This window comes from Microcebus murinus, chromosome 6 (assembly GCF_040939455.1).
Source record: "Microcebus murinus isolate Inina chromosome 6, M.murinus_Inina_mat1.0, whole genome shotgun sequence".
Lineage (NCBI taxonomy): Eukaryota > Metazoa > Chordata > Mammalia > Primates > Cheirogaleidae > Microcebus > Microcebus murinus.
In genome coordinates this window covers 30,937,413-31,009,501 of record NC_134109.1, presented here as the reverse complement: position 1 = coordinate 31,009,501, position 72,089 = coordinate 30,937,413, and the positions used below count along the sequence as shown (strand labels likewise).

General features: G+C 38.0%; 1 protein-coding gene across 3 annotated transcripts; it reads right to left on the bottom strand.

Moving 5' to 3' along the window:
• Positions 1-26,136: 26,136 nt before the first annotated feature.
• COX16 (cytochrome c oxidase assembly factor COX16) lies at positions 26,137-49,783 on the bottom strand. Of its 3 annotated transcripts, XM_076003905.1 has the most exons (6): positions 49,331-49,428; positions 48,017-48,116; positions 41,515-41,575; positions 40,304-40,375; positions 28,759-28,821; positions 26,137-26,303 (listed from the first exon to the last, which is right to left on the bottom strand). In XM_076003905.1, the coding sequence occupies exons 3-6, from the start codon at positions 41,554-41,556 to the stop codon at positions 26,187-26,189; spliced, it is 294 nt and encodes a 97-aa protein (XP_075860020.1). In that variant the 5' UTR covers positions 41,557-41,575; positions 48,017-48,116; positions 49,331-49,428; the 3' UTR covers positions 26,137-26,186. The 3 variants fall into 3 exon arrangements, with proteins under 3 accessions (XP_075860020.1, XP_012636656.1, XP_075860021.1); XM_012781202.3 differs by lacking the exons at positions 41,515-41,575; positions 48,017-48,116; positions 49,331-49,428 and adding an exon at positions 49,572-49,783; XM_076003906.1 differs by lacking the exons at positions 28,759-28,821; positions 41,515-41,575; positions 48,017-48,116; positions 49,331-49,428 and adding an exon at positions 49,572-49,783.
• Between the last annotated feature and the right edge of the window lie 22,306 nt (positions 49,784-72,089).

Genomic DNA, 72,089 nt, shown 5'->3' with positions numbered 1-72,089 from the left:
ATAATCCCACAGCTCTTGTAGGCTTTGCTCTTTTCTCTTGTTTCTCTGCTCTATTTCTGTGACGGATTTATTTAATTGGAGGGTGTTATCTTCAAGCTCTGAGATTCTTTCTTCTGTTTGATCTAGCCTGTTCTTGAGACTTTCCACGGTATTTTGTAGTTCCTTGATTTGATTCTTCATTTCCAGGAGTTCGGTTAAACTTTTCTTCATTGTGTCTATTTTTTTTTCCATATCCTGGAGGCTTTTTGTGGTTTCTTTGTGTTGGTTATTGAGTTGTTGTTGCAGCTGGGTGAGTGTTCTTATGATCCACATACGAAATTCCTCTTCTGTCATATTGGTTGCCTGATTTTGGCTGGTGTCCGTTTCTAGGGGGCTGGTGCTCCTCTTTGGGGTGTGTTTTCCGTTTGATTCTTCATATTTCCTGAGTTCTTTCGCTGATTTCTTCCCATGTCAATCAGTTGTTGTTTCTTTCCTTTAGGTTATTGTTTGGGTATTCACACACCTTGTTTAGTTTCTGAGGTGTTGGGTGGTGTCTGTGGGTGAAATTGAACCACTCCCTGTATATTGAGTCAGTGGGTGCCATGGAAAGGCTATGCAAGATGCCGTCCCTGTCAGTAGGTGGCGTTTACTTGGAGGAACAGGCTATGCTGTTGATTTTGTGTCCTGTTATCAGCACTTGTTCTGGGCGGAGCTGGGTTGGGTAAGCCTGCCCTCAGGCAGTTAGCAGGGGTCAAAGTTCCATTCTCTGCTTCCAGGGAAAGATGTCACTGCGGGGCTGGAATGGTCCCGCTCAACCAGAAAGTCTGGGTGTGGGGGTGGGGCTATCTTAGACCTGCAGTCTCGAGTGGGCCTCGCTTCTTTCCACCCTGCCCAACTCCGCAGCTACTCCTGGGCCTCTGCCAGCAGGCCAGACCACAAGCCACCAGGCCTCCCCGGACTGTGATGCCGGCGGGGAGGTTCCCTGTACAGGAACGCCACCTGGGCTGGGCGCACGGCCTCCTCCTGGGAGGAGTGTTGCCCTCTACGATGCTGATCCGCCCCTGGAGCCACACACACCTCAGTAGACTGTTCACATATAACCCTTCTGTGCCCCGGGCAATGCTAGCCCTCAGTGCAGGGGATCTGGTCTGCAGGTCCGACCTCTGGGTCCCAGAGTTCAAACTGTATCCCCACCAGAGAGAGGATTTCTGGTCCCAATTCACCCACAGGGAGCCCAAGCTGGGTCTATGTCTCTCAGCCTCTGAGTTGGCACCATTCTCCTGGGAACACCGTGCCAGCAGCACCTGGGAGGGCTGGCGGGTAGGGAGCTCACAGTCTGAGTTCCCCTGAGTCATCTGTAGGGTCCCAAAAGGGAAGGTCCCGTTCCCTGGAGGTGCGTCTGGCTGGTGGCTGTATTGTCTCTCTGGGCAGCCGCGGGTAGGGTCGGCGGAGGGGAGTAGGAGGCAATATGGCGCCTGCTGCGCGGCTCGCGTCTGTGCACACGGAGGTGCCTGGAGGAAGTTGAGAACCTGGTGCCACGTCTGCTACAGGCTCACCGTTGGCAGGCGGCAGCAGTCTCTGGGCTGGTATCCGCAGGTCTCTCCACCCGCTGGGGAGCCCACCAGCAGTCCCAAATGCAGGGGAGGGGAAACAGCAAATCCACCTACCCTTGCCGCTGGTGTCCGGGCTGCTCCGGTGGTCTCAGCCTCCAGTTCTCCTCCGCAGCCTCCTCCCGTGGAGTCTCCTGGGGTCTCAGGTACCCCTCCTTCTGACCCTCGTCTGCTGTATGCTCGTCTTCTTGCTTTTTTCCTCTAATTTCTGCTAGAATCTGTCTTTTCTGCAGAGACACTCTGTCTGGCGGTGTTATTCGTCCGCCATCTTGCTCCACCCCCTGGAAACGTTTGTATTTTAACCTTGTCTTTCCACCTGACTGTTAAGATTAGCCTCCTATTGGTCTCCACAGGAGAAACTCCTGATCACTACACCCGTGGCTACAGGGCCAAATATGGAGAAAAAAGAAAATAAAGAAATTTCATTGTGATTCTCAAGTCTATATTTGACACTACTGAAAGTTACCTAAGAGATAAAAATGATAGTGGAGTTCTCTTGCTTTTGCCTACAGTGTTCATTCTGATTTTCTTAACAAGGAATTTATGGCTCTTTGTACTATGACTTTGAGCTTCCCTTCTGCCACTGTTGCCCATTTACTTCATGCTCCATCCTAGAGAAGACAACATTCCCTGAGTACTCCATGAATTTCTGCAACTTCAAAATGCAGCTTTAGGGAGATCAGGTTCATAAAGCCTCCCCTATTCCTCAGGCAATGAAAATTACTCCCTCCTCAGAGCCTTGGACTAATATATATCCAAAAGAACTTATCATACTCTATTATCATTTTAATGTATAAATTACTGCTTTGACTAGGGTATAAGCAATATAAAAACAGGAGAGAATCTTACTGTTGAATCCCCAGCATCTAGAAAAGTCCCTGGCATACGGCAAGTGCTTGATAAATATTTATTGAATAAATGATGATGTAGCTGATTTTAATAAAAGTGTTCTGTGCCAGTGCCTTAATCAAGTTGGTGCTGTGAAGGAGTTTTTAGGTATACTTTGCTTATTTTGAAGGCAATTTCTTCCCTGTTTAGGAAGAAAAACAGCTGGAATGAGCCAAAGAAGGTGAAGTGAGGTTTTAAGGCTTCTGGCTCCGTGCTGTCCACTAGAGGAGCCTGCAACATGCCAAATGGGGCCTGTTTCACAACCTTGGAGTGGCATACTTGACTAGGCACACTTTCTAGAGCACAAAAATGGACAATCACTGAAAAAAGGCTTGTTACATGTTGGGAAATATTTCTGGAATTTCAGCACAGGATTGCTCAAAACAAACCTTCCAAAGCTGACTGCCTAGCAGCTTTTGAACTTCTCTTGCTGCCCTGTGCCATATATCCGTATTTCATTTGCTTATTTCTTTATCCAAATGTGAAATCATCTAAAGGAGGCCTTTGTCTCAAGTCAAATGCATACCTCAACCCAGGAGCCAGACAGATACTTGCCTGATGCAAGTCAGATCATATCATTTTTCTGCTTAGAACCCCCAATAGCTCACCATTCCCTTCAGAGAAAAGCCAAAGGTCTTAAAATGGCCAAAAAAGCCTGTTATCTTCCCCTTCTCTCCTCCTTTTACCTCTCACTTCATTTCTCCTGTTACTCTCCCCCGACTCACTTGGCTTCGATCCTATTTGCCTCTTATGTTCCTCTAATCACATTCACACCTCAAGGCCTTTGCACTGACTATTCCCTCTGCCTGGAGCTCACTTTCCCCATATATGCACATGGCTAACTCCCTTACCTTCTTCAGTGTTTGCTCAAATATTATCTTCTTGATGAGGCTTACCCTGAGCAACCCATTTAAAACTGTAACCTGCTGTTCCCTCCCCCACAAACTCTCAAATTCTATCGTCTTTCTTTACTTTTGTGCTTATAACACTCATCACTTTCTAACATACCATAGAATTTATTTACATATTTATTACTGAATGTCTATATCTATCTGTGAAAATGTAAGGTCCGTGAAGGCAGAGATCTTTTTCTATGTTTAACATTGTTGTATTCTGAATGGGAGACTGTTGTTTGGCTCATAGTAGTTGGTCAATAAATAGTCATCTCACTATTTAATCATTGCTATTACTGCTAAAATTTGTCCATGATATAAGCCCCCTGGTGTTTTCTTTCCATTTTATTCAATCCAGTATCTGTAATGTTTTTACTGCCAATAGAGCATTTTGTGTTTTTCTTAGGCCCAGCATACATGACAAGATAATAAAAACAAACAATAAATTAGCAATTTCTTTGCAAAATTCCCACAATTGGGGACCATACTTAAGTCATGCTTATTCTAACCAGCATCAGATTAAATATTCACATTCCTAGTATTTTTTTTTCTTCACAAAACTTATTTTCCCACTGTAACCATCATGCCTATCAGGAACCTAATCCTTAGCACCCAGGTGCTTTCAGTGCATTGCAACATATCATAAAAATGATTTGAGCAAAAACACTGGAGGCTGAATTTAAATCTGATATCCATCAGTTGGTAAAGTCAGAGAGAACATAAACGAGCCCATTCTCCACATAAAATTCAGTGCATATCATGGTGAGTCAGAGTATCTGAATTTTTCATTCATCTGTTTTTTGTTTTACAAAGACTTGAGCTCAGGTTAATTCTCATTTGTAGAGAAGCACATTATAATTTGGCTCAGCACCAAAGATGCTTTCCAGCCATGGTAATATAGCTCCTTATTCAAGGGATCACAGACCCAGGCCGAGCCTGCTCCCAGATATTGGAGCAAGCAGCAGAATCTTTCCATCAAACATTAGGGTACTTGTCAAGTACCCAGAACCTAATACCCCAAAGAGAAGGGCTATTCTATGCTGATACTCTTCCTCTAGTCCCTTCTCTCTCCCTCATTATCTACCTAATGTAGCAACACTGGAGCTTTGGGGCAGCGGTATTCATAAGTGGTGGTGGGTGGTCTGAGGATGGCAATATGAGATGTAATTTAAGAAACTAGCTCCTTTTGCAGGGAACATTTTCTCTAACAGATAAACGAAGAATAAATGGTTATAGGACTTTAATACTTTGATGTCACTGGATTTGGACTGGAATATGAAATGAAATAAATGGCTACCTAGGTGTTAAAAATTTAAATGGTCCATACCAAGATTGTTTCACCAGCTACAAGCACTTCAAAATTGAACCCTCTATCTCTGTTCCAAGTTCTCATTCCAGAGAATGAACTTCTCATGAACAGAGGAGATGGAAAAATGGGACTTGAGATTGGTAATAGATGTGTTGGAGGGTAAGTGGTGGGAATACTGGCCTTCTACCCACTACATATCCAAAGGAACACACCATCACAAGATATGGTGACTTTCCTATGAAACCCATTCCCACCTTGAGGTCTGTGGTCTGACATAGACCTGGGACAATCCCTAGGTATCTACTCTAGTTACTTAATATTAAGGAAGATAAGAAAGTAGAGCCCAAGGAAGTAAAGTCTGATCCTAGGATCACAGACTGGACTCTCAGCACACCTGATGGGTACAGACATCACTTATACACAGATACTCCCTTCCCTCACCCAGGTTTTATACCCAGTGGACAAACGTCCTATCTGATACCTACATGTCCCTGACTTGTTTCCTTTTGTTGAGTCTTGAATCATGGGTAACATTGTGCATACGGTCGTGCCCCTTCTCTGTTCACACACATCCATCCCTGCATTCAATAAATATTTTTTGGCATGGACTTGGTGAGCATGGTTATAAATGCCAAAGATATTGTATCTGCTCTCAGGGCCTTGTATTCTCACACAAATTCACAAAAGGAAACATGAAGACTTTATCAACTTGGGGGAAAAATTAACTGGCTTCCATACAACCCTCTAAATAGGGTGAACAGGACTTTCTTCACCTGGTAGTCAAAGTAACTGGATTTCACTCTAGAATCTTCCATTAACCAGCTGTGTGACCTTGAACAAGTCACTGCTCTTCACAGGCCTCATCTTTTCATTCTGTAAAATGAGATGCTTGGTCTAGGGTGGTGATCTCTAAGCTTCTTTCTCAGTTTTATGCTTTGTAACTGTTTTGTCCTTCAGTAAACATAGGCCCTATATCAGCTGCAGGAAAAGCTGAGGTTATTAACTGGGAGAAATTGCTGAAGAGCCTAGACATTTTTCTAGCGAATTGTATGGAATAGTATTTTCTGGGCCACAGCAGGAACTGTGGCCTGAACTCACAGAATGACATAGTACAAGCCTCTCAGATCTTCACATACCAGAACTTCAGGGAAAGCGCTTAGTAAAAAGCAATTAACAGAGCCATAGCACAAGAAGAAGGAGAAAGAGGCAAAAACTGCAGTGGCTTCTTGCCCCTCCTTGATAGGGAGTGAAGGGGAAGCTAGCAGGTAGGGACAAGAAGGCTGCCCTGGGGGCAGTTTGTGCCTTCACAGTGTTGTAAAGTCCAGGGAAGTAGGAGTATACACCTATAAAAAGGGTTTCATCAAGATTTTTTTTCTGTGTATTTAAAAGGGTCATACTGCAATCTAATTAGTCTGCTTACCCAGGCCTCCTCCCATGAAAATCACCAGACAAGCCTTGAAGAACCACACCACCAGGCCTTTGCCAACAGAGTGCTGGGATTTCCAAAAGTTGGGCATCTTCTCACACACAGTGGCCAGAGTAGGCTTTGGAATTTCTTATCTTGTTCTTCTAAAGCCTGAGGAAAACTTAGATTTTCCCAAAAGAGACTCCCCAGGTCAAGGGAAATGCTATTTGCAAAGATATTGTGCCTTCAGCTCATGAGAGTAAATGTGCCCCCTTAAGGGGTGACATAGACTGGCAACTTCTGCTAAGGGCAGGCCTCAGAGATGCCTCCCAGATGCTGCTGTCTCAGATGGTGCCTTTCCATGCACCAGCCACCACGGATGGATTGGCTGGTGCGTGTGCGTGCGTGTGTGTGTGTGTGTGTGTGTGTGTGTCCATGTGTCAGTATGCTTGTGGAGCAGGTAGGCCAAGGTACCAGCAGGAGGATGTGATTATTACTGCCTAGAATCATCTAATGCAGGGGACCCCTGGTTTCTTGTGGTTGACATTACTGAGCAAGGTATAATAGGGAACTAAGAAGGAATAGGAAAAAGAATGAAGACCAGAGGAAATAGCTGAAAGCAGAGAGTAGAGCCCAGTCAGACACAGATGGCTAGGAGCTCCTCAGCTCTCTTCTTGGAGCCCACGGTCTGTGCAGCTCTGCTGGGCTGCAGGCATCAGCCACTCCTTAGGGAGGCTGCTCTGTCCAAAGAGGATGCAGTAGCTGAAGTAGCCAAGGCAATTCACGCAGCCAGGAATCTAATGACCTCACAATATCTAAAGGGACAATCCAGAGAGAACAACTGCTGTTCTCTATTCTCGGACTCCCTGTGGAGGGCGCTGCCCTGGCAAGAGCTGGACCTCCCCTAAGAGAGCCGGGTTCAAATCTCCGTGTCGTGTGGTCTCAGCGCGCCCTCTGGTGGAAGGAGCGGTAACTCGCCAAGGCTTGCCCAGTTAGGAGGATTTCTGTTGGGAGTATCACAGACCCACGGGGTTCCTCACAAGTCTGGCCTGCACTCTCACAAAGCTAAAGGAGCGCACACAAACATAATCCATTCAAAAGTCCAATTTCAGAAACCTTTTGTCCTCTCTCCTATCATTCCAGGAATGCGCCCAGCTGTCTAAACATTAAGGATCAAATGGCAGAAAACAAACTAGAGAAATTTTTAAAGCAATGCCTGTAGTACAGACTATCATCTGTAAGCAGACTATTTTTAGGTACTGAACAATAATAATAATAACCACTCCTTTATTATCTATCTCTTTTTTCCTGTCTCTTCATTGAGTTCCATACATACCTCACCTAGGCTAATTCACACAGACACCCCAAAACTCCAGTTTACAGATGAGGTAACTGAGACTCAAAGGGGTTATGCAATTTGTGAAAGAATACACAGTTTGTAAGTGACAAAGCCAAGAGTCCAATTCAGGTCTACCAGTTTGCATGGTTTTCCACTAAACTTTGCTATTTCCTGAAAAGAGACATACAAGATCATTTGGATAGATCTTTCCACATAGAATCTATTGTTTCTAATTGAATGGACTGCTGAGCAAGGTTATTAAAATACTATTCTAGGTGTGACATTTTGATAAGAACTTTTGTTATTACTACTAATCCTTTCCTGTTTTGTACTACTAATAATAGCTAACGCATGGAATGTTTTTTCTCTGCCAGTCATTATTGCAAGAGCTTTACGTTATCAACTCATTTACCTTATGATGTTGCTACTATTATTATTCCTATTTCTGTATGAGGAAACTGAGGCACAAAGTATTTAAATAGTTTTCCCAAGATAACACATTCTATTTAATCTATAAAATGTAACTTTCCTCACTGCGGTATAGGGAAGTTCCCTGTAATAGAAACAAGCTTATTTGCAGAGGATATGGAGATAGGCATTCTGGCTTATAGGAGCTGAGGAAAAACTAAATTGCTCTGCATATGAAAGTGATGAGTTTTGGGGAGAAGGAAAAGGGGCTGAGTTGGGAGAGTGAGTATTCATTCTGAGCAAGAGAAGACCCAGAAACAAAAAAATACAGTGTCAATAAAAGGCCCTGCATAAGGAAATACCAAGGTAAGAATAGGATGGAGTGCTTATGAATGGTACAGCCCATAATGGGCTTTGTGGGGAAGAGAAATTTGGTAAGGGGATTTCCTGAGTTACTTGTTATGTGGTGCAGTGTAAACTGTCTCCTCTCTTCTCTATGAAATCATCAGTAAATTTTATATTGATTACTAATACTTTGTGTTGGAGTCAATTGTTTTAGGGTGGGGAGCTCAAAGACAATGGTAGAACATAACCAATCGACCTCATTGTAAATTCAAATGCTCCCATGGACTCTCAAAGGCAAAAGATATCAATATCTTAAATTAATATGTTAATATCTTAGCAGGATCTTGGAAAGAACAAGAATAATACTTTGTACAACTGAGCTTTCAGGTCAGCCCAGAAAGTATTGTCTTTGGTGTTGTGGTAGAGAGAGGGAGAAATGAGGCAGGACATTTAAGAAAAACATTCCCTGACTTTGAGGTTTACAATCTTACCAGATCCTAATGCCACCCGTGAAGTGTCTGATACCTCACAGATAAAAAAAAAAAATGAAGTCCAGAAGGAGGCAACAACTTGGCTACATCTAGGCAAATTCCCAGTTTGTCAACTGCCCTGCTATTTAGGGCTCATCATGTCCAACAATATGCCAACACTCAGCCCTACCCTTTATATTTCATGTAACACCCAATCCTGTATTGATGTCCCTTATGAAACTGACTGACCAATAGGGTTAGCACAGTACTTCTCCTACCTCCACCTCTTTGCTGTACAATGATTAGAGCAGTCCAGCTGTAAATAAGGAAACTCTCAATGCACTTCCATGCTTACTGGGTTCTGGCCAAGATTCAGCCTGTAACAGGTAATGACTTAGGCAAGTCAGTACCTTCTCTGATCTCCTTTCCTCATTTGTAGAATGGAAACTAGAATACAGTCCCACTTGTCTCACAGAGTGCACTGAACATAAAAACAAATGAAATTATAGGTGTTTGTTGAGTAACAATATACATAAACCATTTTGCAGATACTGTCAGATATAGATGTCAAACCTACCCTGAAGCCAGGAGATCACTGAAGTGAAAGTCTCTTGCAAAGTTAAAATTGCTTTTAAAAGGCCGGATAAACTGATATATCACCCATTTGCTTAAAATGTTTATATATACATTTATGTATTTTAAAGTAGTAAATAAACTTTGACATTTAAAAAATATTGGTAAATAGAATACATATGAAATACAGTTGACCCTTGAACAATGCAGGGGTTATGGGTACCAACCCTATACACAGTCAAAAATCCAAGTATATAACTTTTGACTCCCCCAAAACTTAACTACTAACAGCCTACTGTTGGCTAGAAGCCTTACTGGTAATATAAACAGTCAATTAACACATATTTTGCATGTTGTATGTATATTATATACTATACTCTTACAATAAAGTAAGCTAGAAAAAAGAAAATATAATTAATAAAATCCTAAGGAAGAGAAAATATATTTACTTATATAAATATATTTATATTAAGTGGAAGTGGATCATCATAAAGGTCTTCATCCTGAATATGGTGAGGAAGAGGAGGGGTTAAGCTTGCTGTCTTAGGGGTGGCAGAGGTGGATGAGGTGGAATAAATGGAAGGGGGGGCAGGAGAGACAGTTACACTCAGTGTAACTTTATGAAAATATGCCATAATTTCTGTCTGAGATTTGTTTTTGTATTTCTCTAAAAATGTTTCCATATAGTACCAATCCTTCTTCCACTGTTTGCTTTTGTTTGAGTGCCCATATCATAAAAGGGTCTATGTTGTAAAAGGAGTCAAAAGTAGTCTTGAATAATTGAAACCCTCTGTCTAATTGTTTTCTGGCACTGCTTCTATGTCTTCTTCCTCATTCATTGTCTAGTACTAGTTCAGAAGCACTCATTTCCAGCATGCTGTCTTCTGTCCATTCCTCCGGTGTGGTGTCTATTAGCTCTTGAATTTCTCCAAGACCCTTATCATGAAACCCTTTACCCCCCACTTTTTTTGTCATATCTACAGTCCCTTTCATGATTTACTTGATTGGCTCTGTTGTAAATCTTGTGAACTCGTGCACAACATCTGCACACTGTTTTCTCCAGCAGGAATTTATTGTTTGGGGCTTGGTGGCTTTGATGGCTTTTTCTACAACAACAATGGCATCTTCAATGGTGTAATCTTTCCAGACATTCATGGTGTTCTCTCTGCCAGGGCTCTCTTCCATAGCATTGACAATCCTGTCCATAGATTACCATGTGTAATGAGTCTTAAAGGTTCTTACACCCCCCTGATCTAGATGCTGAATTAGAGATGCTGTGTTTGGGGGCAAATAGACCGTTTTAATGCCTTCATTGTTGAACTCCTGGGGTTCTGGGTGGCCAGGGGCATTATCCAATTTCAAAAGACAGTGAAAAGGCAGTTTCTCACTGGCAAGGTACTTCCTGGCTTGAGGGACAAAGCATCAATGGCACCAATCCATAAAAAGGGATCTCATTTTCCATGCCTTCTTATATGACCCAAAGATTGGATGCTGGAGTTTATCTTTGCCTTTCAAGGCTCTGGTGTTAGCAGCTTTATAGGAAAGGGCAGTCCTAATCATCAACCTGACTGCATTTGCACAAACAATAGAGTTAGCTTATCCCTTCCTGCCTCAAACCCCCATGTTTACCTCTCTTCCTTACTAACAAATGTCCTTTGTGGCATTTTTGTTTTCAGAATAGGACACTTTTATCTGCATTAAAAACCTGTTCAGGCAGATATATTTTCTCCCCATTGATTTTTCTTAACTATACCTGGGAACTCATCTGCTGCCTCTTAGTCAGCAGAAGCTGCTTCTCCTATTATCTTGACATTTTTTTAAAGCCAAACCTTTCTAAAATTACCAAACCATCCTTTGCCGGCATTAAATTCTCCAGCTTGGGATCCTTCATCTTCCTTTTGCTTCGTCACATAATGATTTCACTCAAATCATATTAGAGTCTATAGGTATGCCTTCCTTATAGCAATCCTGTACCCACATAAAAGCTGCATTTTCAATATGAGATTAAAAGGTATTTTGCAAAAATACAAAGTTTTCATACAGCTTCACAAATTTCCTTTTCTTTTTTTAAAGTTGTCCTTATGCTGGATTCATTTATCTTGACATTGTTGGCAACTGCAGCTGCAGACCACGATCTATGGTACATATCAAGGAATTTAACTTTTTCTTATAATGTCATGAATTTTCTCTGCTTCCTGGAAGCACTTCCAGCATCTCTAGTGACACTTTGTATGGGTCCAGGGTGTTATTTAGGGTTTCTGGTATTGCACTAAACATGATGAAAAATACATGGGAACCATGAGAGATCACTTTTTAGTGTGATACACAATATACTGGGGAGAAGAACTGCTGACACAGAGATCATTAGCATCACATGGTGTTTTCAGTGGATACTCGCAACACTTGTGCTCACTGCAATAGTAACAGGAGGTGGCTATGAAGTTATTACAGTAGTACAGTCTGTACTAGTTAATTTTATGCAATTATGATTAAATACTGCATCTTTACATTTGTTTACATTTTACTCAACTGCAAATGGCATCATGTTCTGGTTTTGTGTGTGTTTTTAACTTTTTATATTAGGTTTGTGTATATTTATGGTAGCAAATGATAAGGTAGACAAGTACCTACATATACAAGGTGTCCCAAAATTCGCCATACGTAGGGAAAATGGGAAATTGTAGCTGAATGTAACTTTATTTTCAAAATATTCATTACAAAAATTTTATAAATTTATCCTTTGTATGGAGACTTTTGGGATACCCTGTACTTTATGCATTCATGACATACCTTTTTCTTAATTTTTTCAATATTTGTAGACCATGTGGTTCATCTGTGGGTTTTTTCAAACTGTAGCAAATCTCCAAGAATTTTTCCAATATATTTATTTCTAAAAGTCAGTGTATAAGTGGGCCCATGGAGTTCAAACCCATGTTGTTTGAGGGTGAAATGTATTTCAACAAATAGATATTCTTCTGTTCCTTAAGATTCTAGCTAGGGCGTGACATACCATTTAGAGTTTTATCCTTATTTCTGTCCCTGGGTTTGTATTGTTTCATGGTATTAGCATTTCACGGGGAAAGCTAGATGGAGTGAGGAGAAGCTTTTCTTGCAACTCTGTCACTACTGACAAGTTTACTCACATCTTTAATGAACAGAAAATCCCTCATTTCTTAAGTTATTTGAGATAACAGAAAATCAAGGAGAAGAGTATAGAGAGAACTATTGAGAGAACTATATAACAGCCTAAATCTAATTTTTTTAAATGCGACAAATATGTCAATAAGATGGTGGGAGAGAGGGAACCATGTATGACAGTCTAAGAACATTTATGCAGAAATTTTAAACACTATATAGAAAGTGGAATTCAAAAATATTGTATCTCAAAACCAAGTCAGGTTTGTTCAAAAATGTAAAGATAGTTGAATCATAAGCAATATTTTAATATAGTTCTTAGTCTTAGTATAAAGTGTAAATGTCCACAGTATCATATAGACCAATGCCAAAATTGTATTTCATAAAATTTAACATCCTTTTTTTTTTTTTTTGAAATGGCATATCACTCTGTCACCTTGGTTGGAGTACTGAGGCATCAGCCTAGCTCACAGCAACCTCAAACTCCTGGGCTCAAGCGATTCTCCTGACTCAGCCTCCCAAGTAGCTGGGACTACAGGTATATGCCACCATGCCCAGCTAACTTTTCTATTTTTAGTAGAGATGGAGTCTCACTCTTTTTCAGGCAAGTCTCAAACTCCAGACCTCAAGCAATTCTCCCACCTCAGCCTCTCAGAGTGCTAGGATTACAGGTGTGAGCCACTGCTCCCAGCCCCAACATCAATTTCTGATTATGGTATTGTAAAAGCCAATACTAAAAAAATTCTTAGTTTTACAAAAACATTTATTAGAAAATGGCATATACAATGATGAGACAGATCTAGCATTTCCATTAAGGCCCAGGGAAAAAGACCAGAATGCTGACTGCTATGTTAATTTTCAACATTATCTTGCAGATTTTGAAAATTTTATTGAGGCAAAATATTTAAAAAATGGCATTAATGCAGGAAGAAGGACGCAAGATTATAATTGTGACTGATGTTGCAACTTTCTACATACAAAATCTTAGCAAATCAAGTAAAAACTATGAAAATTAATAAGAATATTCTAGAATTTTCAAAATTAGACATAATTTTACCAGTAATAACTATGAATAAAATATAATAGGAAAACCCATTCAAGATAGAAAAACAATTGAATTACAATATTACTTAGAAAAATATTTGTTGAGTTCAAAGAACTACTTTAATATGAAAAGGGCACTCTAATATAAAAAATATTCAAAGCATATTAAGTTGTATTTTTTCTTAGTGAGTTATATAAAATTATTTGATCAAATAAATTCAAACTAAAAATTAAAACATCATACTTTTTAAAACATATCAAATAGGGAACAAGGACAAAATTATAACAAACAACACAGAAGAATTTTAGGTTAAGTTGCAAATTTTGAACACATATAGTTTCTTGAGGGCAATGAAATCCTTGAAAACCCTCGGGGCTGCTGACGGGTACCGGTCCCTGGCCTGTTAGGAATCAGCCACACAGCAGGAGGTGACTGACTGACCAGCGTACTGCTCTGTGGCCCACTAGGAACCAGTGGAAGAGCGAGACTCATCTATATTTACAGCTGCTCCCCATTGCTTGCATCACTACCTGAGCTCCACCTCCTGTCCCATAGCCCCACCCCATCTCCCTGTCCATGGAAAAATTGTCTTCTACGAAACCAGTCCCTGGTGACAAAAAGGTCGGGGACCACTTCTTTAAAATGTCTATAACTTTAATCTAAGAATCTGATATTTAGGATTTTCTTCTAAGTATTAACACTAAATAGACAAAAAAGAAAAGATAATGATTAGACTACTATATCTGAAAAAAATTCAAAAGAGCTTATATGTTGGCAAAGGAAATTAGTTAAATAAATTGTGCTCAACCATAAACTAGCATATTATTTATACATTACATAGAATTTAATAGCTAATACCCAATAAAATAATAAACTAAGGTGAAAAAATTCTTAATAAAACTGTAGGCAATGAAAGACAATGATATAAAAATGGACACATAATGATAATAAATATTGAAAATGGTAGCTACCATATATTGAGTAATTCCTATGTGCTAAGCACCATGTTAGATTATTTAGATTTAATGCTCTGAACCTCAAACATTGTAGAAAAGATATTAAATCCCCCTCTACAGAAATGGGTTGAAATCTAGTTATCATTCTTTCTCTATTATTTTGCAAATGTCTTCTCCAATTAATTGGGTTGTCTTTTCACTTTCTCAGTGGTGTATTTTGAAGCACAAAAGTTTTAAATTTTGATAAAGCACAATTTATCTATTTTTTCCTTTCATTACTTATGCTTTTGGTGTCATATCCAAGAAACCATTACCAAATCTCATGTCTTGAAGATTTAGGTCTGTTTTCTTCTGTGAGTTTTATAGTTTTAGCTCATACCTTTAAGTCTTTGTTTTATTTTAAATTAATTTTTGTATATAATGTGAAGTGTGGGGTCTAACTTCATTCTTTTGCATGTGGATAACCAGTTATCCAAGCACCATGTGCTGGAAAGATTATTTTCTCTTCCATTGAATTATCTTGGCACCCTGTGGAAAATCCACTGATTGTAAATGTGAGGGCTTATTTTTAGATTTTCAATTATATTCCATTTACCTATATGTCTATCATGATGCCAACACTACACTGTTTTGATTGTTGTAGCTTTGTATTATATTTTAAAATCATTCAATGTGAGTCCTCCAGCTTTGTTCTTTTTCAAGACTGTTTTGGATAAACTAACTGGATTGTTTGAATTTTCATATGAATTTGGGGATGTTTTTCCATTTCTGCAAAGACGGACACTGGAATTTTGATAGGGATTGCATTGAATCTACAAATCAATTTGGAGAATATTGCCATCTTAATAATATGACTTATAATCCCAAGATCTGGAAAATGGGCTACACATCTACTTGCCATCAAATTGGTACTGACTGATTAAAATTATGGTGCTCAAATAATGGTAGTGTTCATGAAGGATTTAGGGGGAGACCCACATCTTAGGGATGTGGCAAGCATTGTGGGGGGGAAGGGATTAATTCTAACCCTTTTTAGGGACAGGCAAAGATATACAATATAACCAAAATGTCTAAAAAAAACTGTTATCGGGAGGTGGGCAGGTGGGAGGCGGGAGGAGGGGAAGTGTGTGTATTTACATAATGGGTGTGGTGCACACCACCTGGGGGTTGGAAACGCTTGAAACTCTGGCATAGCGGGTGAGGGAGGGGTGGCAGGGGCAATATATGTAACCCTAACAATATTTGTACCCCCATAATATGAAAACATAAAAAGAAAACTTATTTTAAAAAAATAATAATAATATGACTTGTGATCCATAAACATGGGATAATTTTCCACTCAATACAGTCTTTATTTTTTTCAACAATGTTTGACATTTCAGAGTGTAAGTTTTACACTTTTTGTAAAAATTTATTCCTAAGTATTTTATTATAGTGGATGCTATTGCAAATTGAATTATTTTCCTTAATTTCATTTTTGAATTTTCATTGCAACTGTATAGAAATGCAATTGACTTTTGTGTATTTATCTTATATTCTGCAACCCCACTGAACTCATTTATTTGTTATAATAGTTTTTAGTGCATTCCTTAGAATTTTCTATATAACATCTACAAATAGATATAGTTTCAATTCTTCCTTTCCCATATGGATGCATTTTACTTCCACCTCCCTACCCCCAATTGTCTTGGTTAAAACCTCCAGTTTAATGTTGGAAAAAAGTGTTAAAATCAGACATACTTGTCCCTTATTATAGGAGAAAAGGAATTTTTCTTTGCTTATTAAGTATGATGTTAGCTGTGAGGTGGCTGTTGTTTTGTTTTGTTTTGTAGATTCCTTTTAACAGATTGAAAATGTTCCTTTCTATTCCTAGTTTGTTGAGTGCTTTTCTCAAGATATGTTGAATTTTGTCAAATGTTTTTCTGTATCTTGATAGGATCATATGGTTTTGATCCTAAATTCTATTAATCTGGTATATTACATAATAGATTTTTGGACGTTAAATCCACCTTGCATTCCTGAGCTAAATCTCACTTGATCATGGTATATAATCTTTTCTATATGTTTCTAGATTCAGTTTGTCAGTATGCATTTTGTTGAGGATTTTTGCATCTGCATTAGAGATATTAGTCTGTAGCATTCATTACTTGTGAAATCTTTGCCTGGTTTTGTTATTAGGACAATACTAGCCTCAAAGAATAAGTTGAGAAGTGTCTTCTATTTTTTAGACAAGTATATGAAAAATTGCTATTTATTTTTGATACCAATCAGTTCTCTTTTTTCCAGCATATTATGGGGGTACAAATGTTAAAGTTATGTATATGCCCTTGCCCCTCCCCCCAGTCAGAGCTTCAAACGTGTCATCCCCCAGTTGGTGTGCATTGCACTAATTATGTATGTATATACCCATCCTCTCCCCTGCCACCTGCCCAACACCCAATAAATGTTATTCCTATATGTCCACTTAGGTATTGATCAGTTAATACCAATTTGCTGGTGAGTACATGTGGTGCTTATTTTTCCAGGATACAAAATCAATACACACAAATCAGAGGCATTCATATACACCAACAACAGTCAAAGTGAGAACCAAATCAAAGACTCAATTCCCTTCAAAATAGCAACAAAAAAAATAAAGTACCTAGGAATATATTTAACTAAGGGGGTAAAAGACCTCTATAGGGAGAACTATGAAACACTGAAGAAGGAAATAGCAGAGGATGTAAACAGATGGAAGACCATACCATGCTCGTGGGTCAGCAGAATCAACATTGTTAAAATGTCTATACTACCCAAAGTGATCTACAGAGTCAATGCAATCCCTATCAAAATACCATCATCATTTTTCACAGATATAGAAAAAATAATTTTACGCTTTATATGGAACCAGAGAATATCCCGTATAGCAAAAGCAATCCTAGGCACTAAAAATAAAATAGGAGGTATCTGTTAGGGGCTGATTCTGGTGTTATGCCTTATACTAATCATTCACTACAGCCTGTAATGTACGTGTGTTGCCTGATGCAGCGGTAGTCAGCATTTTCTTCAGACACAGTTGCTGCCCTGTGACTTGGTAAGAGGCCTGAGTTGTTGCACATAAGCAAATGCTCCCAACTCCCACACAGAGGGCCCCCGTGGTGGGAGTCTGGAGGCCATGAGAACAAGAACAAGAAGAACTCTCCTAAGAACTGGCCCCCGATTAATGGTTGGTAGTCAATGATGGGTAAGATTCCCCATGGAGGGGGGCGACTTAAAGCAGGCACAACCATGGGGGTCAGGGAGGAGCCACCGCCTGGGATTGAGACCAAGAAGCACTTCAAATGGCTGCATTGTTTTATGTTGCATATCTCGGCCTTGGCTGTTGAGCTCTGTCTAGCAACTTAACTTTAGTAACCGTTTTGAGGTCTGAGACCATGGGAAATTGTTCCTTTTTGAAACAACTCCGGAATTGACTGGTATCACTGCTGTGCTCAGATGCTCACGTACAAGGAACTAACCTTGGGTCTGGGGGGTATAAAAATAAAGCGACCGGTGCATTGGTCACTCGAGTCATTGTCATGTCCATGTGTATCTGTGTCATTATTTTATGTTCTGTGTCATCCCCTGTCCTGTAATCGGGCCACGTCAGTATCAATTTACCAGACTTCAAAGTATACTACAAGGCTATAGTAATTAAAACAGCTTGGGACTGGCACAAGAACAGGGACATTGAACAGTGGAACAGAACAGAGAACCCAGATATAAACCCATCCTCATATAGCCATCTAATCTTTGACAAAGCAGACAAAAATATACACTGGGGAAAAGAATCCTTATTCAATAAATAGTGCTGGGAAAACTAGATAGCAACATGTAGAAGACTGAAACAGGATCCACACCTTTCACCTCTCACAAAAATCAACTCACGCTTGGTAACAGACTTGAACCTCGGGTGTGAAACTATTAGAATTCTAGAGGAAAACATTAGAAACACTCTTCTAGACATTGGCCTAGTCAAAGAATTTATGAATAAGACCCCAAAGACAATCACAGCAGCAACAAAAATAAATAAATGGGACCTAATCAAATTAAAAAGCTTCTGCACAGCCAAAGAAACTGTCAAGAGAGCAAACAGACAATCTACAGAATGGGAGAAAATTTTCACAAGCTACACATCTGATAAAAGGCTGACAACTAGAATCTATTTAGAACTCAGGAAAAACAGCAAGGAAAAATCAAACAACCCTATCAAAAAATGGGCAAAGGACATGAACAGAAACTTTCCAAAAGAAGACAGAATAATGGCCAACAAACATATGAAAAAAATGCTCAACATCTCTATTCATTAGGGAAATGCAAATCAAAACCACAACGAGATATCACCTACCTCCAGTGAGAATGGCCTTTATTAACAAGTCCCAAAACAATAAATGTTGGCATGGATGTGGAGAGATAGGAAAATTCCTACATTGCTGGTGGGACTGCAAACTAGTTCAACCTCTGTGGAAAGCAATATGGAGATACCTTAAAGTAAATCAAGTCGATCTACCATTGGATCCAGCAATCCCATTATTGGGCATCTACTCAAAAACTGCCATTAATTCTTCCTTTAAATGTTTTGTAGAATTCACCAAAAAAGCCATCTAAGTCTGGGCTTTTCTTTGTGGGTATTTTAAAAATACTAAGCTAATGTTTTTACTTGTTATAGAAATATTCAGATTTTATATGTCGTCTTGAGTCAATTTGAGTAGTTTATCTTTTTAGGAATTTGTTTAATTAAGTTATTTAATTTATTGACATACAATTGTTTATAGCATCCCTTATAGAACAGGGGTGACTATACTTAGACAAAATAAACTAAGTCAAAAACTGTCAGACAAAGAAGGTCATTATATAGTAATTAAAGGTTCAATTGAACAAGAAGATATAAGAATGATAAATATATATGCACGCATTAGAGCACTTAAATATATATTTAAAAAATTAACTGCTCTGAAGGGAGAAATTGACAACAATACAATGACAGTGGGAGACTTCAATACTCTATCTGCAATAATAGATAGGACATCCAAGCAACATTTCAATAAGAAAACAGCTGACTTAACACTATGGACCAAATGGACCTAAATGACATATATAGAACTTTTCACCTAACAACAGCAAAATGCATATTCTTCACAAGAACACATAGAACATTTTCCAGGATAGAGCATATTCCAGGTCCCAAAATAAGCATTAACAAATTTAAGATTGAAATCACATTAAGTATCTTCTCTGACCACAGTGGAATGAAAATAGAAAACAATAACAAAAAGAAAACAGGAAAATTCACAAACACATGGGAACTAAACAACACACTCTGGAACAACCACTGGGTAAAAGAGTAAATCAAAAAGGAATTTTAAAAATACCTAGAAATAAGTGAAAATTAAAATAAAACTGACCAAAACTTATGGAATGCAACAAAAACAGTACTAATAGGGAAGTTAATAGTGTTAAATGCCTACATTAAAAAAAGAAGGAAGATCTCAAACAACCTAACTTTACACCTTAAGGGACTAGAAAAAGAAGGAAAAACTAAAACCCAGAGTTAGCAGAAGGAAGGAAATAATAAAGATTAGGGCAGAAATAAGTGAAATAGAGGATAGAGGGAAAAAATAAATGAAACTAAGATTTATTTTTTAAAAAAGATAAATAAAATGAACAAACTGTTAGCTGGACTTAGAAAAAGGAAGAGAAGACTCAAATAAGTAAAATCAGAAATGAAAGAATGTAGGACAGTTCTCTGGGTGGCCTTAGACAAACCTAGTTCTCCCCTACTTTCTTGCTTGTACTTCTCAAAAAAAATTATAGAATGTTCTGTGATTGCAACATCTAGAGATAAGGGGAGACTCGCCAGTACAGCCAGGCTCAGTTTTAGTACTACCTAGAAACAGGATATCCTTAAACACCAGCGCAGTGCATCACATTCTCTGGGGCATAAAACCTAGGGCAGGCTGCTTTTAGAGTCGTTAATCTGTGGTGCAAGTGGGGCATGCATAGATGATACTCCATCCAGCTAAGGTAAGGTAGACTTCCTGAGCCTTGGGGGACTGCCTCACAATGAATCCTAGTCTTTCCTTGTCCATTGCTGCCTATCTGTAAGCAATAAACCTGCTCCATAACTTGTTCTGTCAGTGTTCTGCCTCACCAGACACAGAGGAGTTGGTAAACAGTGCACAGCAAACTTCCTTCACAAAGAAGAGATATTAAAAATAGATAACACAAAAATTAAAAGGATCATAGGGACTACTATTAAGAACAATTATATGCTAACAAATGTGATAATCTAAAAGAAATGTATACATTTCTAAATATATACAATCTACCAAGACTGAATCAAGAAGAAATAGGGAGCGTAAACAGACCAAAAAAAGGAGATTGGATCAATAACCAAAAACTTTCCAACAAAAAAAAGCCCAGCGCCAGATAACTTCAAAGGTGAATTTTACCAAACATTCAAAGAAGAATTAGTACTAACATTTTTAAACATTTCCAAAATATACAAAAAGAGGGAACACTCCCAAACTCATTTGATGAGACCAGCATTATCCTGATTCTAAAGGCAGACAAAGACAACAGAAGAAAAGAAAACCACAAGACAATATGCCTGATGAGCATACACACACATGCACACACAAACACACACAAATGGTAACTATGTAGTTGTGACAGATGTGTTAATTAGCTGGAATGTGGTGCTCATTTCACAATGTATGTGTATGTAACAACATGAAGTTATACACCTTCAATGTATATAACTTTTATGTCAATGTTATCTCAAAGCTGTTAAAAAATAAAGTGAGCCTCTTGTAGATAGCATAGAGTTGGGAGTGTATTTTCTATGCATTCTGCCAATTTGCCATTTAATTCATAATTTAATCCTTTTATATCCAAACTGATAAGTAGGACTTTTTTCTGTTTGTGTTCTTACAGTTTTCCTCTCTCTATTCCTCCTTAACTGCCTACCTTTGTATTAAATGGATATTTTCCAGCATAACATTTAATTCTTTTTTAACTATATTTTTGAGTGATTTTCTTATGAGTTACCCTAGGGCTTACAATATACATACTAACTTAGAATCTATGTCAAATTTACACTAACTTCATTTCAATAAGATATAGAAATTATCCTTTTGAGCTTGATTCCCCCTTTTTTGTGCCATTATTATGCATATTACATATACACATCGCAAGCCCATTGTAGTGTTATAATTATTGCTTTATGCAATCTTATATTTTAAAGAATGTGAGAAATTTCTAAAAACTTACTTATAAAATTTTTATATTAATCTTATTTACAATGCTTAATTCTCTTCATTGGCCCTGTGGATTCAAGTTACCATCAGGTGTCATTTTCTTCTTATAATTTTACAAGTAAGTTTTTAAATTTACTTATTCCAATAAAGGTACATTTTGTTCCTTTCTTTTGTTCTTTGATTTTCTACTATATTACATATCTATATGTTATAGGCCTCAAAATACATTTTATAAATAACATTTTGTTTGCTTTAAAATGAATTAAGAGGCTGGGCACAGTGGCTCACACTTGTAATCCCAGCATTTTGGGAGGCTGAGGCAGGAGGATCAATTGAGGCCTGGAGTTCAAGACCAGCCTGGGCAATATAGTGAGAATCTGTCTCTACAAAAAAACCAAAAAAATTAATTTAATTTAATTAGCTGGGTGTGGTGGCATACTCCTGTAGTCCTAGCTACTCGGGAGGCTGAGGTAGGAGGATCACTTGAGCTCATGAGTTTGAAGTTACAGTGAGCTATGATCAATCGTACCACTGTACTCTAGTCTGAGTGACAGAATGAGACCCCATCTCTAAAATATACACATATATTAAAAATGAGGTAAGAATAATTATAATTTAAATGTATATTATTACATGCCTAATTACCTTTATCAGTGCTATTTATCTTTTCTTGTGGATTTGAATTACTATATATGGTTTTGCTTCTTCTTCACCTAAAAACACACCTTCGGTATTTCTCATAAGGCAAGTTTGCTAACTACAAATTTTCTCAACTTCCATTTACATGGAAATATCTTTATTTCACCTTCATTTTTGAAAGGTATTTTTCTTAGAATTAGGTGTCTTTGTTGACAGTTTTTTCTTTCAGCACTTTAAATATGTCTGTCATCTTATTGTCTGCTGGCCTCCATTATGCCTGATGAAAAATCAGCTGTTAATCTTATTGTAAAATGTTTTTCTCTTGCTGCTTTTAAGATTCTCTCTGCATCTTTCAATATTTTGACTGTGATTGTGTCTGGGTTTGGAATTTTTTTTGTAGTAACCCTATTTTAAGTTAGTTGAGCTTATTGGATTTTTAGATTAATGTTTTTCATTAAATGTGGAAAGAATTTTTGATATTTTTTGAAGATTTTTATGCTACTTCCACTCTTTTCTTCTGTTACTCTTGATAAGCATATTTGATGCACTTAACTCTTTGCATTCGCTTGTTTTTTTCTCATTATCCACTCGACATTATCCACACTAGACATCCGAGTGCAAAGGGTTAATGGTGTCTGACATATCTCTGAGGCTTTTGTTTTGTTTTTTCATTTCTTTCTGTTTTTCGGATTGCAATAATCTCCCAACTTCAAGTTATTCAATTCTTTGTTCTGACAGTTGAAAACTACTCTTGTGCCTCACTAGTGAATTTTTCATTTTGGTCTTTGTACTTTCAACCTCAGAATTTCCATTTATTTCTGTTTTGTAATTTCTATCTCTTTATTGGTGTTCTCTATTTGATGAACCATTGTCATCATACCTTTAATTTTTTATACTATCTATAGAATCAGTTTGTTGATATTCATAAAATAATTTACTAAGATTTTATTGGGATTGCATTCAATGTAGTTGAAAATTAAACCATGAGAATATTGAGTCTTTCTATCCATGAATGTGGAATATCTATTTATTTAGATCTTTCTTCATTTTTTTTATCAGAGGTTTGTAGTTTTCCTCATATAAGTCTTGTACATATTTTGTTAGATTTATGTCAAAGGTGCTTTTATTTGGTGCTAATGCAAATAGTGTTGTTTTTAATCTCAAATTCCAATTGTTCATTGCTGGTATATAGGAAAGTTGTTTTTTGTATATTAACCTTTTATCTTGCAACTTTGCTATAAATGCTTATTTTTTCCAGTTTTTTTTTGCTGTCAATTCTTTGGGATTCTTTACATAGAAAATCTTATCTGTGTAAAGAAAGTATTTCTTCCTTTCCAATCTATACATTTTCTTTTCTTGTCTTACTGCATTAGCTAGAAATTTTCATGATGTTAATAGGAGTGGTGACAGGGGAAATCCATGCATTATTACTGATCTTATTAGGAAAACATCGAGTTACTACTAAGTGTAATGTTAGCTGTAGATTTTTTTTATAGATGTTCTTTATCAAGTTGAGGAAGTTATTCTTCATTTCTAGTTTGCTGAGAGTTTTTATTATGGATGGGTATTGAATTTTTTGAAATGCTTTCTCTGCTTCTATTAATATGACCAGGTGATTTTTCTTATATAGCCTATTGATGTGATAGATTATATTGCTTTTCAAATATTGATCCAACCTTGTAAATCTCCAATAAATCTTATTAATTTGTTTCACTATAGTAACCATTTCATTATATACAACATATGTATCTTATAACATGTTTTATACCTTAAATATACATAAAATTGGCCGGGCGCTGTGGCTCACGCCTGTAATCCTAGCTCTTGGGAGGCCGAGGCGGGCAGATTGCTCAAGGTCAGGAGTTCAAAACCAGCCTGAGCAAGAGTGAGACCCGTCTCTACTATAAATCGAAAGAAATTAATTGGCCAACTGATATATATATAAAAAATTAGCCGGGCATGGTGGCGCATGCCTGTAGTCCCAGCTGCTCGGGAGGCTGAGGCAGGAGGATCACTCGAGCCCAGGAGTTTGAGGTTGCTGTGAGCTAGGCTGACGCCACGGCACTCACTCTAGCCTGGGCAACAAAGCGAGACTCTGTCTCAAAAAAAAAAAAATATATACATAAAATTTATTTTAAAAATCTCAATTGGTCATGGCATATTTTTATACATGTTGGATTTAATTTACTATTTTGTTTAGGAGTTTTCCACCTATGTTCATAAGAAATAGTGGTCTAGTTTTCTGCTCTTGCAATGTCTTTGTGTGCTTTTGGTATTAGAGTAGGATAGGGCCTCAGAATGAATTAGTAAGTATTCTCTCTGCCTCTGTCTTCTGGAAGAGATTGTAGAGAATTGGCAAAATTTCTTCTTTAGAAATTTCATAGAATTCACCAGTGAACCCATCTGGGCCTGGTGCTTTCTTTATTGGAAGGGTATTAATTATTGATTATTCAGATCATTTATTTCCTCTTATATGAGTTTTAGTACATTGTGTCTTTCAAGAAATTGATCTACTTCTTCTAGGTTATCAAATTGTGGACACAGACTTGTTAATATTTATTATTCTTTTAACATAAGCGGGTAGTAGTGATAGTCCTTTTTTAAATTTACTGTATTAGTAATTTGTGTCTTCTTTTTTCTTAGTCTGGCTAGAGGTTTATCAATTTTATTAGTAAGCAAAAGTTAGTAATTTTGATAAAGTTAATCAGTTGAGTTCATCTTTTATGAATATTTTTTGGTAAGAACTATTCACTAGGTCCAGAACACTTTCTCCTGTTGTTTTTTTTTTTATTTCCTAAAAGTTTTATAGTTTTATGTTTTACTTATTTAAATCAATGATCCATTTTGAAGTTACTTTTGTGTAAGGAGTGAGGTTTAGGTAGGGGTTTTTTTTCCTTTCTCCCATGAAATCTATTTGCTCCCTCAGATAACTCTTACAAATCATCTCTATCACAAATTGTCTTGACTAAATAATCAACTTACTCTACTTTTTGCTAAAACAAATCTGCTGAAAAGAATACAAATTTTGATTGGGGGGAGAGGATGGGTTGGGTTATGATTTTTTGGCAATTATAGGGGAGTGTTTCCATTGAGACTTTATGCATCTGGAGCTAAGTATGAAAATACTGGAAGGTAGGGGAATAAAGTTGCCCAAGACAGGGGTGAAAAGAAGAAAGTAAGTTCAGAAAAACTAACTTCCCTCAATTCTATCCTTTTGCCTAGAAATCATATCATAGCATAAACCCAAAGTTAAATAACAAACAAAAAAACTTGAGTGTCAATTTGAAAACAAATTATTCTGAGGCGTAAAATATACTTTAAACAGTGTTTCCTGAATTTTAGTCACCTGTGGATTACCTGAACAAATTTGCCATAATATAATTTCCTTGACATGTTAATGGTATCAATACAATCATCAGGTGGTGCTTTACAGACCAATTAGCACACTATGTGAGGTATTACATATAAAATCAAGACTTTGATCAAATCACTATTCTTTTCCCAATAGGTTTGACATAAAGTCACTGCTTTACTGTGAGAATGTGGATCCAGATTGGCTATTTTCACTAGGCATCAGAAATCAAAATGAAGTTTCAAAATGATGCCCTACTGGCAAGTAGAAAAGGAATATGGGTGGGTAGTTGGAGAACAGAATACATATATAATTTAGTAGCAGTATCCACATTTTTGTTGAAAATGTAAATATAGTCAACACTGTTACTTTTATTTGCAAATGGAATAGCTAAACAGTATAAAGACCTGTACTTGACATTTTATCAAGACTATCTGACATCAAATTACTCAAATCCAGGTTTCCATGGACCTGGAATTTTCTTTCACCTAGAAAGGAGTATGAAGTGAGAGCAACAGTTTATTGTATTTTTATTTAAAAAAAAAAAAAAAGAATCAGCATAGTCAAGTTGTCTTAGTCTTAAGGATTTCTGGATTTCGTCCTTGGAGGAGGTCAGTATCTTCCCAAGGCCTGGGTCCTCGAATATTCTTCCAATCATCAAAAGTGGAGTCCTTTATTTTCTAAAGAACCACAAAAAATTAAAGTATACATATTAGCATAGAAGCCTTGTGGCTTTGATTAGGACATTACTGAATAAATGAATAAATGAGTGGAAAGAATCTAATAGGCCCCCAAATATAATTTTAGCAAATAAATCAACTGCAGACCAAACATAATTGAAGAAATGTCATATTTCTTAAAATTTAGAACTTTTCTTGTTTGTTATTGTTGTTAATGCCCATCTTTCTCCATAATCATAAAACTACTAAAATAGAAAAAAGTGTACATGCCTTTATTTCTGAGAGCACAAAAAGATGGAAAAGATGGAAAAACAAAAGTCCATATCTGAAAGCTGATCCAGCATAATAATGACTAAAAGGGTTATCATAGAGGATGGTAGAAAATTAGAAGAAAAGAACAAAGGTGGAGTCCTAAAGTCTTCCACAAGAAAGAAAAGAGGCCAAGATGATTTGTCTTGTCCTGAAAAATGAACCTGGGTATGAGAATGCAAAGAATTTCCTCACATATACCATGAGCAAAACCCTTTTGGGCAATTGAAACTAATTTTAACTATTAATGCATTTTGGATTGTCCTACCTTCATTTAGTTTGAAGTGTCCCTCAAGCAAAGAAATGAAGGTAAGATAAAAGGGAAGAAGGTAAATGTTTCATCACCCTTCTACTGACCACCACTCTGACAGTAACTTTTATGCATCTGCTGCTTTGATTGTTCTGAAATAATTGAGTAAGATAGAAAAAAATGGCTGAGAAAACACACAATTGCTTATAAAAAGAGATAGGGAAAATGGTATAAATTTCCCTTGACACTTAGATACTAAGCATTATTCTTTTACTAACCAGCTGTTTAAACTTTGGCAAGTGGTTTAAAGTGGTTTAAACCATCTCAGCATTAACCCTTTGTACTCGCTTGCTTTTTTCTCATTATCCACTTGACATTATCCACACTTGACATCCGAATACAAAGGGTTAACTCTCTCCTAAGCAATAATAAAAAGACTAGACCAAATGGTCTATATGGTTTCTTCAGTTCTCAAATTCTATGGTTTCTAAAAGAACTAGAAGGAAAATTTACTTCCAAACAGACTCACCATAGCATCACTATTGGCATACTATTTATGTACCTACAAGTAGCAAATTACGGTTTTTAACCAGATAATGGGAAAGTAGTGAATAAAAACATTGTCTAAATTTCACTTATAGTTTTATCAAGAGTCTGTGTTAAATATATATGGAGGAAAAAAATTCTAATTTAGCATGTAAGAAGGTGGCAAGGCATTTTCAAGTATAGTTATGATATAATCTGAAGTTATGAAAAGCTTTTAATAAAGAATAATAGCCATTATCCATGGCTATTGTTGTGGTAGTTGTTGCTACCTTGACATCCACCTAAGACACCAAAAAGGCTGCTCTTCAGGAGTAAAGATTATGTCCGAGAATAAGACTTATTTTATACTCATCCCAAGCTTAAAGCCAACACCTGTCAAGATCCTCTGGGGAGACAGTTTCAAGATTGAGTCCCACCAAGTTAGACCATAGCCTTTCCACAGATAATACCTTACAAAGCACAAAACCAAGTTCAAGGTGATTAGCCAATAATTAAACTACCTGCTAAAATGAAAATCAACACTCTTCACAATTTTCTTCAATGTACTATTCACAAGGTTTACTTTTCAACCAAAGATGACAAGACATATACAGAAACAGGAAAACAGGATCCGGCAAAAAAAAAAACAATCAAACTCTAAGAGATGGAGAACACATCCCATAACATAGTATGCTTTTAAATTCTTTTAAATTCTTTGATTTTTGCTAATTAGATGGGTGGAAATACCTCACTAAAACTTTAATTGACTGATATTCTATTATGATAAATTGAACATAGGTATTCATACTTATTTCCTTTCCTCTGAACTTTTTAAATGCTTTGCCCATGTTCCTACTGACCAGCTGAGTTGTTGTACTTTTTCATATTGATTTGTAGGTGGTTTTCATATTTAAATAAACTAATTTGCCATGCTAAGACAAACTATATTCTTAGGGTGTCTCCTATAACTTGTAACTTTATATACATTCGATTTTTAGGTTGAACTTTTGAATTTTTATGTATGAAATTATTAATCTTTATTTTTATAACTTTTGGGTTTTATATCACATTTAAATAGGCTTCTCTGACTCAAGACCACAAAAAAAAATCTCCATTTTTTTTCTGGTACTTACAGTATTTTGTTTTTTACTTCTAAAACCTTTATCCATCTGGAATTTATTTAGTTGTAGTATATTAAGTATGCACCCATCTTTATTTTCTTCTCAAATGACTATATAGTATACCAAATACCATATATTCGAGATAAATAATTTTTTTCTGCACTACTAATAATTTAAGTTTAAGGCAGATAAGATCAGTTGCTGACTAATAAGACTGGTATAGGACAGAGACTATATTAACATACAGTACCTCATACTCTGACTCTAAAGATACTTTATTTTCTTTCAGTTTTTTTTCCAATTCAGGATCAATCTGTAGAAAAGAAAGAAGCACCATACGTTATTTAAGTCTGTGAGATTTTGATTTTAAAAGTTATAGAAGGGATGGCTGAAATAACATGGCCAAATACAAACACATGGCCAAATCTTTGCCATCCACTCTATCACATAATTATAACTAATGTACTACTACCACCACTATTACAACTAACGACAGGTAATATTTACTGAATACTTTTTATGTGTAAGGCATTTTGAGATATGTTATCTTATTTAATCCTCAAAAAACCTGTAAGTATTATTATTATCCCTATTGTCACAAGTAAGGAAAATGGGACATAGGGAGTTTGAATAACTTGTCAAAGAGACACAGCTTAGCTTTGAGCATTGGCCCTCTGCTTCCAGAGTCCACACACTATCAACTACCTACTTAAATTATGTTACATAGAAATGATATACAAGATACTACTAAATTTAATGTTGCACTTGAAAACAAAAAAGGACACCTTCTATAGATCAGAAATAGAGATATCTATGAAAAAAAATAGTATTCTATAATACTAAATAGGAACTAAATGCCATGTTACTCATGTAAAAAGTCTTTTTTGTGTGTGGCAAAGTGTTTAGGAAAGAAATGTGATGGCTGAAATCAATAAACAACAAACCAAATTAAATTAAATGGAATAGCTGAATAGTGAGTGAGGAACATAGTCTAAGACTAAATAAGTAAACCAGAAGTATAACAAGAGGATTACACTAGAATAATGTACAAAGAGATAAAAAGGGTATGGATAAAAGAAAAGGTATATAGAGGAAAGCTAGACCTAAAAGTTCTAACATATATCTACTAGAGGTTCCAGAATTAGAGAATAAAGAAAAGGAAGGAAATGCAATAATTAAATGGAAAATAGCAAAGAATTCCTGCTCCAAGATCTAATGCCCTACCAGGGACTTCCTAGCCTTGAGCTGTCAGTATACTGGGACCTGGTTCAAGCAAACACCCATAGCTGAGGAATGATGGCCACTTCCCAGACAGCCTCACCCACCTGTCACTGTCACCTGTTCAGGGAGACACCAGGCAGAGCAATCCCCACAATAGCAGCCTCTGGGGAGAGGGTCTTGCCCAGTTCCCAACACAAAGATCATCCAGCACAGGCTTAAACAGTAGCAATTACAGGTGAACAGGAAATATCAGAATAGCTGTATTACAAACATCTAGTGTACATGCCCTTCCCCTGCCATGTCAACATTCCAGAGTAGAAAAACAAGCACCATCTAGGGACCTCCTCTCCTTCTAATTAAGCAGGAGAGTTCCCACAAAAGACAGTTGCCCTGCAAACCTATTGGCCCCAAGTTGAGAAAAGAGGTTTCAGATGAGAAGAAACCTGCAAAAGAACCCTGGCAACATTAAAAAACAAAATAGTTCAACACTCTCAAGTGATCACAATGGAGTGATTACAGTAGTGAATTCTAACAAGGAAATTGCTGAAATGACAGAAATGGAATTCAGAATATGGATGGCAAATAAGATGAATGGAATTGAAGAGAAAGTTAAGCACCAACAAAAAGAAGCCAAAAACTATTTCAGGAAATTAATATAAAAGTCACTAAAGAGCTAAACAATATAAGAAAGGATATAATAGAACTTTAAGTAGTAAGTCATTTAGGGAATTCAAAACATAGCAGAAAGCTTCAGAAACAGACTAAACCAAGAAGAATCTCAGAGCTTGAAGACAAGCCTCTCAAGCTAACTCAGTCATTTAAAGAGGCAGTAAAGAGAATAAAAGAGGCGGAGCAATCACTTAGAGAGACGTGGGACTGTACGAAGCAAACTAACATACGAAATATAGGTATCCCCGAGGAAGAAGAAGAAAGAGCTAAAAGCATGGAAAATCTATTAGAGGGAATTACTGAGTAAAACTTCCCTGGTAACGCCAGAGATCCAGACATCCAGATACAAGATGATCATCCAATACCAGGAAGATTCACAGCAAATAGAACATCTCCAAGACACACAATAATTTACCTGGCCAAAGTCAAAGGGAGAAAAAAATTCTACAAGCAGCAAGACGTAAGTAACAACTGACCCACAAGGGAAAATCCATTAGGCTAACAGCAGATTTTTCACTGGAAACCTTACAAGCCAGAAGGAAGTGTGGCCCCATCTTCAATCTTCTTAAACAGAACTACTGCCAGCCTAGAATTCTGTATCCTGCAAAACTAAGATTCACAACTGATGGAGAACTTAAGTATTTTTCAAATAAGCACACACTAAGAGAGTTTATCAAGACCAGATCTGCCCTGAAGGAAGTACTCAGAACCGCATTATTCACAAATCAGCACAATAGATACCCACCAATGTAAAACCACCTCAAAAAGCTAAAGCTCATAACTCTTATAAAACAATAGCACAAAAGAAAAAACAAAGCAATAAAGTTCTACTCAACATGATGAATGGAACAGCACCCCCCACATCAATTCTATCTCTAAATATTAATGGTTTAAATGTGCAACTCAATAGACACAGGCTGGCTGAATGGATGGGAAAAAAAAACAAAACCCAAGTATCTACTGTCTCCAGCAGACATAACTAAACCACAAGGACATACAAAGGCTTAATGTAAAAGGATGAAAAAAAATATTCCATGCAAATAGAAACCAAAAGAGAGCAGGTGTAACCACTCTTGTGTCAGATAAAATTGACTTTAATCAACAACAACAAAGGAACGCAAAGATTTGGTCATTATATAATGGTAAAGGGAGCAATTCAACAAGAATACATAACAATCCTAAATATATATGCACCTAACACAGGAGCTCCAAGATACATAAAACAAATTCTACTACAGCTAAGCAAGGAAATAAATACTAGCATCATGATTGTCGGGGACTTCAACACCCCACTGTAACAGCTGCACAAAGTAGAAAATAAATTAAAAAAACACTGGACTTAAATGGGACCCCAAAACAAATGGACCTAACATTTACAGAACATTCTACCCAAAACCAATAAAATATTCATTCTTCTCATCAGCACATAGGACATTCTCCAAGACTGATCACATCTTAGGCCATAAGATGTGTCTCAACAAATTCAAAAAAATCCAAATCATACCATGTATCTTCTCAGCCCAAAGTGGAATAAAACTAGAAATAAATTCCAAAAGTAATACTCAATTCTACACAAAGTCACAGAAATTAAACAACCTATTGCTGAACAACTGTTGGGTCAATAATGAAATTAAGATGGAAATCAAAAGATTCCTTGAATTGAACAACAAAGGGGACACAGCTATCAAAATCTTTGGATTCAGTAGCATTCCTAAGGGAAAAATTGATACCCTTAAATGTCTACATAAAATAGTCAGAAAGGTCACAAATTAAAAACCTAATATTGCATCTCAAGGAACTAGAAAAGAAAGAGCAAACCAAACCCAAAGCCAGCAGAAGAAAACAAATAACAAAGGTTAGAGCAGAACTAAATGAAATGGAAAACAACAACAACAACAATTATAAAAATTCACTGACACAAAAAGTTGGTTCTTTGAAAGATAAACAAAATTCATAGGCCTCTTGCTAAATTAACTAGGAATACAAGAGAAAGGACCCAAATAAGCTCAATCAAATGAAAAAGAAGATATTACTACTGGTAGCACAGAAATACAAAATATCATCTGTGAATACTAGGAAAATATCTATGCACATAAACTAGAAAACACATAAACTAGAAATGGACAAATTCCTGGAAACATACAATGTTACAAGACTCAGTCAGGAAGAAATAGAATTCCTGAACAGACCAATAATGAGCAGCAAGATTGAAGGAGTAATAAAAGGTTTTCCAACACAGAAAAGCCCTAGATCAGATGGCTTCACGGCAGAATTCTCCTAGACCTACGAAGAAGAACGGTACCCATACTACATAAATTATTCCATAACATCAAGAAGGAGGGAATCTTCTCCACCTCATTCTATGAAGCCAGTTTCACCTTGATAACAAAGCTAGGAAAGGACATAACAAAAAAAGAAAAGTACAGAACAATATCTATTATGAATATAGATGTAAAAATCCTTAATAAAATACTAGCAAACTGAATTCAACAACACACCAAAAAAATAATCCACTATGACAAAGTGAGCTTCATTCCAGGGATGCAAGGATGGTTTAACATATGTAAAGCAATAAACGTGATTCACCACATAAACAAAGGCAAAACCCCAAACCATATGATCATCTCAATAGATGGAGAAAAAGAATTAGACAAAACTCAGCACCCTTTCAGAATAAAAACCCTCAACAAACTAAGCATAGAAGGAACATATCTCAATATTATAAAAGCCTTATATGACAAACTCACAGCCAACATCATACTGAATGAGGAAAAGTTGAAAGCATTCTACTTAAGAAGTGGAACAAGAAAACAAGGGTGCTCACTGTCACCACCTCTATTCAACAGAATGCTCAAAGTCCTAGCCAGAGCAATCAGGCAAGAGAAAGAAATAATGGGTATCCAAACTGGGAATGAAGAGGTCAAACTACCACTTTTTGCTGATGATATGGTCTTGTTTCTAGAAAACCTCAAAGACTTCATCAAAAGACTCCTGGAATTGGTAAATAAATTCAGCAAAGCCTCAGGTTATAAAATCAATGTATACAAATCAGTGCCATTTCTATATACCAATAACAGTAAACCTGAGAGTCAAAGACTCAATACTATTCATAATAGCTATAAAGAAAATAAAATACCTAGGAATATACTTAACCAATGAGGTGAAAAATCTCTACAAGAACTATGAAATACTGAGGAAAGAAATTGCAGATTACACAAACAAATGGAAAAATATATCATGCTCATGGATTGATAGAATTAACATTGTTAAAATGCCCACATAAATCACTACTCAAAGTGATTTACAGGTTTAATGCCATCCCCATCAAAATATCAAAGCATATTTCACAGATCTAGGAAAGATAATTCTACACTTCATTTGGAACCAAAATAGAGCCCAAATAACCAAAGCAATCCAATGACCAAATAACAAAGCAAAAAGAACAAAGCTAGAGACATCACATCACCAGACTTCAAACTATATTACAAGGCCATAGTAACCAAAACAGCATGGTATTGGTACAAAAACAGGGACATAGACCAATGGAACAGAATAGAGAACCCAGACATAAAACCATCTACCTACAGCAAACTGATCTTTGACAAAGTAGACAACAACATACACTGGGAAAAAGAAGCCCTATTCAATAAATGGTGCTAGGATAACTGGATAACTGCATGCAGAAGAATGAATCAGGACCCCTATCTCTCACCACTCACAAAAATTAATTCAAGATGAATAACAGACTTAAATGTAACACATGAAAACTTAAGAATTCTAGAAGAAAATGTATGAAAATTCTTTTAGACACTGGTCTAGGCAAAGAATTTATGCCTACGGCCTCAATGGCAATCATAGCAACAACAAAAATAAATAAATGAGACTTGATTAAGTAAAAAGGCTTCTAGAACAGCTAAGGGAATAATCAACAGAATAAATAGACAACCTCCACACGAGTTTATATGGATGAAAAAGAAAAAAAAAAAAAAAAAGTAAATAGACAACCTACTGAATGGGAGAAAATATTCTCAATCTATACATCTGATAAGGGGCTAATATCCAGAATGTACAAAGAACTCAAACAAATCAGCAATAAGGAAAACAACCCTATTTGGAAGTGGGCAAAAGACATGAACAGAAGTTTTTCAAAAAAGGATACAGAAATGGCCAATAAACACATGAAAAAATGCTCAACATCACTAATCATCAGAGAAATGCAAATTAAAACCACAATGAGATATCACCTTACTCCTGTTAAAATGGCTTTTATTAAAAAGTCCAACAACAATAGATGCTGGCATGGATGCAGGGACAAAGGAATGCTTATACAGTGTTGGTGGGACTGCAAATTAGTACAACTCCTATTGAAAACAGAAAGGAGATTTTTCAAAGAACTAAAAGTAGACCTACCATTCAATCCAACAATCCCACTACTGGGTATCTAACTAAAGGAAAATAAGTCATTTTATCAAAAAGACACCTGTACTCGAATGTTTATTGCAACACAATTCACAAATGCAAAGATGTGGAATCAACCCAAGAGCCCATCAATTCGAGAATAGATTAACAAAATGTGGTATATGTATACCACAGAGTACTACCTAGCCACAACAAAGGATGAATTAATGCCTTTTGTAGCAATTTGGCAGAAATTGAAGACCATTATCCTAAGTGAAGTATCTCAAGAATGGAAAAACAACCACCACATGTACTTTAACAAATTGGAACTAACCAATGGGCACACAGGCGGACAGAGGGAAGTAAACATCATTGGAAATCAAGCAGGGGAGGGTGGGAGTAGGGGAGAGGTAAAAACCCACTTAAAGAGTACAATGAACACTTTTTAGGTAAGGGGCACATTTATAGCCCTGATTCAAGCCATGTAATGAAAACATTTTTATGCCCTTAATATTTTGAAATACAAAGGAAGTAGAAAGAAGATTAAGCAAAGTAACAACTGACAAGATATGAGTGAATGTATTACATTTTCTGTCATTTCATTGAAATCTTCAAAAAAATCAGAAGATAATTTAAAACTCCACTGTTTTCCAAATCAAAGTGCCTAAGAGCTAAGGTGGACATACAGTATTTCCCCGAAAATAAGTCCTACCCATAAAATAAGCCCTAGCAGGATTTCTAAGCACTTGCACAATATAAGCCCTACCCCCAAAATAAGACCTAGTGATGGGCGTGGCTACGCAGCATATCTGCACAACCCATGCATTTCCTCCCAGAGTGGTAAAGAAGACGAGCAGCCCTTCTCATTGGCCCCATGAGAGCACTATTGCTCAACATGAGAGATTGGGGCCAATGGTTCTAAAGGAAATAGAGTTGCAAGAAATTCAGGATGGAATTCGGGGTTTGGAGAGTTATGATGATGTTCCAGAAGAAGATGACTTAACTATATTTGAATAAATGTAGATTGTTGTACCATACTTAAAAAAATAACACATCCGCTGAAAATAAGCCCTAGGGTGTCTTCTTGAGGAAAAATAAATATAAAATGAATATGTTTTCTCGGGGAAACACGGTATCTGGTTATCATGATTCAATTCATCAGTTGATATACTATAGAAAGCATGATCCTTGGTAATATTTAATAGAATCAACTATATACTGTAGCGGGTCAACAGATCTGTTACCAGAATTTCCCTTTTGTTCACCCACAGGATAGTTTAATTCTAACCTTTAAATCAGAAAAATGTAACTTTACTCAGTTTCATAGAATAATCAAGGGAACAATATATGATAATAATACATGTTCTTGTTGGTATGGTATGTAGAAGCAAACCCAGCAGCTGCTATTTTAGTCTGAGTACAGTGTTTGGTGTTTAGAGGGGAGATGGGTAAACTGATTGATTTATAAATACTTGCCTGTCTCATTCTAGACCTGTGAGATTCAGTCTTCATATGTGCTTTGACATCCCTGTCTCCACCATGACCAATCGCAATTTCTTTTTTGCGTATTGTGTAGTGTGCTCTGTTTTGGTTATTTAGCTCCCTAATCCAGTTGTATGTGTCCTTCTATCTGTCATTAAAATAAGAGTCATTTAGCTTTCTTTTTCAGTGATGTCTGGATCATACTGACATTGGTATTGTAATCGTTCTCATTTTCATTATCTGAATTTTACAAAACATGGTCGTAATATTTATATTATTCAACACATCTGATATCAAAAAAATATAACAAAGATTTTTAAAAATTATGTTATATAAATATAAATTATATATATTTATATAAATATAAATTATATATATTATATAAATTATATAATTATATGTTAAAAACTAGCTAGGTATGGTGGCTCATGCCTGTAATCCCTCCCACTTTGGGAAGCTGAGGTGGGAGGAGTTCAAGATCAGCCTGAGCAATATAGCGAGACTCCATCTCTACAAAATATTTTTTTAAAAATCAGCCAGGCATGGTGGTGTGCACCTGTAGTCCCAGCTACTTGGGAGGCTGAGGCAGGAAGATGGCTTAAGCCCAGGAGCTTTGGGCTTAAGCGAGCTGTGATAACACCACTGCACTCTAATCCAGGCAACATAGCAAGACCCTGTCTCAAAAAAAAGAAAAAAATTAAACTAGCACTATCTTCTTACACAGCACAACATATGGGCAGACGGGCAAAGTCAAAGACTGTTACTGTTCACAACTGCAATGTACTTAAACTGCACACTTAAATCACCTCACTGGGTGTGATGCAACAATAGGTCGTCCATTATTGTGGATACCTAGCTATCAGTATCAGCAACAAGAAAAAAACTAGAAATAGCCACTACAGACCACAGATAAACTATGCCATATCTATTTCACACTAAAAATTGAAAGCTGTTGCTTTAGCTCTTATTTTTTTAGGCTGCCTTAGGGGTCTTTTACTTTCCTCTGAATCTTTCACACCCATCACTGAAAAGCAGGCATGTTTCTGTCCCGAGATGCCAAACTTCTAGTACTAAAATCAGGACAGTCTCAAGCAAACTATGATGGATGGTCACTCCAAATCAATACCACCTTTTCTCCACCCTTCTACAAGTTTCTCAACAGAACTTAACCTCTTTTGATTTTTCTAAGCCAACTTTGTTCTCTAGACCCCAGTCTCAAACTGCCTTGACTGAGCAATCTAGCCTTCTTGACCCCTGCTCCCCTTGACCTCAACCTCTCAATCCTTGCAACTGCTGTCAATCTCAACCAATCCTAGCCTCTCAATCCTTAAGGACAAAACTCACCCTCTCAACTCCACTCAACCTTAGCCTACCTCATCCTCTCTACCTTGTTAGAACTCAACCTTGTCCAACACTGACTTTGGACTTCACCTGAGTTTGACCTCTGAATGTCAAACAACCTCAATCTCTGACTCTTAGTAGCCCTTGTCTTCTGATCCTTCTCACCTCAACCTTGTTGTCTCATCCTCCTCCTCTAGACCTTGACCAATCTCATTCTTTTAACTTTATTCTCTTGACTTTAACTTACCTTGTCCTCTCAACTTCAATCAGCTTCATTCTCTTGACTTTACCTAACCTTGTTCTCTTTATTTTCTCTCCGTCTTCTAGACCTCTCCTGTTATCTGAACCTCCCTCATCCTCTTTAAGTGGGTGATTAGCACAACCAGTTATCAGTCCTCAAAACTAAAACCTTGAGTCATCCTAGATTTATTCATATTTTGATATCACATACATCAATCATCAAATACTACCAATTTGCTACAAAAAAATTTCTTGGAACCCATTCATTTCTCTTTATCACCATTGTAAATGTTTTACTTCAGGTTCCATTATGGTTCTTCTGTGCTACTGCCCCAGAATCCTAACAGGTCTCTTTATTTCCAATCCAAACAATCTCTCCCTTTCTATGTTGCTCTCCCAATCCCCATCCATTCTGTATTCCACTGCCAGAGAGATAGTTCTAAAATGAAACTCTGACCATAAACCCAATACTCCCTCTACCTTATAGAATATAAATCATTTCAACTATTTAGCTAATTCCCACTCATTCTTAAAGACTAATTTAAGGGTTGATATCTTTAGCAAACCTTCTCTGATTGCCCTTTCCCAAGTCTAATCTCTATGACTCTCCGTGAAGGTCTAGTAATGACATTTTACTGTGCATTGCTATATTATATGTTTGGGCGCTTTTTTTTTTTATTAGATGTCTTCCAGCCTTGATTATTTTGTAAGCTCTATAAGAACCAGTTTCTTGATACTTTATCTGAAGGTTCTAACAAATGATTAACACATGATAAATATTCAATTATTTTTCAAATACATACATGTTCTCTCACTTCTAAATGTCAGATTATCATAACTTTTATCTTAAAAGCTAAGAAAAAAAATCCTTCATAAAGTAATTGGGATGCTAACTGAAACCTTTTAACATGAACTGAAAATTATTAGTTAACTGAAATTGTTTAGTTAACTAAAAATTGTTCTATTCCCTCAAAGAAATTGCATGGTCTTTTAAATTTTAATATTTACTCTAATATCTACTATCTTTAAGACTAGCTAGAGCTGGTTTCACTAAAACCATAAAATTAACTGAGAAAATTGAATATGCTTTTATACTCCTTACTTTCCCACCAATATTACTGAGGTCTGCTAATGAAAAACATATATTACTTAGAAGAAAACCTACAAATATCAGGTATGTGCCACAAATGAAAACTACATATTTCTGAATAAATGAGCCAGAATTTTTATGTAATACTTAGCCTGAATTTGACAGTAATTATGTAGTCATAGAGGGTAAGAATCTTAACTCTACCCCTAGTCACATGACCTTACACAAGCTAGTTAAGCTTTCTGAGTCTCTGTTTCCTCTCCTGTAATATAATGACAGTAAAATACAGATGGTCCTCAACTTGCAGTGGTTTGACCTACAATTTTTCAACTTTACGATCGGTTTATCAGGGTATTAAATGCATTTTTGACTTGCAATGAGTTATTGGGACGTAACCCCATTGTAATTCAAGGAGCATTTGAGCATGTGTGTATATATACATATATTTATATACATATATATAAGTATATATATTCAGCACTCTATTGAAGAACGAAAAATAAAGAAAAAGAAAAAAAAAAAAAATAAGTATATATATATGAATGAGTATAGTCCTACCACAAAGTAGACACTATAAAAAGATAGGTATCATTATTTATAATGAAAAATCACATTCCTTTCTTTTAGTAATAGTTACTGAAGATACATATCAATATACTTTATAAAATTACTGATATTAATATGAAACAGTTAATTGATATTAATAACTGGAGAGATAAAATGAAGTGAAATTGTTGACCCATGTTCTTTAGTCCCTTCTAAATCCTAAAAACAACTAGACCAGATCATATCTTGTGGGAGAAAGCTAACAATATTACAAATTCTCTAATAAATAAGAAGAAAGATTACTAAAGTCTTTACATTTCATGATTCCCTTTCATGGGCTCATTAAGATTATTTTAAAGATTAAGAAAGAGCACAAAGGCTGGGCATGGTGGCTCATGCCTGTAATCCTAGCACTCTGGGAGGCGGAGGTGGGTGGACTGACTTAGAGCGGGAGTTCAAGATCAGTCTTAGCAAGAGCAAGACCGCATCTCTATTAGCTGGGCATCATGGTGCCCACCTGTAGGACCAGCTACTCAGAAGGCTGAGGCAGGAGGATCGCTTGAGCCAAGGAGTTTGAGCTTGTAGTGAGTTATGATCATGCCACTGCACTCTAGCTGGGGTAAAGGAGCAAGACTCTTGTCTCCAAAAAAAAAAAAAAAAAAAAAAAAAGAAAGGAAAAAGCACAAGGATCATATATTAACTTTGAAAACAGGACAAACTCTGAATGCTTAGTATACTGAATATACAATTCTCCTAAACCAGAACATACATACACACAGACCCTGTCGACTCCAATTATAGTTCTTACTTTAATCTTCACAGCATCATATCGGATTTGTGAAAACTCACGAAGACCAAAAGAACCTCCAACAATCAGCAACTGAAACAAAGAAAGGAAACAATTAAACACAATAGAAGGGTAGAATTCAACCTATCCACAGATTACTTATCTGAATATTAATAACAGAGACATTATAAAAATCCTATACATTATTTTTCCTGCTTAATCCTATGGATTATTTTTCCACTCATCTTTTCAGAGTAGATGTAGTACATACTGTTTAGGAAACATTATATAGCACAGCATTACCAAATACCAAAATCAGCACCTCATACATGAACTTGACCTTATAGTTTAAATAACATATTATATTATTTGACCCTTACAACAAACATATCAGCTAAGGAAACAAAACAAAACAAAATATAACAAAACATTTGACAGATGAGAAAATAAAAGCACAGCCAACTAACTTGCCCATTATTAAATTAAATTTGGCCTGAGGCTGTCTATACTCTGAATTCCTATGCAACCTTAGTAGGTAAAGAAACCAAAACTTGATCAGTCAACTGATCAAACCAGGTGAAAAGAAGGCAGATGCCCAGCTGTAACCAATCAAGCTATTTTTGTACTTCCTTGTTTTATCTATAAATACTCATTGCACAAGTTGCAGAGCAGACCTCTCGTAACCACTTCTGGTTCTGAGTGATGCCTGGCTCACGAATCTTCTTTGCTCAAATAAACTTTAGAAAATTTATTTTGTTTAAAGTTTTTCCTTCTTTTAACATAGTTACATAGGGTAAACCCAGGAGTAAAATTCTGGCCTTGTTTCCACACAACCAGAATTTTTTTTAATCTTATGATTTTGCAAAATAAGCCAATTAGAGAGCATTGTCTCTCATTTTCTTACCAAGTGATAAAGGGATCATGAAATATGCCATACTTCTCACTATGTGGTAATCTAAAAAGATCACCTGAATTGTCATTGCTGCTTTATCATCTCATCTAAAAATTTAACTGGCTTTAATCCCTCCTCCTAAAGATGCAAATTTCTAGCTATTTGGAAAAAAATAAAGTGTGATTCCTACTTTCCTTTTTATATCAATATATTCATATTACCAATTAAACAATTAAATATAAAAAGGCATAAAACATTATAAAACATAAACATTTATAATTATTTTACAAAAACTCCTGAGACTGCAAAACTTTATAATTTTGAAGTTAAGAATACTAACCTTGAGCCTATGAATTTCAAAACTCAGTATATGTGACCACATAAAAATTTAAAACTTCTACCTACGAATAAGTGAAATAAAGACAATATAAAAAACAAAAGATAACAAATCAGGAAAAAATATCTCTTATATATAAACAGCTAATACCTGCGATGTCAATATGTAACAATTCTTTGTATAAGTAAAATAACTTGTCTCTTAGTTTCAATGAAAAGACACACTCCTAGTTTTCCCACCTCCTCTCAGTTTCCTTTTATTCATTCTTGCTTATCTGTCCATCTTGAAAATACTGGAGGTACTGAAAGACTCAGTCTTTATACCTCTTCTACCCATTCTCAACCAACACTGAGTCCCTAGGTGATGCAATCCAGTTCCATGGATTTAAACAGGCCTCATAACCTAACAACCTCCAAATGTGTATTCAACAGGAAATATTACCCTGAACTGAAGACCCACCTTCTTATTTGACATCTCCACTCAAAAGTCCAACAGGTATATACACAAATTAACGCAAAAGAATAACTCTTGATCCTTACTCCAACACTCTTCCTCCCCCAGCTTGCTCTAATCAGTCTTCGTATCCTAGTAAATGTCAATTACTTCCATCTGATTCTTCAAGTCAACTTCTTCAGAGCCATCTTAAGCTCCTCATTCATACCCCATATATCTAATACAACCCTGAGTTTTGTCATCTTTGTTTTCAAAATATTTCTTGAATCTGACAACTTCTGACAATATCTTCTTCTAATACCCTAGGTCAGGCCACCGTGATCTCTTTCCAGGACTACTGCAATCACAGTACCCACACATTGCATAATAAAGAATTTTCCTAGTCTTTGTCCTGGGTTCCTGGGAAAGAGCTCTCACTTGGAATATCCTGAATGATAAGTGTCTTTGCTATTTATGGTGGGCTCCTGGGATAACAGCTGAGTTTATGCTAAGGAGGTGATATAGTTTGGATATCTGTTTCCTCCAAATATCATGTTGAAATTTGATCACCAATGTTGGAGGTGGGACCTAGTGAGAGGTGTTTGGGTCATGGGGATGGATCCCTCATGAATGGCTTGGTGCTATCCTCATGGAAATGAGTTCTTACTCTATCAGTTTTTGTGAGAACTGATTGTTAAAAAGACCCTGGCACCTCTTTCCCCTCTCTGTCCCGCTTCCTTCCCCTAGCCATGTGATGCTGGCTCCCCCTTGCCTTCAGCCATAAGTGGAGGCACCCTGAAGCCCCCACCAGAAGCAGATGCTGGTGCCATGCTTCTTGTACAGCCTGTAGAACTATGGGCCAAGTAAGCCTCTTTTCTCTATAAATTACCCAGCCTTAGGTATTACTTTATAGCTATGTCAATGGATTGAGACTGGAAGTGACTCATGGTGGGTCCCTAGATAGTTTCAGGATAGAGCCTGACCATGCTGGAAAGGCCAAATGTATGACTTGAAGGCTAGGTCTTTGAGCTATGTGATGTCAACTCAACCTCTAAACTTCAAGGGAGAAGAGGAGGGCTGGAGACTGAGTTCAATCATGTGCCTTGTGGTTCAATCACCCATGTCTCTATTAATATAATGAAACTCCAATAAAAATTCTGCACTGAAGCTTGATTGAACTTCCTGGCTGATGAATATATCAATGTGCTAGGAGGGTGACAGGCCCTGATTCATGGGGAAAGGACACAGAAGTTCCACATAAAGGACCCTGCTAGACCTCACCCTATGGGTCTCTTCATTTGGTTGTTTCTAATTTGTATTCTTTACAAATATAGTAAACATAGTACAGTAAAGGTGTAATCACAAGTGTAGTGTTCGCCTGAATTCTATGAGTCATTTTTGTGAATTACTGAACGTGAAAGGGTAGTTGAACACTTGAATTTGTAACCAGTTGGTTAGAAGGATGGGTGGCCTAAGAAACCTGGAGCTTGCACCTGGTATCTGAAGTAAGGGGAGTTTTGTGGAGGACTGTGTGTAGATAGTGTGCATGTGTGTGTGGGGGGGGGGACGGAAGGGCAGGTAGTGTTTGGTAGTGTTTGAACTGCACTGTACCACCTACCATTTGTTGCCACAGAATCCACACTTCTAACTAAATATCTTCATTTGTGCACTAGATCCTATCTTCTTTTATCTATTGAAGGACATTGATTCATGAATTCTCTCCTTTCCTGTACATTTGAAATCTCACCACTGAACAATTCATCATCACAATAATGCTATTATTTCTTCTATCTTATTAACAAACTTTCCTAGACATCACTTCCCCACCAATTACTAACCTATTTCTTTGTTCCTATGTGTAGCAAAATTTCTAAAATGAGCTGTCTATACTTGCTGCTCCTCCAACACTATCTTAGATCAATTCCAACCATCAATGACATCCACATTACTAAATCTAATAGTTAACTTTCTGTTCTTATTTCATGAACAAAATTTGATACACCTGGTCAGTCACACTCTCTTCCTCCTCCCTTACATCTCGTTTTTCTTTTACTTCAGATTCCTTCCCTCTTAGTCTCCTTTATTGTTTCCTTCTGTATATCCCAAACCTAGGGCACAATGCTTGGTCTTCTTCTCTATTCACTTCCTTTATAATCTCAATTAATCTTATGGCTTTAAAACTATTTACATGTTGATTACAACATTCCACACAGACAAGATCAATCAGGAATCCCAGTAGCATCATGTGAACAAAGCAGACCAAATTAGCATTACAAAGGCTCTGGAAACTAAATTATCAGGAGAGAGAGCCCAAAATAATAGGCTACTACCTACATGCTAAACTTAAACATGGTGACCTCCTGCTAAAGTAAAAGACTTAAATAGGATATAGTTTCCTATAGTTATATCACAGTTTGTAATATTCAAAATGCCCAAGAAACAGGAAAATAACAACTTTCCTATAGTTTGGATATTTGACTCTCCAAATTTCATGTTGAAATTTCATCTCCAATGTTGGAAGTGGGGCTAGTGGAAGATGTTTGAGTCATGGGGACAGATTTCTCATGAACAGCTTGCTGCCATCCTCATGGTAATGGGTGAATTCTCATTCTATTATTTCCCTCTAGTGCTGGTTGTTTGAAAAAAAGATCCTGGCAACGTTTACCCCGCCCTCTTTTGCCTCCTCTCTCACCACAGGACCTCTGCATGTTCAGACTCCCTTTCTACCATCCACCATGAGTAGAAGCAGCTTAAGGCCCTCACCAGAAGCAGATGTTGACACCATGCTTCTTGTATAGCCTGCAGAACTGTGAGCCAAATAAACTTCTTTTCTCTATAAATTACCCAGCCCCAGGTATTCCTTTATAGCAACACAAACAAAGACAAACTTTAATTTAAAAAGATTAACAAGAGATGGTAACATGGAGATAAATCAGAGGTTGGAATCATCTGACAAAGATTTTAAAAGAACCATCACAAAAATGCTTCAAACAGCAATTACAGATTTTCTTGAATCAAATGGAAAAATTTTAAATCTCACCAAGATAGAAGATATAAAAAAGAACGAATGGGTGACTTCGATGAAACGGTGAAATGAGGATCCCCAAAAATCTTCTCTTCCATAAAAGCAATGAAAAATTGTCACATTAACTTTTTCAAAACTCTGGCAATTACACAAAGTCCTGCAGTAACATGGGGAGCATTTACTTAAGAAAAACGACTGAGTCTCAGGAAGAGTGAGCTTGGTGGCATTTTTAACTGGCACTATTCTCTCCTCTCCACCCCAGCTCCAGGATAACCATGAAAAGCTATAGCCTCCAAGTCTAATGTAAAGCCTAGCACCCACTGGAGAGGATACAGGGGTTGGAACTCCTTAAAATCCCACTCCTGAGAATTGTCATTATTTGACTGATCTGGTGGTTCCTGCTTCCAGACTTCACAAGCCTGTCTTCAGTTTACTCAATTTGGAACTCAGTAGCACAGACTTCTCCCAGAAGGTATTTGTCGAAAAAAGTCAGAGGTAATTGTTTAACATCAAGACTGCCTGAGTTACGGCTAACAATAGGCTAACCTAAAAGCTTAAAAAGAAAATGTGAGGAAGCAGGTGTCCATAGAGGACTTTAGAAAGTTCAGGCACATTTCTAAAACCACAATGAGATATCACCTAACCCTAGTGAGACTGGCCTCTATCAAAAAATCCCAAAACAACAAATGCTGGCAAAGATGTGGAGAGACAGGAATGCTCTTACACTGCTGGTGGACTGCAAATTAGTGCAACCTTTGTGGAAAAGAATTTGGAGATACCTCAAAGAGCTAAAAATAGAAATACCATTTGATCCAGCAATAGCATTATTAGGTATCTATCCAAAAGGGCATAGGGCATTCTATAAGAAAGACATCTGCACCTGAATGTTTATGGCAGCACAATTCACTATTGCAAGGATGTGGAAACAACCCAAGTGTCTGTCAATTCATGAGCGGATTATTAAAATTTGGTTTACAATGGAATATTACTCAATTTTAAGAAACGACAGTGAGCTAGCACTGCTTATATTAGCCTGGATTGAGCTCAAGCCCATTATTCGAAGTGAGGTGACACAAGATCGGAAGAATGGTCTCCACATGTACTTGCCATCAAATTGGTACTGACTGACACTATGGTGCTCAAATGGTGGTGGTGTTCACCAGGAATTCGGGGATTGGGAGAGTAGCCCCCCATCTGAGGTATGCGGTGAGCATTGTGGAGGGGAAGGGCATACCTCTAACCTTTGCTATGGAGAGGCAAAGATATAAAATGCAACCAAAATGTTTGTACTCTCATATTTTCTTGAAATAAATACATAAATACATAAATAAATAAAAGCTCAAACATATTCCTGAGAATCTAGAAAGTCATGCACATGAACAGAATTGTGTGTATGCCCAGAGCAATGTGTATGCTCAAGAAAGACCTGAAAAGGCCCTAAACTCTCACCTATAGCTAATCTTAAAGCTCTGAGCAAGCAAAAAGTGAAGGCTTAAGGTGGATGTAAATTACATGGCTGAATGTTGAAGGCATGCACAAAAAAAGCATGCAGAGACCCTTGACAAAGATTAGGACACATGCTCGATCCAGGTGTTAAAGGAAAGGAAAAATAGTCCAATTAAACAATTGGCAAAGGATTTGAACAGACATTTCTCAAAAAAAGATATACAAATGACCAATAAATATTTGAAAGATGCCATCGTTAGTCACTAGGGAAATACAAATCAAAACCACAATGAGATAGATATCACTTCACACCTATTAGAAAGGATAATAATAGAAAAGATGGACAATAATAAGGGTTGACAAGGACATGGAGAAACTGAAAACCTTACACATTGCTGTGGTAATCTAAAATAATACAGCCACTGTGGAAAATATCTAACACTTGCTCAAAAGTTAAACTGAGTTACCACAGGACTCAACAATTCCACTTCTAGGTACATACCTTACCCAAGAGAGATGAAAACATACCTCTACATGCAACTTGTACACAAATGTTCATAGAAGCATTATTCATAATAGCCAAAAAATGGAAACAACCCAAATGTTCAAAAATTGATAAGTGGATAAACAAAATGTTATATATGCAAATAATAGAATATTATATAGCCATAAAAGGGAATGAAGTATTGATACAGGCTACAACGTCAATGAACCTTGAAAACACTCTAAGTGAAAGAAGCCAGTCACAAAACACCACATATTGTATTAGTCTATTAATATGAAATGTCCAGGATAAGCAAATCTATAGACAGAAGTAGATTAGTGGTTGCCTAGGGTGGAATAACAGGTGGCAGAGAAGTGACTGCTAATGGTTTTATGATGTTTCTTTTTGAGGTGATGAAAATGTTCTAAATTTAGATTGTGATCATAGTTGCATAACTGAGGATATATTAAAAACAATGAAATTGAACCCTCTAAATGGGTCCATTTTTTAGTGTGTAGAAACCAGTAGGTCACTGGTCAGATTACAAAAGTAAATTCTGGGACTAAATGGGCAGTGCAGAAGTTGAAACAACAAATATATTCTCTTTTTCAAGTGGTTTAGAAGAGAAGGAATATTATTAGCATATTAGCATATACCTGGTAATTGAAGTCCTCTTCTGTGTGTTGTTGAATAAAGATTCCTATGACTCAATAACATTTATCCAAGAGAAGAAATAATATCAACTTGAAAATAAATGTAGTATAGTAATTACAGCATATATGACTGATACATGATGAACAGAATGTATCTTCTGAGTTCTTTCTAGTAATGATGGACTTTAGGGTATTGAATATAATATTTTCCTCTACGAAATTACAGTTGACCCTTGAACAATGCTGGGGTTGGGCACCAATCCCCTGCACAGTCAAATGTATATAGCTTTTCATTCTCCCAAAACTTAACTACTGACAGCCTTCTGTTGACCAGAAAGCCTTTCTGATTACAGTCAATTAACACATATTTTATATATTCTATGTATTATATATTATATTCTTACAATAAAATAAGTTAGAGAAAAGAAAATATTATTAAGGAAATCATAAGGAAAATATATTTACTATTCATTAAGCAGAAGTGGCTCATCATAAAGGTCTTCGTCCTTGTCGTTGTCTTCACATTGAGCAGATTGAGGAGGAGGAAGAGGAGAGAATGGTCTTCCTGTCTCAGGATGGCAAAGGTGAAAGAAAATCCGCATATAAGTGGACAACGCAGCTCAAACCCATGTTGTTCAAGGGTCAACTATATTTACATGTTTAGGATACAAGTTCAGAAACATGATCCTCTAGGTCCAATACAGACACAGAGAACAGTCTAGAGTAATATATTTAATACTTGGGAAGAAGCCTATTGTGGTGCTTCCCAATCCACGAACTAAAACAAAGAAGGTACTTCAATGCATAGTGGTTTTAAGACTTTGGCTTTGATGATTTTGAATGGTAAGAAACAGAAATCAAACTGGCTTCTATTGGGACATGCTGATGACTTGAAGTCAGTAACCACAATCACAATGCTTCTGAATGGCTCTCTATTCTGGGGCAGAGGGTAGTTTTTATACATGCCTTGTTATCTACACAAGTAAATTACTACATTATCTTATAAAGACAGTTATTTTAAACTCTTTTAAATATACATAATGAGTTTCCTAAAATTGAGATTCATCAAAGATGAATAAAAACTCATTACATTTCTAAGGTCACTTCTTTCCTTTAGTCTGCTTAAATGCAAAAGCTGGTAACTACACCTGCACAAACATCTATACCAAAGCAATAAATTATTCTTTATTCAAAAGAAAGCAGCTCTTGTTCAAATGCTTTACTTAAATTATTTCATTTACTATGACCTCAAAACTTGCTGAAGCAAAAAAACTTGCTCATGATCAAAGAGCAAATAAAGAGAGTCGTCTGGATTTCAACACTGGCTGCATTTATGTCAGCCTCAACCTGCATCCTCATGACATCTTTAGGGAACTCTGGAGAATTGGATGCAAACATAAAAACACCAAAGCTGCTTTCACTGTGCTTTAGAAATATAAATTGCGACCATTTGAGGGCTGCTACAATGTGGCAGGCACTGTGCTAAATTCACAAGGTCTTATTTAGTTCATCACAATAACCCTGGAAGAATTAAGCCAATTCATAAACTAGGAAGCTGAGACGGGGAAATACCACAAATTGTACATTTACATTAAATACATCTAGTCCCCACGATCCACAGTACTGTCAAAATACAGCGTGAGTTGGGGGTGGGGTAAGCAAGCTTAATCATCCAGACTTCGGTTAAACTCTGGTTCTGATCTCGTTCTCTGAGCTTCAGTTTACTCAGCTGTGAATCACAGCGACTGCATTCGACAATGGAAAAGATGCCACACTCACAAGTCGGCAGATTCCGGTAACTACCAGGGGAAGGAATGGTCCCCGAGATCCCACTACAAGCGAGGGAAGAAGACTAAAAAAAAAAAGACTGCCTAAAAACTCTACACCTATCGCTAGCTCCTTCCAAGCCCGGGTGCAAGTCCTTGACCTCACCTATTACCTTGCAGTCTTGAGCCCGCCAGAGAAGAGGTTCCACCCCTTCCGCAACTCCAGCACCACACTTTCTCTGCATCCTACTCACCAACATGGGAACTCCGTAGCGAAGGGTCTTGTTCTTGCGCAAGGCACGCATCACCTCGGGTGCAAACATGACGAAATCCTTCGACCCACTTATATCTCCAATCAGGCCTGGCGCTGACTCCCAAATCTCAGCGGCCCAAGCTCTGAGCCACAACGAATAGGTCCTTCACTCATCTCCTTGCCGTGGCTCTCCCGGAAGCGGTCCTTTAGTAATAGGCCTCCGCCAGGCAAAAGCAATCGATCCACCGTAACATACTCGCGCATCCGCCCAGAAATTGGGCGTCAGCGATTTTGGTTCCCAAACCCGGGCGTGCAATTGGGATTTAGGGACTTGAATGTGGTTTGCAGTCACCATTTAATTGATATGGAAAGCGGTCTTTCCCGTCTTCTGTTTTTGTTTGGTTGGTTTTGTTTTGTTTTTTTGAGAGACTCGCTCTGTTGCCTGGGGTACAGTACGATGGCGTCAGCCTAATTCACAGCAACCTCAGACTCCTTGACTCAAGAGATCCTCCTGCCTTAGCCTACGGAGTAGCGGGGACTACAGGCGTAGGCCACCAAGCCAGGCTAACTTTTTCTATTTTTAGTAGAGCTGGGATCTTGCTCTTTCTTTGTCAGGCTGGTCTGAAACCCCTGACTTCAAGCGTTCCTCCCACCTTGGCCTCCCAGAGTACTAGGATTACAGGTATGAGCCATCGCGCCAGACCATCTTCTGAGTGTAGACTAACGTCTTCTTAGAACACTCCCTGGCCCATAGGAGTGTGTGGGATGGGGAATTTACCATCTTAATAAGGGCTTTAAAAGAAATCACTAGAAAGGTTAGGTTGAATGTAATCAGTGTATTGTCTTATCAGTTATCACTGAGCCTTTAATGCTAATGCTTTTATTGTGAGATAGCCCATATGAATACCTATTTTCCACTGATTCAGCAACCATATAGACCACCTTTTTGCGTGTCATTGGACTGTTCTAGGAACAGAGAGATAAAAAAAAAAATACGATCTCTACCTTAAAGAAACTGGTGAGCTTTGGGACATACAAACGAACATGTGTCTGAAATACATCCCACTCCTTTGCCAGAGTGAATCAGAGAAAGTCTCACCCAGAGGTGATATAAAGTTGTAACATTTACCATGCTGTCCCTGAAATCTTTCTGTCCTTGCCTCTCCATTGCCACTGAAATGTTTCTGGTTTAATCCCTTATCATCTTTTCACCTATTAAAGTAGCCCCCTAAGTGATCTCCAGTGGAGAAACTCCAGATCTGCCTTTAGGCTACTCCAATGACACTCATGTCTATAGTACTATAGTGTCAAATACCAAAACAAACAAAACCCACAGTGGTTCCCAAGTCTATCTTCCACACCGCTGAAAGTTATCTAAACAACATAAACAATGATAAGATTCTCCAGAACATACATGTTCACTGTAATTTTCTTAGCGAGGAATTTAAGGCTGTTTGTAATATGATTTTGTTCTGCCTTTTGTGCCACTGTTCACTTCATACTCTATGCTGGAGGAAGGCTATTCCTTGAGTAGTGTATTCCACGAACTTCCACATCTTCAAAATGCAGCTCCAGGGATACCAGTTCCTGAAGTCACCCTTACTCCACAGGCAATGTATATTATTCCCTACTCAGAGCTCCAATAGCCTTTGACTAATATATATTTCAGAGCATTGTCCTGCTGTCTTATCATTTGTAGTGTGTAAAGTCATTATTGCTCTGAATAGCGTATAAGCAAGCTGAAAACAGAATGGGAAGAATACTTCAAAGTTTGAATTTGAATTCTTCACTACATAGAATATCACCCTATTGGATCCCACTCCATCAAAGCCCTGTACCTAGCAAGTTAGTAATGTGTTAAATCATATACATATAGTCTAAATAATGCTATAGCCAATAATTTGTTAACCTTTTCAAATAAGGAATATATTCAATTTAAGTGACTATAGGTCTTCAGTCTCTCATTTGTTTGATAACTCAAATAAGCATTTATTGTGAACCTTGAGATGGCCCTAAAGGAGTAACTGTAAAGAGTAGGAATTACAGGTATGCGGGAAGATTGTCAGGGGACAAAATTTGGGGCAGTGAGGAATTTAAGCACCTATCAAATCATACTATATAGGTGGTAAACTCCATTGTCTATGCATAATGCTCGCCTTAAGTATCACTACTATGTACCTCAGTTTCTCCATATGTTAAACCATAGCACTGCTATAAAAAAAAAAAGTGTGACCTTGTGAAAGCTGCTTAACCTTTCTGAGCCTCAATTTCTTCACTTATAAAATAAGTCTGGAATCATGCTCTTTCCCAAACTTTATAAGGTTTTTGAGTGAATCAAATTAGATTAGTATTAATAGATGTCAATAGCATTATGAAAGTATAGATTCATGAAGCGACTAGTCTTTCCATACCACAGTCATGAATTTTGGCCATAATTCTAAAACCTAACCCCAGTGCTAAAGCTTTCAAGAAGACTTATTTTTGTTGTCTTCAACTTTATAAACCTTAAACTGAAGTGTTTAGTCCTCTTCTGTTTTTCCCTGTCCCAATGACTCTCAGACTTTAGTGTGTACCAGAATCCCCTAGAGAACATTAAAACAGACTGCTGGGCCCTATCACCAGAGTTCCTTGCTCAGTAGGTCAGAGATGGGTCCTAAAAATCTACTTTTCAAACAAGGTTCCAGGTGATGTTGATGCTGCTGGTCTGGGAACTACACTGTGAGACCACTGCTCTATCTTCTTTCTCTAGGTAAACTCAACTTTCACCTTGGCTTCAAATTTTATCACAGTGTAGATGACTTCTGGTACATTTCCCATAGCCTGAATGGTTTTCTAACACCCCAAAGTCAATATGTCATGAAGATTAATTTTGGTCCTTCTCACCATTCGATCTATTAATGATTTCTATGGCTAGACCTAGAGTGGCTAAGAGTTGTCCTCTCCATTTCCAGGCTGGTGCAATTTGAAGTGAGTTAAAATTGAGTCCTTAACATTATTCAGCTATAAAATCAACTGTTTCTTCTTTATAATGCACATTTCTTTTATGATAGTATCATAAATATTCTAGTTTAGAATTATTCCTATATTTTCCTTATTATTTTTAAGGAGTATAAGCTATGGGATAAATGGGACCATGTCTAATACATTTATATCTTCCATGACTTCCTTCATAGTGCTCAACTATAATCCATAATTTTTTAAAGAAACAAATGAAATGGCCAGAGCTTCCCATATACTATACAATGAAGAACCCCCCATTAGTGATGCTCAAACAAACAGAAACTTGCTCTGTAACACTCTGGAGAGTGTCAGAGGTAACTGTTCTATATGAAAGTACTAGACATCTTTCTGTACAGAATCATGGACTCCGAAGGAATTAAATCAATTCCAATGTCTTGAAGTGCACTATTACCTAGATTACAATAAATTTCAATAATTAGAGCAAAGCAGTAAGTCTAACCTTCCAGCCACCATGGGGTTAAACCCCATCTGAAAGCTTTCTGTCTAAATATTGTCAATTTGATTAACTAGGGCTTCCTTTTTGGGTACATGGATGTGTGTTTTTGTAATGTAAGTCAATGGTGAAATAGGATTTTATCTATTGAACTTTATGTTAAAAGAAAAAAAACTTTCCAGAAACATTTATAGTTAGAAATAGATTGGGCATACACACCTGTAATCCCAGCACTCTGGGAGGCCAAAGGGGGAGGATCGTTTGAGGCCAGTAGTTCAAGACCAGTGTAAGCAACATATGAAGCCCTTGTCTCTACCAAAAAAAAAAAAAAAGAAAAAAAAAGAAATAGAAAGACAAATGTTTGAATTAAGGGCAAGTAGAGTATACTTTTATCTCAAGGGAAACTTTTTGAAAAAGAAACCATTAAAAATGGCTTGTCTATATGTGTGTTTTGTGTTGTTTTAACATGCTTGAATAACATCTGTTATCTACAACTAGTTTAAAAATTAATAGTCAAATGTTGTGCATACAAAGTTACTTGTAAAACAAAAGACAATGGTACATCCAATGACAGTAGAACTTGACATCTCAAAAATGAATCTACTTTCCAAAGTACCAACTTCAAAATATAATAATACTATGTTGAATAACCCCCAGATTGAGGAGGATATCAAAATAGAAATTATGTTATATGGCAATTAACAAAAAGGTAAAAACTTCATATGAAGTCCTATGATTGCACATAACTGAAAATAAACATGCAATTACAAAAAGAACCTCCCCAAAGCCCCTAAAACAACAAAAGAAAGCATAAAAAAGGCAATTAATCAAAAAAGAACTAAAAGAAAAGAAATAGAAAACAAGTAAAAACAGAATTGATTGATAAAGCTGATTATTTGAAATAATCAATGAATAAAGAAAATATTTAAAAATATGTTAAGAATGAGAAAATAAAAACATAGATATATAAGAAAGTAAAAAGAATTACATGAGAATTTCATGTTCTAATCTATTATAATTTAACAACTGAAGAAATTGATGGTTTTGTGATAAAACCTAAATGATCATTTAAAAGGTAAGCATACCAATTACTAAGAAAAGTGGAAATTTAACATTAAAGGACTGTGTCCTTAGCTGTTAAACAAAGAAGGAAAATTTCATCTTAATTGAGCCAAGCAGTGACTATCTTTCAAATTTCCAGAGAAAAACTGGTCTTTTTAGCAAACAGACCAGGGGAATATACTGGATAAGATTTAGCAGTGGAAATAAAATATATTTTACTTATTTCCCAACATCCATTACAGCACAAAGTTTCCTTTGAAAGACACTTTTATGATCTTGTACTCATTATCTAAAAGGATTTACCTCTACTTAGCGCATCCCCCAAAACACCAGATTTAAAGTCTAAAATTAATGCCTTGACATCCTAAAATAATTCTGAGATAAAAAAAAGATTCTGAAAGAAAAAAATGACAAAAAAGAAAAGCTTCTTATGCTTTCCCTATCATTAATCTGTCACTCACTTTGTTGTAGTCAAGACAAGCCTTAAAAGACCACTACAGTGATGCTGTTAAATTTCCTTCAATTTGTACATCCCCTCCCCACCAGAGCTAGATTAAAATATGTTTCTTGTACCCTCCACCCTTGTGTAAAATTTTGTTTCTTTTTGTATTAAGATCTTCATAGGGGGAAAAAATTCCTTCCATTGTGGCTAGCATGTAAAAAAAGAAAGAAAGTGAAAAACAGAAGAAGGAAGGAAGGAAGGAAGGAAGGAAGGAAGGAAGGAAGGAAGGAAGGGAGGGAGGGAGGGAGGGAGGGAGGGAGGGAGGGAGGGGAGGGGAGGGGAGGGGAGGGGAGGGAAAGAAAGGAAGAAAGAAAAAGAAAAGGAAGGAAGGAAGGAAGGAAGGAAGGAAGGAAGGAAGGAAGGAAGGAAGGAAGGAAGGAAGGAAGGAAGGAAGGAAGGAAGGGAAAGAAAGAAAAAGAAAGAAAGAAAGAAAGAAAGAAAGAAAGAAAGAAAGAAAGAAAGAAAGAAAGAGAGAGAAAGAAAGAAAGAAAAGAAAAAAAAGAAATCTTCATGGGGATTATTATATAGGTGATTTTACTGGTACCTTACAGGAGTTTACCATTTCATGAATTCAAAAACTTTTTTCCTCTGACTTTATGTATGATCACAGAGCTGAAATCAAAGACTTCTTTTTCTAGTTTGAAGGTTTCTGGAAGCATTTGCATTCTTATGGCTTGCCCTTTATGTCCTCTCTGGATGCAAAACTCTTTGCTGTCTATATATGTTGGGTGGCCTTCCAGAAAAGCTTATATATATATATATATATAGTCACTTTCTGTGAAGCTCCAGACTTAGTGCCCAAGGAAAATTTAGAAACCCAAGGGGAAACGTTGGAAACTAGAGCAATAATGAGAAAGAAGTAAATTTGAAAACAAACATAAATAAGTAGTTGGTATTAGGATGGGCTGCCTGTTGGAGTGCCAGGAGTTAGCTACTCTCCCAGCACAAACAGGTCTCAAGGCAGAATCATCTCAAGAGATTTAGAAATAATAGAAAATAAAGAGATGATATATTATAGATAGAGAAATGATTAAGATGGAGACAAAATGCAGTTTAAAAGATGGGGGAGTCAGGGGGTCATCAGCATTCCCAGAGGCTGAGACCCCAAGTGAAGTCCTGCATCAGTATTTATTGGTAATAGCAAATAGTTGTCTTTTGTTAGAGAATATACAGTTCATTTTTTTTTAGTTGTCCAGGGGAAACTTGCCTAATTCTGTCTACAAGAATAGACGGTTACACAATTTTTCTAAAATAAGCATGTTAAGCCCTAAGTTAGTAACAGACCTAGCTGAGCATACAAATTAAAGATAAAATGTATAAAATGAGAACACTGAGTCTGTGTACTACTCTAATCTACTTCTTCTAAACACAGAGACATGTAGCCAGGAGTGAAGCAGGAATAGCTTTGAAGTCTAGGATAGTTCTAGCTGTACGTTATCTGCTGGACAGGCATTCTAATCAGCTTCTCCACCAAGGACCCAAACCAAGCTTCTGCCTTGTAGATAAGCTCAAGGCGATGGCTGGAAGCAAAAGAGAAATGTTGCTGTGTGGGCATCTCTGACAATGTCTGTTTTTGTTGGAAGCAGCTTCTGTTCCATGAACTAACATGTCCACAGATTCCTTCAAGGCAAAGCCCTGCAAAACTTCTGAAACCTTTCACATCTCTTAGCCTATTTTCCCAACATTGGAGAAGCTAGATGTTAAAAGGTTCATTTATGAAGGATTCTGCAGAAATGCAGTTAGGATGTGGGGAGAAGCCTCCTGAAGTGTGACTGACTTCACCTGGGGAGAGAAGGATGTATTTAGGGAACCAAGTCTAAGGTCCTCAGGACCAACCAAACAAGCTTGAAAAGAGAGAGAGATGGCTTCGCCAAGGAAATGATACGAAGTTGAGAATTTTTCCAGAAAATCAGTGGGAGAGAATACACACACACTTTAAAATTTGAAGGAAGACCCTGATGTGAGGAGCCTGGCATTTTTGAGTAACTGAAAGATCAATGAGGGTAGATATCAGAGAGAAAGGGTAGAGAGTGAAATAATCAAATGAGTTTGGAGAAAGAGGCAGAAACTATTGATAGATCATGCAATATCTTATAGGTTATGCCAAGTATTGTAGACTGAATCCTTAGAGCAGTGGGGAAATTCTAGGGGATTTTTAAGCAGGAGAGAGACATAATTGATTCTCTGTTTTGCCAGAATCTCTTTAGATAGTCTGTGGAAAAAAAACTAGGGGATAGTGAAGAGGGAAGTTAGGAAGCTAATGTAGTAGTCAAAGTGAAATTGGGTGGTAATAGCCAGTGAGAAACAGAATAAAATGCTTAAAGTAGATGGGTCATTGAAGTTAAATAGGTCAAAGGACTACCCAGGGTCATTTGATGTGGCTGAAGACACTATTAGGAAAGATTAATAGCCTTAGCTTCAGATAATGGTTGCTGTCCAACAAACCTTTTTTTTCTTTTTTTTTTGAGACAGAGTCTCACTTTGTTGCCCAGGCTAGAGTGAGTGCCGTGGCGTCAGCCTGGCTCACAGCAACCTCAATCTCCGGGACTCAGCGATCCTACTGCCTCAGCCTCCCGAGTAGCTGGGACTACAGGCATGCACCACCATGCCCGGCTAATTTTTTTTTTTTTTTGTATATATATTTTTAGTTGGTCAATTAATTTATTTCTATTTTTGGTAGAGACAGGGTCTCGCTCAGGCTGGTTTCGAACTCCTGACCTTGAGCAATCCACCCGCCTCAGCCTCCCAAAGTGCTAGGATTACAGGCGTGAGCCACCACGCCCGGCCCAAACCTTTTTTCTATACAGTGGTTCCTAGTTAATCTTTGGCACATGACTGGAGAAGTTTGGGACATATTTGACACCTTTTTAAAACTGCCCTTTAAACAGAAAAGTCTGTTATAATATTAAAGACTTTTGATTCATATGGAATTGGTTACAAATTCAAATTTTCATGTCACCCCATGAGAAGTGACAGATTATACAGCCTTATGCCCCCCAGTTAATTCCAGAAGGAGCTGAATGCTGGAAGTTATGTTAAGAAGATACAGTCAGTGCCTGTGAAGTTGAAACTAGTCATGATGCAAAGATTGCCTAGCTTTTTTTCCCCATTCACAAGTACACATGATTTTGCAAGTAATTAAATGACTAGTATAGAGGAACCAGCAAGATGGCGGACGAGAAACACTGCCAGACAGAGTGTCTCTGCAGAAAAGACAGATTCTAGCAGAAATTAGAAAAAAGAAGCAAGAAGACGAGCATACAGCAGATGAGGGATGGAAGGAGGGGTACCTGAGACCCTGGGACACTCCACGGGAGGAGGCCGCGAGAAGAACTGGAGGCTGAGACCACCGGAGCAGCCCGCAGACCAGCAGCAAGGGTAGGTGGATTTGCGGTTTCCCCTCCCCTGCATTTGGGACTGCTGCTGGGCTCCCCAGCAGGTGGAGAGACCTGCGGACACCAGCCCAGAGACGGCCACCGAAGCCAGCGGTGACCCTGTAGCAGACGTGGCACCAGGTTCCCAACTCCCTCCGGGCAACTCTGTGTGCACAGACCCGAGCCGCGCGGCAGGCGCCATATTGCCTCCTCCTCCCCTCCACTGACCCTACCCGCAGCTGCCCAAAGAGACAATACAGCCACCAGCCAAAGGCACCTCCAGGGAACGGGACATTCCCTTTTGGGACCCTACAGCTGACTCAGGGGAACTCAGACTGTGAGCTCCCTACCCACCAGCTCTCCCAGGTGCTGCTGGCACAGTGTTCCCAGGAGAACGGTGCCGACTCAGAGGCTGAGAGACATAGACCCAGCTTGAGCTCCCTGTGGTGAATTGGGACCGGAACTCCTCTCCCGGGTGAAGATACAGTTTGAACTCTGGGACCCAGAGGTTGGACCTGCAGACCAGATCCCCTGCACCAAGGGCTAGCATTGCCCGGGGCACAGAAGGGTTATACGTGAACAGCCTACTGAGGTGTGTGTGCCTCCAGGGGCGGATCGGCATCCTAGAGGGCAACCCTCCTCCCAGGAGGAGGCCATGCACCCAGCCCAGATTGTGATCCTGTGCAGGGAACCTCCCCGCCAACATCACAGTCCGGGGAGGCCTGGTGGCTTGTGGTCTGGCCTCCTGGGCAGAGGCCCAGGAGTAGGTGCGGAGTTGGGGAGGGCAGAAAGAAGCGAGGCCCACTCCAGACTGTGGGTCTCAGACAGCCCCACCCCCACACGCAGACTTTCTGGCTGAGCAGGACCATTCCAGCCCTGCCCTGACAGCTTTTCCTGGAAGCAGAGGACAGAAAATTGACCCCTGCTAACTGCCTGAGGGCAGGCTTACCCAACCCAGCTCCACCCAGAACAAGAGCTGATAACAGGACACAAAATCAACAGCATAGCCTGTTGCTCCAAGCAAACGCCACCTACTGACAGGGACGGTATCTTGCACAGCCTTTCAACGACACCCACTGACTCAATATACAGGGAGTGGTCTAATCTCACCCACAGACACCACCTAACGCCTCAGATACTAAACAAGGTGTGTGAATGCCCAAACAATAACCTAAAGGAAAGAAACAACAACTGATCGACATGGGAAAAAATCACCGAAAGAACTCAGGAAATATGAAGAACCAAACAGAAAACACATGCCCAAAGAGGAGCACCAGCCCTCTAGAAACGGACACCAACCAAAATCAGGCAACCAATATGACAGAAGAGGAATTTCGTATGTGGATTATAAGAACACTCACCGACCTGCAACAACAACTCAATAACCAACACAAAGAAACCACAAAAAGCCTCCAGGATATGGAAAAAGACTGGGGCTCCATTCTCACTCTTTTGAAACAAAACAATGCCCAGCCTAGAATATTATTCCCTGCAAAACTAAGCTTCATATATGAAGGAGAAATAAAGACATTCTCAGACAAGCAAAGGCTCAGAGAATTCACCAAGACAAGACCAGCCCTACAAGAAGTACTTAAAACAGCGTTACGCACGGAACATCATAATAATAACCCACGAATATAAAAACAACCAAAACCCAAAGATATTAAAGGCCAGATATTACAATGGCTCAAGACAGAAATCATAGCAACAACATCCAACCCAACACAATGAACAGTAATCTACCTTACCTATCAGTTCTCTCAATAAATGTGAATGGCTTAAACTCTCCACTCAAGAGATATAGGCTGGCTGAATGGATAAGAAAATGCAGGCCAAGTATATGCTGTCTTCAGTAAACACATCTAACCTGCAAGGATGCATATAGACTAAAAGTAAAAGGTTGGAGATCAGTATTCCAGGCAAGTGGAAGCCAAAAGAAGGCTGGCGTGGAAGTTCTAATTTCAGACGATTTAGTTTTTAAACCAACAAAAGTAGTGAAAGACAAAGAGGGTCATTATATAATGGTGAAGGGCACACTTCAACAAGAAGAGATAACAATTTTAAATATATATGCACCCAACTTAGGTGCACCCAGTTTCATAAAGCAAACCTTACTGGAGCTAAGCAAATGGATTAATAGCAACTCCATAATCACCGGAGATTTCAACACCCCACTGACGGCACGAGACAGGTCCTCCAAACAGAAAATTAATAAAGAAATAATGAACTTAAACAAAACCTTGGAACAACTGGGTCTGACTGACATCTACAGGACATTCTACCCAAAATCCACTGAATATACGTTCTTCTCATCAGCTCACGGGACATTCTCTAAGATTGACCATATCCTAGCACACAAAGGAAGTCTCAAGAAATTTAAAAAAATAGATATCATACCATGTACCTTCTCAGATCACAGTGGAATAAAAGTAGAAATCAACCCTAACACAAACTCACATTTCTACACAAAAACGTGGAAATTAAACAACCTCCTACTAAATGATTACTTCATAAATGAAGAAATCAAGATGGAAATAAAGAAATTCTATTAAGAAAACAACAATGGAGAGACAAGTTATCAACTCCTGTGGGACACAGCTAAAGCAGTTCTGAGAGGAAAGTTTATCTCCATAAATGCCTATAACCAAAAGTCAAGAAGATCACAAATAGACAATCTAATGAAACGACTCAAAGAGCTGGAAAAAGATGAACAGACCAACCCCAAACCCAGCAGAAGAAGTGAAATCAACAAGATCAAATCAGAACTAAACGAAATTCAAAACAGGAAAGTTATTCAGGAGATTAATAAAACAAAAAGTTGGTTCTTTGAAAAAATAAACAGAATTGACACACCATTGGCTAAGCTAACAAAAAGCAGAAAAGAGTAATCTCTAATAAGCTCCATCAGGAATAAAAAAGGAGATATCACAACTGATCCCAAAGAGATACAAGATACAATTGATGAATACTACAAAAATCTTTATGCACACAAACTGGAAAATGTGGAGGAAATGGACAAATTTCTAGAAATACACAGCTTCCTTAGGCTCAACCAGGAAGAAATAGATTCCCTGAACAGACCAATCTCAACAGCTGAAATAGAAACAGCAATAAAAATCTCCCTAAAAAGAAAAGTCCCGGTCCACATGGCTTCACACCTGAATTTTACCACACTTACAAAGAAAAACTAGTACCTATCTTGCAGAAACTATTCCCCAACATCGAGAAGAACGGAAACCTCCCCGACACCTTTTGTGAAGCGAATATTACTCTGATACCAAAACCAGGAAAGGATGCAACAAAAAAAGAAAACTACAGACCAATATCCCTAATGAATATAGATGCAAAATTTTTCAACAAAATCTTAGCTAACCGAATCCAGACACTTATCAAAAAAATAATCCACCACGACCAAGTGGGCTTCATCCCAGGGATGCAGGGATGGTTCAACAGACGTAAATCTATAAATGCAATTCACCACATAAACAGAAGCAAAAACAAAGATCACATGATTCTTTCAATAGATGCAGAAAAGGCTTTTGACAAAATCCAACACCCTTTCATGATACAAATACTTAAGAAAATAGGCATAGAAGGGACATACCTAAAAATGATACAAGCCATATATGACAGACCCATAGCCAACATCATACTGAATGGGGAAAGATTGAAATCATTCCCACTTGGAACTGGAACCAGACAAGGCTGCCCACTATCTCCACTTCTGTTCAACATAGTGCTGGAAGTCCTGGCTACAGCAATCAGACAGGAAAATGGAATTAAAGGTATCCAAATAGGGGCAGAAGAGATCAAACTTTCACTGTTTGCTGATGATATGATATTGTATTTAGAAAACCCCAAAGATTCAACCAAGAAACTCCTGGAACTGATCAATGAATTTAGTAAAGTCTCAGGATACAAAATCAATACACAGAAATCAGAGGCATTCCTATACGCCAACAACAATCCAATTGAGAACCAAATCAAAGACTCAATTCCCTTCACAATAGCAACAAAGAAATTAAAGTACCTAGGAATATACTTAACCAAGGAGGTAAAAGACCTCTACAGGGAGAACTATGAAACACTGAGGAAGGAAATAGCAGAGGATGTAAACAGATGGAAATTCATACCATGCTCGTGGATCGGCAGACTCAACATCATCAAAATGTCTATACTACCCAAACTGATCTACAGATTCAATGCAATACCTATTAAAATCCCATCAGCATTCTTCACAGATATAGAAAAAATAATTTTATGCTTCGTATGGAACCAAAGAAGACCCCGAATATCAAGAGCAATTCTAGGCAACGAAAACAAAATGGGAGGCATTAAAAGGCCAGATATCAAACTATACTAGAAAGCTCTAGTAATTAAATCAATATGGTATTGGCACAAAAATAGGAATATTGACCAGTGGAACAGATGTGAGAATCCTGATATAAAACCATCCTCATATAGCCATCTAATCTTTGACAAAGCAGACGAAAACCTACGCTGGGGAAAAGAATCCCTTTTCAATAAATGGTGCTGGGAAAACTGGATAGCCACCTGTAGAAGGCTAAAACAGGACCCACACCTTTCACCTCTCACAAAAACCAACTCACGCTGGATAACAGACTTAAACCTAAGGTATGAAACTATTAGAACTCTAGAGGAAAAAGTTGGAAACACTCTCCTAGACATCGGCCTGGGCAAAGAGTTTATGAAGAAGTCCCCAAAGGCAATCACAGCAGCAACAAAAATAAACAAATGGGACATGATCAAACTACAAAGCTTCTGCACAGCCAAAGAAATAGTCATGAAAGTAAACAGACAACCTACAGAATGGGAGAAAATTTTTGCATCCTATGCATCCGATAAGGGACTGATAACTAGAATATACTTAGAACTCACGAAAATCAGGAAGAAAAAATCAAATAACCCCATTAAAAAGTGGGCAAAGGACTTGAACAGAAACTTTTCTAAAGAAGACAGAAGAATGGCCAACAAACATATGAAAAAATGCTCAACATCTCTAATCATCAGGGAAATGCAAATCAAAACCACAATGAGATATCACTTAACCCCAGTGAGAATGGCCTTTATCAAAAAATCTCCAAACAATAAATGCTGGCGTGGATGAGGAGAGAGAGGAACACTCCTACACTGCTGATGGGACTGCAAACTAGTTCAACCTTTGTGGAAAGCAATATGGAGATATCTTAAAGCTATACAAGTGACTCTACCATTTGATCCAGCAATCCCATTGCTGGGCATTTACCCAAAAGATCCAATGACACTCTACAAAAAAGACACCTGCACTCGAATGTTTATAGCAGCGCAATTCATAATTGCAAGGCTGTGGAAACAGCCCAAGTGCCCATCAATCCAAGAATGGATTAATAAAATGTGGTATATGTATACCATGGAGTACTATTCAGCTCTAAGAAACAATGGAGACATAGCACATCTTATATTTTCCTGGTTAGAGCTGGAACCCATACTATTAAGTGAAGTTTCCCAAGAATGGAAAAACAAGCACCACATATACTCACCAGCAAATTGGTATTAACTGAACAGCACCTAAGTGGTCACATAGGTACTACATTAATAGGGTATTGGGCAGGTGGGAGGGGGGAGGGGGGCGGTTATATACATACATAATGAGTGAGGTGTGCACCATCTGGGGGATGGTCATGATGGGGACTCATAGTTGTAGGGGGTGGGGGGAAAATGGGCATTTATTGAAACCTTAAAATCTGTACTCCCATAATATGCCGAAATAAAAAAAAATGAGTAGTATAAAATGTGCAGAAACATAAACTATTATAGATGTCATTAAAAAGGGATGTGTTGGTTTTGATTTTTGTTTAATATAATTATCTGTAATTTGCCTAACAACCTGTCTAAAGTATATCAAGCTAATATTTATATGAATTTAAAAAAGTTTGAAATGCAATTCCACTGTGGTTGAGGATAGATGAAAGTTGTGATATGTAAGAATCAGTCCCCATTAATTGTCTGGGGTCTGGCAGCTACCATTGCCAGACTCCAGCATGCAGTGCTAGGAAATCGGCTAACCAAGTTTTTTAGAAAGGCATATAAAATAATATTAAGACCTTTTTTTTTTCCTGAAGTTTATATATTTTATGATTTCATTTGATAACATTCTTGAAATGACAAAATTATAAAAACGGAGAAATAATTCGTGATTGCTAGTAGTTAAGGTTTTGTAAGATTTACCATTGGAGGAAACTGGAGGGCACGCAACTGCATGCAAATTTATATTATATCAAAATTAATAATTTTAAAAAATCATTATGCACAGTAAGAAAATGACTAGCATGAAAGTCAGGATAGCAGTGACCACTAAGGGAGAAAAATGGGCATAAAACAAAGAGGTTCCCCACACAAAGAAAAGGCAAATGTTTGAGGTGATGAATATCCCAATTTCCTAGATTTGATCATTACACGTTGTATACATGTATCAAAATATCGCATATATCCCCAAAGTATGTATAACTATTATATATCCATAAAAAATTTGTGACAAAAAACCAAGGAGGGACAAACAGGAGCAGGGGTTCTGAAGTACTGGTAATGCTGGATTTCTGAACCAGGAAATTAAGAGTAATTTTTCTTATTTAATTGTGTATACATATTATGCACACTCTTATCTATATAGTTATTTTACTTTATTTTTTTATTTTTATTTTTTTGAGGCAGAGTCTCACTTTGTTGCCCAGACTGGAGTGAGTGTTTGGCGTCAGCCTTGCTCACAGCAACCTCAATCTCCTGGGCTCAAGCGATCCTACTGCCTCAGCCTCCTGAGCAGTGGGACTACAGACATGCACCACCATGCCTGGCTAATTTTTTCTATATATATTAGTTGGCCAATTAATTTGTTTCTATTTATAGTAGAGACAGGGTCTCGCTCTTGCTCAGGCTGGTCTCCTCATCTCAAGCAATCTGCCCACCTCGGCCTCCCAGAGTGCTAGGATTACAAGGGTGAGCCACTGTACCCAGCCACTCTTATCTATATATTTCACAATTTTTTAGCTTTATTGAGGTATAATAGGCAAAAAGTATATATTCAAAGTATACAAGGTGATGCTTTGATATACATCTACGTGGTGAAATGATTACCATGATCAAGCTAATTAACATATCCATCACCTTACATAATTACCCTTGTGTACATGGGTGGCAAAAATACTCCTCTCTTAACAAACAAGTATACAGTACATTATCATTAACTATAGTCATCATGGTCACATCAGGTCTCCAGAACTTGTTCATCTTACAGCTGTAAGTTTGTACCCCTTGGCCAACATCTCCCCGCTTCCCTTACCTCATGCCTCTGGTAACCAACCATTCTACTCTCTGTTTCCATGAGTTTGGCTTTTTTAGATTCTACGTAGAAGTAAGATCATACAATATCTGTCTTTGTGTGCCTGGCTTATTTCACTTAGCATAATGTCCTCCAGGTTCATGCACATTGTCGAAAATGGCAGGATTTTCTTCTTTTTTAAGGCTGAATAACATCCTATTATATATACTATATATATATATCACATTTTCTTTATTCATTCATCAGTGAATGGACACAAGTTGTTTCCATATCTTTGCTATTGCTAATAATGCTACAATGAACATAGGAATGCAGCTATCTTCTTCAAGATAGTGATTTTATTTCCTTTGGATACATACCCAGAAGTAGAATTGCTGGATTACATGGTAGTGCTATTTTTTTTTCGAGAGAGAGAGAGACTTCTATACTGTTTTCCACAATGGCTGTACCAATTTACATTCCCACCAACAATGTCTAAGGGTTGACTTTTCTCTACATCCTTGCTGACACCTGTTATCTTTTTGCATTTCTGATAACAGCCATCCTAACAGTTATGAGGTGATATCTCATGGTTTTAATTTGCATTTCCCTGATGATTAGTGATGTTGAGTATCTTTTCACGTACCTATCAGCCAATTTGTATGTCAATGTCCACTCATGTCAAGAGCCTCTGCTCGTAGCCCCTCATTAGAGCTGCAGCAGCACACTAAGCATGTGCATCCTGAGTTCAGCAGGACCTGGCAGAGTGTCCATCAGGGCCCCCAGTCTTCTTGGGATGTGCCAGGTGGGGGACCCCTTCGCCTGAGGTTACTCAATCTGTAAACACACTTGGAATTTTCCAAGAACAAGAGCTCAGTGTCTCCTCCACGCTAACAAGCTCTGCCGCTCCCGGCGCACTTGTGTCTGGGGAAGGATGGGAAAGGAAGAGCCTACTTGAGGGAGACACCTGGTGTTTTCACCAGCCCTCTGGCATTCATTTCCTCATCTGCCAGTGGCTGAACTCTTATTTTCTTGAATTGCTCCTTCCCTAGTCTCTGCCCATGCAGTTCTAGACAGGCTGACTTCACCCTGCCTATGGAAAGTGGGCATTTAACCCAGCTAATTAGAGCCTTCTGCCAACTTGTCCACAGTGATTGCTTCCAGGGCAGATGTGAGACCAAAACAGAACCAGCTCTGTGGATTAGCTGTTGTGGAGATTCCCTCTCCTCTGAGGAGAGGGTGGGATATTAATATAAGTCTGGAGCAGGCAGCCACCTTTGCCACCAGCAGCTACCTAAGGATGATGTCAACAGAGGAAAGCAAACCAAGAGATGAAGAGAGCAGGACGGGGGCCTCAAGACAGTGCTGGATCCAGCCTTGCCTGAAGCAGACTTTACCCCTTGAGTGGTTGAATAAATTTTTTTCTCTCTCTCCTCTCTGTCTCTTTCTCTCTCTCTTAATTCAGTTGGAATTGTGCTTTCTTGCTTGCCATCAACTAAATACCTATTAAAATGACACTTGCTCATTTCTATGCTCTCCTAGTGACTCATGGACAAGATAGTGTGTGACCTTTTCCAATGAACTACACACTGGCCCTGCAGAGGCCACCAGGCCACAATAACTTTTTAGCTTACTCTCAAGAGGCAGAGGGTATGGTTCTGTAAATTAAGGACATACGTGTGAAACAGCAAATCTATGGTACCATTTAGGGCACCATAAAAATATAAATGAAAACTGACAGGTTGAGAGTGTGTTCATTATCATTTTAAGAATTATTTAAGATGCTTAAGATGCTTATAGGTGTGTATGAATCCAGACCCACAAACTCAGGTGTGTGGATAATGTCACATGATTGTATTTTCTTTAATCTGACTCCATGGTTCCATCCCAGGGTGGTGATATTGCCACACAGCCATCTTCTTCTCCCTGAGCTTTAAACCCAGTCCCCAGGGAGGGGCATGAGGGTCCTCACTGCTCTCTGGATCCTGAGCCTCTGTGCTCCCCACCGTGAGCAACCTGCATTCTCTCCCACCATGGTCCCGTGCCTGCGCCTCTCCCTTTCTCACTCAAGAATTTTGCTTTCTTTAAAGACTGCAAGAGAAGTGCCTTCAAAAGACCTTGCTGTCTCAGAGTAGACCCCTCAAGATAAGAAAACAAGAAGGAACAGCTATCTGATTGGTACTGATGGAAGAAAAATCACTAGTAGAACAAAACACAAATTAATATTGCAATAATTTTCCTACCACAAGCTTTTCTCAACAATGAACTCATTATTGCCTTTCAACCATGTGCACAGCTATGTGCTGTTTGAGGGGTTATTTCCTGTTTGAGGGTAAATGTTACCGTGGAAGCCCCGAATGGGAAAATTATTCTCTCTTTAATTCTTTTGATCCTTCTGATTACATATGGAAGGTCTTAGCTTGGTGCTAATAGGTCTGTAACACCTTCCTAACACTAGCTAACCTCCCTTTAAAGAGCAAACCAACCTCAGATTCTTTGGCAGGTAAGCAATGAGTATCTGGCTAAAATTTAATATTATTTTGTTGGTCTATATCAATGTCTTTTCAGCTTTCCCTCTGTTTATGGCAAGTGATATTGGCTTCCCATTTTGAGTAGCAATGTACAATTTCTTTCTCAAGTACACTTATTAAGTGATGAGTTGAGTTAAAAATAGGTATTAAGTAGGTAACATGTGTTAGTCTAGATTGTCTAAGAAGCAGATGACAGGAAAGGATTAGACGTGCAAGAAATTTATTAGGGGGAATGTCTGCAAGAGAAACGGAGAGGGAGCCAGGAGAAGGGGAGGGGTTTGAGAGCTGGGGGACTACAAGGGAGGGCCAGCCCCTGTGACCAGCTGAGAGCAGGAAGGCAGGAAGGGAAATTGGGGGACACATCCTAGTCTGCAGGCAGTTCTAAGGCAGGTTTGGCAAGGTCTGTCACCTGTCAGAGGAGCCCCATGATGGGCCCACCTGGGCACCCTACTCTTCTCAGTCACTGGCTGGAGCTGCCCATGGGAAGCACGAGCTCACCCCTACACCATGATGTCTTCAGAGCCCCAGGTCTGTCACATTCCCTGCAGCAGAGACGGGGGTGACACATTCTCATGGCCACCATGGGAGGGAATGGGCGGTGCCTCCATGGAGCTAAAACCCTGCAGTTGGTGTCACAAAAAACGATTTGGGGGCAGCACGGTTCCAAAAGCCTTTTAAATGAGAGAGGCTGATCTTCCTCCTTGCTCTCTCCACTGTGGTGGGCTGAAAAATGCACCCATCACCCTCAAAAGATACCTGTGTCCTGATTCCTGGAAATGATAATCTTACCTTATTTGGAACAAAGATCTTTGCAGGTGTAATTAAATTAAGGATTTTGAGATGAGGAGTTTACCCTGGATTGCCTGGGGTGGGGCTAAATGCCATTATAAATGCCCTTATAAGAGAGAAACGGGTATACATAGGCAACGGAATACAATTTAGTCATAAAAATGAAATTTGGTCATTTGCAGCAACATGGATGAGCATAGACAACCTTATATTAAGTGAAATAAGCCAGGCACAGAAAGATAAACACCACATGCTCTCATTCATATGTGAAAGTCTAAAAAGTTGATCTCGTATAAGTACAGAGTAGAATAGTGGTTACCAGAGACTGAGGAGATAGCTAGAGGTTGATTAAGGAATACAAAAGTACAGCTAGATCGGAAGAATAAGTTCTAGTGTATAGCAGTATAGTGTGACTATAATAAACAATTTATTGTATATTTCCAAATAGCTAGAAGAGCAGATTTTGAATGCTCCTAATGCAAAGAAATGATACATGTTTGAGGTAATGGATATGTTAATTACCTGATTTGAGCATTACACATTGTATATATGTATTGAAATACCACACTGCACCTTGTAAATATGTGCAATTATTACCTGTCAATTAAAAGTAATAAATAGAGACAGAGACAGAGGGAGATTACACAGACAGAAGAAGAGGAAGCCATGAAATCATGGAGATGGAGATTGGAGTGATGCGGCCACAAGCCAAGAAATGCCAGCAGCCAGCAGAACTTGCAAGAGGCAGGAATGGATTCTGCCCAAGAGTGTCCACAGGGAGCTTGGCCTTGAGCAGCAACACCTTGATTTTAGCCCAGGGATACTGATTTTGAACTTCTGGCCTTCGGAACTGTAATCCCAGCACGTTGGGGAGCAGGAGGATCGCTTGAGCCAAGGAGTTTGTGGTCACAGTGAACTATGATCAGGCCACTGCACTTCAGCCTGGGCAACTGGGTGAGACCCTGTCTCTTGCCTCTCTACTCCCTTGAGGTCATCTCTTAAATAAACTACTTGCAGTTGAATACTTGCCTCGGGGTCAGACGCTGGGAGAACTTACATTAAGATCCATCCAGTTGCACTCCGTAAGGACAGCTGGGTTTTGATTTCCTTGAAACATCCCTCCGGCTCTTTCCCTCCATGTTCCCATAGCGGCTCCATCCCGGCTCCCGTAGAGCACCAAATTAAGAACTTTTGATGCATGGATTTGCTAACACCTGTCTTGGTTGCTTGGGTTTTTACATTTTTGTTGTTTTGCTTCCTTCCTTATTTTTGGCTATTTTCTCAGCCATTTGGAAGGAAAGGCAGAAATTAGAGGGACGTAGAATCTTCTACAGTAGTAGTGGCAGTGTATTAGTCATATCTTTTGTTTTTTATATTCTGATGCATTGACATGTGGGGCCTTGCTGACCTTGGAGGGACTGCTTCTCCCAGGGTTAGCCAATTCTTGGAGTGCACTTTTCAAATACAACCAACCAATGCAAAGCCCATATCCCAACCCATCTCCTTTTTCGAGCTTTCATACTTCAGGCCATTATCTGCTTGCCCTAATCATTCAGGGCCAGGTACCAGAGAACTAGGGATAGCCCCTATGCCACAGAGACCAATGAATATATTCAAACTAGCCAATTCTAAACTTGCTTACCCTGCCTCACTTGTTCCCTCCCATGAAAACCACAATAACGTCTCTTGTCTACAATTCCTCCTCCTGCCTCTGCCTCCTGCCGAACCCCAGTGCTTCCCTGTAGGGCTCACTGTGGCGTGGCATGCCCCCTTCTCTTGGGAACTGTGATTAACAAATTGTCTTTTCAATCAATGGCAATCATCTCCCTTGACCTTACTATACCTCAAATTTTCTATTACTACACATTATTTTACAACGGGTAAGAGAAAACTACCAATACTTATTCATTCCCTATCTCCTATCTGTACCTGAATAAATACCTTTTAATAAATATTACCAAATAATTTCCTTGTGAATAAGTTATTCTTCTACATCATTTTCCTCTTAAATCCAAAAGGCAAAGGTAATGTGGTGGTATAGAAGGAGCACAGAAAAAGTTCTGGTTAAAATCTTGACTATCTTAAAAACCTAGTATTAGCTGGGACAGTAACTTCACATCTCTAATGTTCTATTTTTCCATGTTTAAAATGGGGGAAATAATTTTGATCTATTAGGCTTATTTTAAACATTAAATAAAATAACTTCTATAAAGTGAGTATTCAATATAGCTAGTATTTTTATGTGAATCCTTGAATTGTGGATAGAGTCCTGGCCATGACGGGTGCTCAGTCAGGTCTGACAATGCACAAGTCACTGTTCAACTCATTTCCAAAATTACACCAGGGGAAACTTTTGTTGGACTTTCCCTGGATTCTCTTTCTTGGAGAACAGATTTTTTTAAAAGAGCCATTCCTAGAAAATATGTCAATACTTTTCAATTTGGGACTCAAATGGGTCCACATTTGGGAGCTCTCTCCTCTCATTTTTACTCCTAAATGTACATCTCAACATACAATAGTCTTTACCAGTGATGCTCAATCTGTAAGTCTGGCAGGGCCTCCTGTTTTTGTAAATAAAGTTTTATTGGAATACAGTTATACTCTTTTGCTTATACATTGTCTATTGTTGCTTTCATACTACAGACCTAAGACCTGCAAGCCTAAAATATTTACTATCTGGCCCTTTAAGAAAAACTTTGTTAACCATTGGTTTTTGCTGTTTTAAATCTGTTTTCTTTCTGTGGTAGATTAAAAAATGTCCACAAAATCTTTGCATTACTCCCTTCAAGGTGTGGAGTTGAAGTCCTCTTTAATAATGACTCTGGGCTCGGCCATGACTAGCTCTGGCCAATAAGACATTAGCAAATGTGACAGATGAAAAGCCGTGGTAAGTGTATTCACACTGGGACTTGCCTTTTTGGAATACTTCTGTAAGGACCCCAGTGCTGTGATGAAGCCCAATCTAGTATACTGGAAGATGAGAGGCCACAGGGAGAACCAAGATACCCTAGCAACAGCCAGCACTAACTGCCAGACATGTGAGAGAAACCATCTTGGACAACCTAACCCTGTTTAGCCATCAGATGACTGTAGCTGCGTGAGTGATCCCAGGTGATATCAGCAGAAAAAGCCTTTAGTCATCCTGCAGAATCTTCTATTTAATATATTATGTTTAATATATGTTAATATATTCATATATGTTTTAAGCCACTTAGTTTTGCTGTGGGTAATTGACTATGTAATTGATAACTGACACAACTTTGCCCATCAAGGAAGAAAAAGGCCATTCTATACACATTACAGTCATTGACTAGCAACTTGACTTCAGGTCTGAACTTTGTGTAAACTGTGTAACAGAGCAACAATGACCAGTGCAAACTGCCTTTTCTCTTCATATTGAAGTCAGCTATATGCAAACTAACTTAGGCTAAAGGTCAATATTTAGTTCTGACAAGTCCTTATTTATCCTGTGGCACAAACCCATTTCTGCCT

What these genes read in the sequence shown, in the direction of transcription:
- COX16 (XM_012781202.3), bottom strand. Translation starts at nt 49,640, where the DNA reads ATGTTTGCACCCGAGGTGATGCGTGCCTTGCGCAAGAACAAGACCCTT. An exon ending in ATGATGCTGTGAAGATTAAA is followed by an intron (nt 28,822 to 40,303) that starts GTAAGAACTATA and finishes TCTTTTCTACAG; the next exon opens with ATTGATCCTGAATTGGAAAA. An exon ending in CTTTAGAGTCAGAGTATGAG is followed by an intron (nt 26,304 to 28,758) that starts GTACTGTATGTT and finishes GTGGTTCTTTAG; the next exon opens with AAAATAAAGGACTCCACTTT.